At 43.6% G+C, this 60,948-nt stretch overlaps 1 protein-coding gene across 1 annotated transcript; it reads left to right on the forward strand.

The window, feature by feature from the left end:
• The first annotated feature begins 16,161 nt into the window (after window positions 1–16,161).
• LOC115461760 (killer cell lectin-like receptor subfamily B member 1C) lies at window positions 16,162–59,818 on the forward strand. Its single transcript, XM_030191805.1, has 7 exons — window positions 16,162–16,246; window positions 16,334–16,438; window positions 31,709–31,804; window positions 39,432–39,527; window positions 48,157–48,305; window positions 50,131–50,222; window positions 59,623–59,818. The coding sequence occupies exons 1-7, from the start codon at window positions 16,162–16,164 to the stop codon at window positions 59,816–59,818; spliced, it is 819 nt and encodes a 272-aa protein (XP_030047665.1).
• Window positions 59,819–60,948: the final 1,130 nt, after the last annotated feature.

Consider the following 60,948-nt stretch of genomic DNA (forward strand, 5'->3'; position numbering starts at 1 on the left):
CGCACGAAAGACTCCTGAAGAAATTGCAGAGTCATGGAATCGGAGGTAGGGTACTATTATGAATTAAGAACTGGTTGAAAGATAGGAAGCAGAGAGTAGGATTGCGTGGCCAGTATTCTCAGTGGAGGAGGGTAGTTAGTGGGGTCCCGCAGGGGTCTGTGCTGGGTCCGTTGCTTTTTAATGTATTTATAAATGACCTAGAGATGGGAATAACTAGTGAGGTAATTAAATTCGCCGATGACACAAAATTATTCAGGGTCGTCAAGTCGCAGGAGGAATGTGAACGATTACAGGAGGACCTTGCGAGACTGGGAGAATGGGCATGCAAGTGGCAGATGAAGTTCAATGTTGACAAGTGCAAAGTGATGCATGTGGGTAAGAGGAACCCGAATTATAGCTACATCTTGCAAGGTTCCACTTTAGGAGTTACGGATCAAGAAAGGGATCTGGGTGTCGTCGTCGATGATACGCTGAAACCTTCTGCTCAGTGTGCTGCTGCGGCTAGGAAAGCGAATAGAATGTTGGGTGTTATTAGGAAGGGTATGGAGTCCAGGTGTGCGGATGTTATAATGCCGTTGTATCGCTCCATGGTGCGACCGCACCTGGAGTATTGTGTTCAGTACTGGTCTCCGTATCTCAAAAAAGATATAGTAGAATTGGAAAAGGTACAGCGAAGGGCGACGAAAATGATAGTGGGGATGGGACGACTTTCCTATGAAGAGAGGCTGAGAGGCTAGGGCTTTTCAGCTTGGAGAAGAGACGGCTGAGGGGAGATATGATAGAAGTGTATAAAATAATGAGTGGAATGGATCGGGTGGATGTGAAGCGACTGTTCACGCTATCCAAAAATACTAGGACTAGAGGGCATGAGTTGAAGCTACAGTGTGGTAAATTTAAAACGAATCGGAGAAACTTTTTCTTCACCCAACGTGTAATTAGACTCTGGAATTCGTTGCCGGAGAACGTGGTACGGGCGGTTAGCTTGACGGAGTTTAAAAAGGGGTTAGATAGATTCCTAAAGGACAAGTCCATAGACCGCTATTAAATGGACTTGGAAAAATTCCGCATTTTTAGGTATAACTTGTCTGGAATGTTTTTACGTTTAGGGAGCGTGCCAGGTGCCCTTGACCTGGATTGGCCACTGTCGGTGACAGGATGCTGGGCTAGATGGACCTTTGGTCTTTCCCAGTATGGCACTACTTATGTACTTAACCAAAGGAGTAGAGGATGACACGACAACTTCCAGGTCAGGAGTTAGAAGTCGAAGAAACTTTATTGTAGTACCAGAGATGTAGAGTTCTTTTTTTTTTTTTCTGGTGTAAATACTTTATTGATTTTGTTATAAAACAGAAAGCAACAACAAGGAACACAACTGCACAACTACACAGTACAGCAAAATACAGCAATCAGGTACAAGTGCAAGAGGTCATGGAAGAGATTTAAAAAAAAAAGGAGAGTAGTTAAAAAAAAAGGGGGGGGAAAAAGGTGACACATAGTAGCTGAGGATATATTCAACAGACAGGACTGTTCATGCAGAGAAGACCAAGGAACGTGCAACTACGCTCAGCTCACGCTTGAGAGATAGGACGCTAACACAGACCATTTTCCCTTAAACTTGACAAAACGTGGCTGCTTTTTAGCCAAATGCATGTCAAATTTATAAGTTTGGAGCAACAGACTCCACCACTCCTGATGAGTAGCTAGATGCAGTGCCTTCCAGTGGGTAAAAACCACTTTCATGGCTAAAGAAAGCATAGTACTGACCAGCATAGACTCATCAGAACTGAGCATATCAGTAAAACATTGACCCAGAGATGTAGAGTTCTAACTTCTGGAAGTCGTTGTGATGCTCACTTCATCCTAGATAAAAAAAAAAGTGTGGTCATATTCCATCTTACTACTACTACTACTACTACTTCTTAACATTTCTAGAGCGATACTAGGGTTACGCAGCGCTGTACAATTTAACAAAGAGAGACAGTCCCTGCTCAAAGAGCTTACAATCTAATAGACATCTTGAATGTAACGAATTTGTGATTCAGGGAGAAACCTGCAATAAAGTGGAGCTCTTCTCTCCTGTTCTTGCCACTTGGATGATTTTTTGGCAAGACCTGCTGTAACCACGGAAGGCAGCAGACCAAACCAATCTTCCTGGCTTCCATGGTGGCCCTGGTACATGAGATGGCAGAGCTCTTATTAATAGCAAGAAGACACCTCCAGAAGTGAGCTGTAATTTCTAGTGGTCACTGTACAGTCACCTCACACTGGCACTTCAGAACAAGGATGTGGTGTTTGCTGAAGCCTCAGCTCTTGTGGTCTCCTGGGGGTTTATTTTTCAACTCGCCTATTTCCGCCCTTTCTGTATTAATTTTTCCATTATAAACAACAACAAGATAAAAGGGTTTTGAAACCATTTACTGGCAAGGTACCTAATTCAAGTATCATAAAGTGATTCAGTACATTGATGGCCAAATGCCTTTGTTAATGTGTTAATCATTTACCCAATACAATATAATTCAATTTAATTTGTATTAAATGTAGGCAATACTGATTTCCAGGTGTGCTAAACTGTGTTTTAGTGAATTAACCTATCCCTGCACATAGATTAAAGCATTGTTTTCTATGGACTCACTATTTATTCATTTTCTTAGATTCTACCTGCAAGTTTTTGAGGTGGTGCACATTCAGCTAAGGTAGGTATTTTTCTGTCCCTGGAGAGCTCATGATCTGAGTTTTTACCTAAGGCAGTGGAAGGTTAAGTGACTAGCCCAAAATTATAAGGATTTGACCTGGGCCGCCCTGCGTTCTCAGCTCACTGTTCGAACCACTAGGCTACTCCTCCACTCGGCCTAATTATATAAAGGAGTGGATCTCACACAATTTTGGCTGATATTCTAGATCCCTGAGGACTGCGTTTGACTAAGATCCCGGAGGGCTACGTAGGGCTACATTTTAATAAGATGTGGTAATATTTGTGTGTGTGTGCTTACTGCTGCTGAGAAGGGCTTACCACGATTTGCAGCCCACTGAACTAACCACTAGGCTATTCCTCCACCCTCTTCTAGAGTGTGCTGTCAATCTCCTGTGCTCTGATGGATGAGTTTTGCACCCTTCCTGTTCCTTTGTGCCTTTCAAGTTTAAGGACTTTTGCAGCTCCACTTTCCTTCCCCCAGATACTCACTCCTCTCCTCCTCTCATATCCTCGCATTCTCTACAGTCTTATGTGCTTGGCAAGTCCCTTTTCTCCTCATCTCATTTCATAATCCCCTTGCAATCTCTCTGGATTAGGCAAGAAGGATTTTATTTTATTTTTTTTGTTACATTTGTACCAGTGGCGTAGCCAAGGGTGGGCCCAGGCCCACCCACTTTGGGCTCAGGCCCACCCAGTAGCAGCAGCACACCTATGATGTGACTGACAGGGATCACCAAGCCCCACCAGCCAAAAACTTCCAACAACTGTCCCTCCTGCATACCTTGTAAATAGCAGATCTTCGCCTGCAGCAAGCAGTGACCGATACATACTTCTCGCACCGGCCCCACAGGAAGTTGCATCATGGGAAGGCTGTGTGGCCAACATGAGCAGCGTGTATACATTTCTGCTTGCTCCTGGTGGAAATCTGCTATTGAAAAGGTATGCAGGAGAGGAGGGATGTTTGAGAGACCATATGGCATGCAGGTGAGAGAAGGAGAGACCAAATTACCTGTGAGACGGGGTGGGGCTCTTCTGCCCATCCATCTTGGGCCCAGGCCCACCTAAAATTGTGTGCCTGGCTACGCCCCTGATTTGTACCCCGTGCTTTCCCACTCATAGCAGGCTCAATGCGGCTTACATATTGTATACAGGTACTTATTTGTACTGGGGGCAATGGAGGGTTAAGTGACTTGCCCAGAGTCACAAGGAGCTGCCTGTGCCTGCAGTGGGAATCAAACCCAGTTCCCCAGGACCAAAGTCCACCACTCTAACCACTAGGCCACGCCTGCACTCCTCCTGCATCCAGGGGACCCACTTCCTATCTCTTAGGCATCTAGCATGTACTCACACTGCTTCTAGGCTCCAGCTTTCCCTGACTGAGATGTGCAGCTTTAATCTCCTTACTTGATCCTTTCTTGTGCCCCTGGGTTCAGCTGGTTTTTAGACTAATCATAGTTACATATGGGAACAGGGCCCACTCCTGGCCTTTCCCTTCTCTATAGGTAGAAGACTAAGGTCCTGGTGGGTCCCAGTGTAGGAAACTGTTCTCCACATTTTCCTCTTTACTGGATCATTTTGGGGAAGAAGACCAGGCTCCTTCCTTTGACTCCTGTCTTTATACTTTCCCCAATTACTACTGCTACTACTACTACTACTTATCATTTCTGTAGCGCTACTAGACGTACGCAGTGCTGTACACTTGAACATGAAGAGACAGTCCCTGCTCGACAGAGCTTACAATCTAATTAGGACAGACAGGACAAATAAGAGATAAGGGAATATTAAATGATGAAATAAGGGTTAGGAGTTAAAAGCAGCATCAAAAAGGTGGGCTTTTAGCTTAGATTTGAAGACGGCCAGAGATGGAGCTTGACGTACTGGCTCAGGAAGTCTATTCCAGGCATATGGTGCAGCAAGATAAAAGGAACGGAGTCTGGAGTTAGCAGTGGAGGAGAAGGGTGCAGATAAGAGAGATTTACCCAGTGAACGGAGTTCCTGGGGAGGAATGTAGGGAGAGATGAGAGTGGAGAGGTACTGAGGAGCTGCAGAGTGAATGCACTTATAGGTCAATAAGAGGAGTTTGAACTGTATGCGGAAACGGATAGGAAGCCAGTGAAGTGACTTGAGGAGACGGCTAATTCCTGAGGAACCACTGCTATTGGGCTTTGTCTCAGAATAGACCTCCCTTTCATTAGCTTGACCAGTGATAGTTTGAGACAAGTACCAGAACATTGGAAAAAGAAGCTGCAGTGTGGTGACGCAATGAATGCAATAGATACAATTCTGCACCTTGAATCCTTTTGGGGCTTCTAATCTGAGACTAAGATGGCTTCTTGTGCTTTTTCTCACTGTCCCCAGCTGGAACCTTCCCTAGGTCTGTGTTCCTTTTTTTCCCTGTTTACTTCTTGCTAAGGTCAGGCTGAGTGAGACTTGGGAAACTGTTCTCCTCTTATAAGACCAAACAAGTCATGACAAGAGGCAGCTCCCAGCTGCTTGTTAATAACCTGGAACCTCCCTCATCCCTAGCCCACTAAAATGGGAAAGGAACCAATTCACAGACTGTAGGAAAAGGTTTAAGGGATAATGCAGTGGGTAATTAACATGCAAGTAACTAGGACCCTAACATAGGGCTCTGTTTACTAAGCTACACTAGAGGTGCATTAGCATTTTTATCTCATGCTAACCATGTAGATGTCCATAATACATGGTTAGCATGCGGTAAACAGGGTCCATAGTAAGGAGATGAGCTAGCTACCCACTTTAAAATTATGAATGCTAGACAATTGTTCCTCATGCCCTGTATAATGAGTGTTTGATCACTGAAATAGATAATGATATTCCATCAAATAAATTATGGGAGCACCTTCTCCCAATTCAATTAAAAGATTTTTTCGGTATTACAGAAGTTTTCTTTTTCACATTGTGAACTTGTTTGCTGTCCCTCCAGCTCTCCTCATTCTGACATATTTCCCAGTGGCTGTCTGCAAGAGAAAAAAAGCAGGGAACAGCCCAAAATCTATTGGATGAACCCTTGGGGGAGCAGGAGCCTGGCTTGGCAATACCCAAGGCTTGCCCTTTCCCTTTCCCATAGCTCCAAAGGTAACAGGTACAGTAAACATGCAAGGAGCTCAGGGCACCAGTGTTGGGGTTGTCAGTTTTAATTAGCATATCAATATCATTGCAAATAACAAAAATATGTGTCACTAGATTCTGAGGGTCAAAGTAATTTACAATTAAAATAAACTATAGGAAATTAGAAAAGGGAAAGGAAAATGGGACTTGATATACCGCCTTTCTGTGGTGCAACTATATTCAAAGGGGTTTACATATATTCAGGTACTTATTTTATACCAGGGGCAATGGAGGGTTATTTTTTGTCTATTAGATTGTAAGCTCTTTGAGCAGGGACTGTCTTTCTTCTATGTTTGTGCAGCGCTGCGTACGCTTTGTAGCGCTATAGAAATGCTAAATAGTAGTAGTAGTAGTAAGTGACTTGCCCAGAGTCACAAGGAGCTGCAGTGGGAGTCAAACTCAGTTCCCCAGGATCAAAGTCCACTGCACTAACCACTAGGCTACTCCTCCACTCATTCCACCAATAAGAACCAACCTCATCAGTGATGTCACAATGGCTTGGCTCACTTCTGATATCGTGATGTCATAAGGGAAATGGGACTTGATATACCGCCTTTCTGAGGTTTTTGCAACTACATTCAAAGCGGTTTACATATATTCAGGTACTTATTTTGTACCAGGGGCAACGGAGGGTTAAGTGACTTGCCCAGAGTCACAAGGAGCTGCAGTGGGAATTGAACTCAGTTCCCCAGGATCAAAGTCCACTGCACTAACCACTAGGCTACTCCTCCACTCATTCCACCAATAAGAGCCAACCTCATCAGTGATGCCACAATGGCTTGATTGCCCTATACAGTTCCCCAGGATCAAAGTCCACTGCACTAACCACTAGGCTACTCCTCCACTCATTCCACCAATAAGAGCCAACCTCATCAGTGATGTCACAATGGCTTGATTGCCCTATACAGTTCCCCAGGATCAAAGTCCACTGCACTAACCACTAGGCTACTCCTCCACTCATTCCACCAATAAGAGCCAACCTCATCAGTGATGTCACAATGGCTTGGCTCACTTCTGATATTGTGATGTCATAAGGGAAATGGGACTTGATATACCGCCTTTCTGAGGTTTTTGCAACTACATTCAAAGCGGTTTACATATATTCAGGTACTTATTTTGTACCAGGGGCAACGGAGGGTTAAGTGACTTGCCCAGAGTCACAAGGAGCTGCAGTGGGAATTGAACTCAGTTCCCCAGGATCAAAGTCCACTGCACTAACCACTAGGCTACTCCTCCGCTCATTCCACCAATAAGAGCCAACCTCATCAGTGATGCCACAATGGCTTGATTGCCCTATACAGTTCCCCAGGATCAAAGTCCACTGCACTAACCACTAGGCTACTCCTCCACTCATTCCACCAATAAGAGCCAACCTCATCAGTGATGTCACAATGGCTTGGCTCACTTCTGATATTGTGATGTCATATGGGAAATGGGACTTGACATGCCGCCTTTCTGAGGTTTTTGCAAGTACATTCAAAGCGGTTTACATATATTCAGGTACTTATTTTGTACCAGGGGCAACGGAGGGTTAAGTGACTTGCCCAGAGTCACAAGGAGCTGCAGTGGGAATTGAACTCAGTTCCCCAGGATCAAAGTCCACTGCACTAACCACTAGGCTACTCCTCCGCTCATTCCACCAATAAGAGCCAACCTCATCAGTGATGTCACAATGGCTTGATTGCCCTATACAGTTCCCCAGGATCAAAGTCCACTGCACTAACCACTAGGCTACTCCTCCACTCATTCCACCAATAAGAGCCAACCTCATCAGTGATGTCACAATGGCTTGATTGCCCTATACAGTTCCCCAGGATCAAAGTCCGCTGCACTAACCACTAGGCTACTCCTCCACTCATTCCACCAATAAGAGCCAACCTCATCAGTGATGTCACAATGGCTTGATTGCCCGATACAGAGTAGTTACTTACCTGTAAGGTGTTCTCCGAGGACAGCAGGCTATATATTCTCACATATGGGTGACGTCACGTCGGCCCGGAGGACTTTCTAGCAAAGTCTTCTTGAAAATTGAAAAATGTCACTTGCCGCGCGGGCGGATGCACTGCGCATGCGTGCGTCCCTTTTCCTGCCCGCCGCGAGGACACATTCCTCAGTTAGATTCAAAAGAATAGAGGAATACAACTCCAAAGGGGAGGTGAGAGGGTTGTGAGAATATATAGCCTGCTGTCCTCAGAGAACACCTGTTACAGGTAAGTAACTACTCTTTCTCCAAAGACAAGCAGGCTATTATTCTCACATATGGGTATCCCTAGCTCCCAGGCTCACTCAACATAACAAAGAGTGGTCAATTGGGCCTCGCAACGGCGAGGACATAACTGAAATTGACCTGAAACAAAACACAACTAACTGAGAGTGCAGCCTGGAACAGAATAAAAATGGGCCTAGGGGGGTGGAGTTGGATTCTAAACCCCAAACAGACTCTGCAGCACCGACTGCCCAAACCGACTGTCGCGTCGGCTATGTTTCTGAAGGCAGTAATGAGATGTAAATGTGTGGATTGAAGACCACGTCGCAGCCTTGCAAATCTCTTCAATGGTGGCTGACTTTAGATGAGCCAGTGACGCAGCCATGGCTCTAACATTATGAGCCGTGACATGACCGGCCAAAGTCAGCCCAGCTTGGGCGTAAGAGAAGGAAATGCAACCTGCTAACCAATTAGAAATGGTGCGCTTTCCGACAGCAACTCCCCTCTTATTGGGATTAAAAAAATAAACAACTGGGCGGACTGTCTGAAGGGGCGTGTCCGCTCCACGTAACAGGCTAGTGCTCTTTTACAGTCCAAAGTGTGCAACTTGCTTTCGCCCGGACTCATGTGAGGGGGAAAAAATGTTGGCAAGACAATTGACTGGTTCAGATGGAACTCCGACACCACCTTCGGTAAAAACCTTGGGTGCGTGCGGAGAACTACCTTGTCATGATGAAAGAAAAGGAAAGGTGCATTTTTATTTATTTATTTATTGCATTTGTATCCCACATTTTCCCACCTTTTTGCAGGTTCAGTGTGGCTTACAATATATTATGAATTATGGAAATACAATTTGTTACAACTCGGTTATGGACTACAGTTATGCGAGACAAAGTCAAAGTATCGTTAAGGAAAGTAATAATGGAAAAGAGCATTGAAACACTGGAAGGAAATAACGGAAGCAAAAAGGGGCAATATATAATAACAGGAAAACATTTGGTATACATTTTCTGTGGGTAAAGGTAGGAGTGTGGTGAGATTACGGGGGATAAGAATTCTGAAGTGGCTGTATTGATGCAGAAACAATACAGTGAGTGTGGGTTTTATGTGTTTTGGTTCTTTCCGTAAATTTTCTCAAAAAGATGAACTACCAGGGCCTGAAGCTCACTGACCCTATGAGCTGAAGTAACCGCCACCAAGAAAATGACCTTTAAGGTCAAGTACTTCAGATGGCAGGAATCCAGTGGCTCGAAAGGAGTTGTCATCAGCTGGGTAAGAACGACGTTGAGATCCCATGGCACTGGAGGAGGTTTGACAGGGGGCTTTGTCAAAAACAAACCTCTCATGAAACGAACCACCAAAGGCTGTTCAGAGATAGGCAGACCGTCTACACGTGAATGGTATGCACTGATTGCGCTAAGATGAACCTTGACCGAGTTGGTTTTAAGACCGGACTCAGATAAGTGTAGAAGGTACTCAAGCATGGTCTGTGCAGGACAAGAAAAGGATCTAGGGCCTTGCTGTCACACCAGACGGCAAACCTCTTCCATTTAAAAGAATAACACCTATGTGTGGAATCTTTCTTGGAACAAACAGGACTCGGGAGACACCCTCAGGGAGGCCAAAAGAGGCAACCTCTACGCTCGCAACATCCAGGCCGTGAGAGCCATAGACCGGAGGTTGGGATGCAGAAGTGCCCCCTCGTTCTGAGTAATGAGGGTCGTAAAACAGTCCAATCTCCATGGCTCTTCTGAAGATAGTTCCAGAAGAAGGGGGAACCAGATCTGACGGAGCCAAAAGGGCGCTATCAGAATCATGGTTCCTTGGTCTTGCTTGAGTTTCAGTAAAGTCTTCCCCACTAAGGAAGGATACGCATACAGGAGCCCTGTCCCCCAATAAAGGAGGAAGGCATCCGATGCTAGCCTGCCGTGGGCCTGAAGTCTGGAACAGAATTGAGGGACCTTGTGAGTGTCCAGGGAAGCAAAAAGATCTATCGAGGGAGTGCCCCATACTCGAAAAATCTTTTTGGCAATAGTCATGTTCAAGGACCACTCGTGAGGCTGCATAATCCTGCTCAACCTGTCGGCCAGACTGTTGTTTACACCGGCTAGATAAGTGGCTTGGAGAAACATCCTGTGTTGGCAGGCCCATAGCCACATCTGCACGGCCTCCTGACACAGAGGGCGAGATCCGGTACCCCCTTGCTTGTTGGTGTAATACATTGCAACCTGATTGTCTGTCTGAATTAGAACAATTTTGTTGGATAGCCGATCTCTGAAAGCCTTTAGAGCGTTCCAGATCGCTCGCAATTCCAGGAGATTGATCTGAGATGCTTCTCCTGAAGAGACCAAGCTCCTTGAGTGTGAAGCCCATCTACATGCGCTCCCCACCTGAGGAGGGATGCATCCGTCGTCAGCACTTTTTGTGGCTGAGGAATTTGGAATGGGCGTCCCAAGACCAGATTGGAGCGAATGGTCCACCATTTGAGAGAATTGCGAAAATTGATGGACAGCTGGATGACATCCTCTAGATTCCCTGTAGCCTGAAACCACTGGGAAGCTAGGGTCCATTGAGCAGATCTCATGTGTAAACGTGCCATTGGCATCACATGAACTGTGGAGGCCATGTGCCCCAGAAGTCTCAACATCTGCTGAGCTTTGATCTGCTGAGACGCTTGCACCCTGGAAGCCAGAGACAGAAGATTGTCCGCTCTGGGTCCTGGAAGATTAAGCACAAGCTGTCTTTGTGCACAACAGAGCTCCTATGAATTCCAATTTCTGGGCTGGAACGAGATGGGACTTGGGATAATTGATGACAAACCCCAGCATCTCTAGCATCTGAATAGTCATCCGCATGGACTGCAAAGTTTCTTGCGGGGAAGTGTTCTTCACCAGCCAATCGTCCAGGTAAGGAAACACATGCACTCCCAGTCTGCGTAGTGACGCTGCAACAACTGCCAGGCACTTTGTAAATACCCTGGGAGCAGACACCAAGCCAAAAGGCAAAACACAGTACTGAAAGTGCTGTGATCCCAGCCGAAATCGAAGATACTTCCTGTGAGCTGGAAGTATCGATATGTGGGTGTAAGCATCCTTCAAGTCCAGAGAGCATAGCCAATCGTTTTCCTGAATCATGGGTAGAAGGGTGCCTAGGGAAAGCATCCTGAACTTTTCTCGGACCAGATATTTGTTCAGAGCCCTTAGGTCTAGGATGGGACGCATCCCCCCTGTTTTCTTTTCCACAAGGAAGTACCTGGAATAGAATCCCAGCCCTTCTTGCCCTGGTGGAACGGGCTTGACCGCATTGGCGCTGAGAAGGGCGGAGAGTTCCTCTGCAAGTACCTGCTTGTGGTAAGAGCTGAAGGACTGAGCTCCTGGTGGGCAATTTGGAGGTTCAGAAATCAGATTGAGAGTGTACCCGGACCAGACTATTTGAAGAACCCACCGATCGGAGGTTAAGAGAGGCCACCTTTGGTGAAAAAATCTTAACCTCCCCCCAACCGGTAGATCGTCCGGCACAGGCACTTTAATGTCGGCTATGCTCTGCTGGAGCCAGTCAAAAACCCGTCCCTGGTTTTTGCTGGGGAGCTGCAGGGGCCTGCTTCGGTGCACGCTGCTGACAAGAGCGAGCGGGCTGGGGTCGAGCCTGAACCGGCTGACGGGAATAAGAAGTGTACTTACGGCTCCTAGAAACGTAAGGAGCACTTCTCTTTCCCTTAAAAAACTTCCTAGAGGTGGAAGTGGAAGCAGAAGGCGCCCGGCGGGAGAGAGAATCCATAGCGTTATCACGCTGGTAGAGATGATCAATCATCTCCTCAACCTTCTCTCCAAAAAGGTGATCCCCCCGGCACGGGATATGTGCTATTTTCTGCTGAGTTCGTTCCTCCAGGTTAGAGGCACACAGCCATGAGAGTCTGCGCATCGCTATACCTTGGGCAGAAAATCGGGATACCACATCACAAGTGTCAAAAACACCCCTGGACAGAAACTTGCGACACGCCTTCTGCTGCCTGACCACTTCTGCAAACTAAAAAGTAGTAAATCACCGGGACTGGATGGTATTCATCCCAGAGTATTAATAGAGCTGAAAAATGAACTTGTGGAGCTATTGTTAGTAATATGCAATTTATCCCTAAAATCAGGTGTGGTACCGGAAGATTGGAGGGTGGCCAATGTAACGCTGATTTTTAAAAAGGAGATCCGGGAAATTATAGACTGGTGAGTCTGACATCGGTGCCGGGAAAAATGGTGGAGGCTATTATTAAGAATAAAATTACGGAGCACATACAAAAGCATGGGCTACTGAGACAAAGTCAGCACAGATTTAGTGAAGGGAAGTCTTTCCTCACAAATCTACTGCATTTTTTTGAGGAGGTGAACAAACATGTGGACAAAGGGGAGCCAGTGGATATTGTATATCTAGATTTTCTGAAGGCGTTTGACAAAGTGCCTCATGAAAGACTCCAAAGGAAGCTGGAGAGTCATGGGATCAGAGGCAGAGTATTATTATGGATTAAGAGCTGGTTAAAAGATAGGAAGCAGAGAGTAGGGTTGAATGGTCATTATTCTCGATGGAGAAGGGTAGTTAGTGAGGTCCCTCAGGGGTCTGTGCTGGGACCGCTGCTTTTTAACATATTTATAAATAATCTTGAGATGGGAATAACTAGTGAGGTAATTAAATTCGCAGATTACACAAAGTTATCCAGGGTCGTCTCATCGCGGGAGGAGTGTGAAAGATTACAAGAGGACCTCGTGAGACTGGGGGATTGGGCCTCCAAATGGCAGATGAAGTTCAGTGTTGACAAGTGCAAAGTGATGCACGTGGGAAGGAGGAACCCAAATTACGGCTATGTCATGCAAGGTTCCGCTTTAGGAGTTACAGACCAAGAAAGGGATCTGGGAGTCATCGTGGATAGGACTTGATGGACCTTTGGTCTTTTCCCAGCGTGGCAGTGCTTATGTACTTATGTTATGTTTTGTGCTGTGTGCATTTTCTTTAATAGTTGTTCCTTGCATCCGGCATAAATTCCATTGCAGTAATCGTCATGTGAGAGGACCACGGATTGGACTAGTGACCGGAATACATTTCTTGGGAACTAGTTTTTTAATGCGTTTTAGTTTTTTTGTGGTGTTTGAGATTTGTTTATCGAAGGATAGATTGCAGTTAGTGGTGACTCCTAGAATTTTTAGATTGCCGGTTATTGGAAGGGATGTGCCCATGACGGTGATGTTTGAGAAGTGATCGGTATTGCATGGTGATGTGAGTATCAGGCAGTGAGTTTTTGTTTGAGCTGAAGACAAGTTCACTGCAGGGGAGCAGGGGAACGTGTGCATCTGAAACAAGATGGAGAATGCCTGAGGGGTCAAGAAGAAAACCCACAAGCCCAGGGGATTGATATGGAAGGGACCAATAGGGACAGGGCTTGAGACCAGGTAGCAGAGCTGGTCATAGAGGGTAGTCCTGGATTGGAGAGACAGGTCATTCCCTTGCTGACCCATCAGGACAGAGATAGTAGAAATAATAAGGAAATGACAGCAGGTAGACAAAGGAATCAAGCTCGGTTGAGAAAGGGAGGATGCCTTTGCAGGAGAGAAGACCACTAGTAACGAACTTTATACAAATAAGAAGGGTTGGCTGCAGAACATGTGAGACTACATTACACACAATGCATCACTCATATATCACTGCAGGAAGTGACTGCAGCAGTAAAAATCCTCAGAAGAGAGAATAACATTAAAAGCATTAAACACACTTTAGGGCTACACTAAAAAAAAACTAGTATAAGGCTGCCAGGAGCAGAACAGGCATCAGAGGGGAAAAAAATAAGCCTTCAAAAGAGATCTGAATTGAGAGTATGACCGTTCTGAAAGGATTTCAACAGGCAAAGAATTTCAGAGTAATGGCGCAAAAGAGAAAAATGTCAAATGATGGGTAGATTCTTATCTTGAACACTAGACAGACGGGGGAGCAAGACAATGAGAAGAGGAGGAATGCAAAGAATGGGATGGCATGTAGGGCATAACGAAGGGAGGAAAGATAAAAATGAGACCCCTGAAGGAAAAACCTTATGAGCTATATTGTAAGTATCTTGTGTTGACCCCTTGCCTTTTTGTATGCTCCTAATGGCAATCTGAGGCCTCTATTTCAATGTTTGATGTCCCGACTGGCTCCTTCTTTTGATACTGTTAAGATTAAGGCAGCAATTTAACTCCATCCTTGACCACTGCTAAGCTTGTGAGCATTTCAAGATAACGTCTTGCATATGATAGTTAAAAGTTTAGTGGCTGTATTTGACTGCGTGACTATGTAGGTTATCTTTCACTGGTTAGAAGATAACTGGCTAAGCTGAATATCACTTCAAAAATTGAACTTTCACCACAGAACCAAGAAGCAACTTCAAGGCAAAATACTGTGTACTTGGGAAAAATACTTTTGATCCTTTTACTAAAAATAGCGTGGAGGAAATGACCTCAAAACTTCCTGCGGTACTCAGTGAACAATCACAGAAACTTTAGTACTCCACAGGGTAACCATGTCATCATTGGCCAAAAACCTCCTGCATATTTTTCTACAATAACTCTTATCTTCACTGTGCTCTATTGTTCTTAAATAAATATGACTAGTATGGCAATGCTTACGTTCTTGTGATGTTTCTTGCCAAACCTTTAGTGTTGGCCAAGAAAGTGATTTTCCTATTAGGAGGCTTGTTGCTGCTCAGATACTTTTGCAATTAATAAAGAGGAAGAGTCCTAGACATGAAGAAACCCAGAGGTGGAAACATTTTCAATCCATATGGGAACTTTACTGAGAGATATTCCCCTATAGAGAAAGGAGTTTGATTTTGAACAGATAAGACACCCACCAGCTGATGTACTTCATATAGATGGGATAATTATCAGAAAGATAACCCTGTGCTGGTTGCTATCAGTGGGGTTAAAAGGGTGGTTGGGTATTTTGGGAGGAGTATTTGGGAATGCGGTAAGTGGGAAGGGGAGAGTTGTTGGGTAATTGAATCGATTGAGCGTATTCTTTTGACATTTCAGTTATTTCAGTAAGGTACAGGAAGCTCTACCACAAATGTTGCAGAGCTTCCTGTACCTTACTGTCCATTACCCTGCTCCCCGTGGCCTCAAATATAAGGCCATCTATGGCTCCTCTTTTCCTTATCTCAGCACTCAACTGTGGAACGGGCTACCTCATGAGATCAAAATCACTTCGGATCACCCGACCTTTAAGAAGCGTCTCAAGACCTTCCTTTTTGGCAGAGCGTTTGCCACGAGTCCTGCAGGAGCTGCAGCCTTTTAGCCCACAGCTCACTCTGTGATACCCTATCACACACCCTCTCTTCCTTTCCCTCATCAGTCATCTCTTTCTCCCTCCTGTGGCCCTTGTCCACTGTACTTTATGTGATTGTATTATGGTTTGTTTATTAACTATTGTACGCCACATTGAGCCTGCCCATGGGCGGGAATATTGTGGGATATAAATGTTATAAATAAATACTACTACTGAACATTTCTAGAGCGCTACTAGGGTTACGCAGCGCTGTACAATTTAACAAAGAGAGACAGTCCCTGCTCAAAGAGCCTACAATCTAATAGTCAAGTGAACGGTCGGTCCGATAGGGGCAGTCAAATTGGGGCAGTCTGGATTCACTGAACGGTAAGGGTTAGGTGCCGAACGCAGCATTGAAGAGGTGGGCTTTAAGCAAAGACTTGAATATATGTACAAATAAGAAACTGGTAAATGTTTTATATACAGTCTATATCTTTTGCTTGAATGGTTGTGCCTAATAAAGAGCAATTAAAAAAATAAAACTACTACAGTTTCTCTTACCATCTGCCCTCTTCATTCTTCAGTCCTCCCATCTGTTCCTGAAAAGTAATATTACTTGAGTACTTTCTTTGCCTGTCTTTTAGTAATCAGTGCTCTGGAAAGGTACAGTATAGACTGAGTTATTTAACTGGTCAAACCTCTCTCGGGTCCCAATGATGACGTCACATTTCAAAACTTGATATACGCTTTCAGTTAGTTTTATTTCTCACTATAAGAGTCATCAGACTTCCTGTGCTCCTACACTCCACCTTGATCTCACCAAGAGAGCTGGGTCACAGACAGAGAGGTATTTACAATGGCTGAAACTGTGACTTATTCTGATACAAGATTCGGTAAGCGAAAGAAACTCAAGCCCTCCCAAACTCGCTCTCCAGGTAAATGTGCTCAGATGTTGCGTAGATATTAACAGGACTGACGGACTTATAATGCTCGGACACAACTCACGATTCTAATCTGCATAATTCCAGCACTGCAGGAGGACAGACAGGTCACCTACGCTGCTGTAAGGGTCCAAGAGGTTTCAGAGGAGAAGGTCAACTTGGAATCTGCAAAGACTGAAACAAGGCAGAAAGGTAAATAATAGCTTTAATATTCATTAGAGCTTATTAGGGGGGTGAATCTCCTTCAGAGGATAGTTAGATTTCATGAAAATCAAACACACCTTATTATGCTTTATAATATAATATTTTATTAAGAGAACAATTTCTGAATCAATGCCTCTTTACAAAAGACTAAGGGAAAAATATAAGGCAAGAAATTAGGATAATTCCTTACTGTTTCTACTCACTGTATCTTACTATATCACATGCTGCTGGAAATAAAGACCATCCCTAAATATTTCAGTTGCTGAATCACAGTGCAGGGAAATTGACCCTCTATCACTTCTGTCTCACTGTATCATACACTACAGGGAATAAAACCAATCCTGAGACATTTCTTTTCCCTTTACCTCACTATAATAATTATCACATAGTGCAGGCAATAAAGACAGTCCTCAGACATTTCTATCTCTTCTATCTCACTGTGTCACTCACTGCAGAGAATAAAGACCATCCTGAGACATTTCTATCTCTTCTATCTCACTGTATCACACTCTGAAGGGAAGTTATTTATTTATTGTATTTGTATCCCACATTTCCCCACCCTTTTTGCAGGCTCAATGTGGCTTACAATACATCATGAATGGTGAAGATGTATAAGAAATAAACACTTAGTATTACATAGGATTTTGGGTAACATGATAATGATACAGCATGATATTAGTATAACAAGCAAATATTCAAGGCAGTGCTGGATATATGTGAAGGAGTTCACATTTGTTGGTCTTTGTGGTATGCCTTGTTAAAGAGATGGGTCTTCAATAGTTTGCGGAAGTCAGTTAGTTCATAGATCGATTTTAAGTTGCGCGACAGCGCGTTCCAAAATTGTGTGCTCAAGTAAAGACCATCCCCAGGCATTTCTATCTCACTGTATCATACACTACAGGGAATAAAACCAATCCTGAGACATTTCTTTCCCCTGTACCTCACTATATCACACAGTGCAGAGAATAAAGACCATCCCCAGGCATTTCTATCTCACTGTATCATACACTACAGGGACTAAAACCAATCCTGAGACATTTCTTTCCCCTGTACCTCACTATATCACACAGTGCAGAGAATAAAGACCATCCCCAGGCATTTCTATCTCACTGTATCATACACTACAGGGAATAAAACCAATCCTGAGACATTTCTTTCCCCTGTACCTCACTATATCACACAGTGCAGAGAATAAAGACCATCCCCAGACATTTCTATCTCTTCTGTCTCACTGTGGAGCTCATTTTCAAAAACGTCCAAAAAGTGGCATAAATTTGCATTTGGACGTTTTTCTCACATAAACGTCCAAATTGGTATTTTCAAAACCAATTTTTAGATGGTTTTTTTTATGAAGTCCGTCAGAAATGTTGCTTTAAATGACCAGATGACCACTGGAGGGAATCAGGGGGGTGACCCCCTAGTGGTGACTCTGGTCCTTATCTCCCGCTACCTGTCACATTTGTGGGGGAAACTGTGAGCCCTCCAAAACTCACCAGAAACCCACTGTACCCATGTATAGGTGCCCTCTTCACCCATAAGGGCTATTGTAGTGGTGTACAGTTGTGGGCAGTAGGCTTTGGGTGGATTTGGGGGGGGGGCTCAGAAGACAAGCTCAACGGTGAGATGTGTACCTGGGAGCGTGCTTCTGAAGTCCACTGCAGTTCACCCTAGAGTGCCCCATTTATCTCCTGGGATGTCTGGGGGACCAGTCTAGTAAAAATGCTGACCCCTCCTACATCCCAGTGGCTTGATTTTCTACATTTTTCACTTGGACATTTTTTCTTTTCAAAAGGGACCAAAAAAAAATAAAAAGTCCAACGCATAAAACCTTTGTTAGAAACAATATTTTTGAAAACAAAGAATAGACGTTTTTCTCTTTTGAAAATGACCTTCTTTCCTATTCAGATTTTGGACGTTTTTTGCAAAACATCTAAAATTGGATTTAGACATCATATCGAAAATGCCCCTCTGTGTCACTCACTGCAGAGAATAAAGACCATCCCCAGACATTTCTACCCCTTCTATCTCACTGTATCACTCACTGCAGAGAATAAAGACCATGCATAGCGTTGTTTTTATGTCAGTATATATCATCTTACACATTAGTTACGTCTAAATTATTAGCAAAAATAGAAGGATAGGGTTAAGAGCAAACAATAGAGATAAAATTAAGAAACTGGTGTACAAATTTCTCAGGAAGATAAGTATAACACAAATGAAGAAAAAGGAGAAACATACCATTAGAGGTGAACCTTAGGAAAGGAGACTTAAACCCCACAAATCTTACCTTTTAAAGACAGCTCACTACAGGAAATTCTAGTAAGCTCTCTTGAGCAGGGACTGTCCTTCCCCATGTTTAAACTTGTACAGCGCTGCGTAACCCTGGCAGCGCTATATAGAAATGCTAAGTAGTAGTAGTAGTAGTCCAGTAGCAGTAAAAATGGCCTTAGCACATGAGAAAAACCATCTCTTACTGTAGCTTAGTTAAAGACCCCTTTATAAGTTTTTTTTTTCCCCTATACTTTTTGGTTTTCTTGGCTTCTTTATAGCCATAGGAACATGGTGGTATTTGATTTCTTTTTAATATACTTTATATCTCTGCCAGGTTTTCTAGTAACGCGATAGGGAAAACAAAAGGAATCAGCTGTTCCATATCATCATGCTGATCAATCCATAGACTGGTGGGTTGTGTCCATCTACCAGCAGGTGGAGATAGAGAGCAATCCTTTTGCCTCCCTATATGTGGTCATGTGCTGCCGGAAACTCCTCAGTATGTTCTCTATCTCAGCAGGTGGTGGTCACACACAGCAGCAGCTCTGGCTAGGTCTCCAAGCCTAATTCTTAGGTTTTGTTGAGTGCCTGGGGTTGAGGGCTCTTCTTGAGCAAGTGCAAACCTGGTGGCGCCAGCTGATCTGAAAGCCGGCTAGAAACGCGATAGGGAAACAAAGAAAAGCAGGTTTTACCGTGTGGGGAACCACGTTGGAAACTCCCGCGCCGCTCTCTGTCCGTGATGATTGCGAGATGGCTGGCTCTGTGGAAAAAGCAAAATTTTAGAAAAGGCGCGACACCGCTACACCGCGATCGAGAACAAGGAAAGGGAAATGGCCGGCTTTTGTGAGAAACGGAGAAAATAAAAAAAAGGGAGGGAAATCAGCTGATCTGATAGCCGGCTAATACCGCGATTGAAACTCCCGCGCCGCTCGCTGTCAACAAGAGGCTCCCTAGCCCTCGTTGGCAGCTTTTATGCTTTCCCCTGTAGCCCTGCCCCTTCCGGCTTCCCAACCAACGGCAAAGGGGTCTCCTGCCGCGTCATCTCAATCGCCGATGGGGAAGCCGGAAAGGAAGGGTCGCTGTGACGCAGGAGCTGCCGGGCAGCAGCCGCCATGTTGTGTGCGGCTGCTCGGCATGCCCCTCGCCGGCCTACCTATAACTTGATAGTTTGCCTCAGAATTATATACTTGACATGATTCTGCTGTCTGAGACTTACGAATTTTACATCTGTCATGATTTTTATTTCCCTAATTGTGGTTTTTAAGGTTATTTGTTGTCATTTTTTAAAATTTTTAATTCTCTTGTCAGTTTTTGATATATGACCCGCTGACACCTTTAGGAAGATGTTAAGGTAGATGAGATACCTTTGTTGGAGATACATAGTTCAAACATTTTTTAAAATTTCTCTCTGTTCTTACTATTGTCCATTTTTGATTCCTCATCTTTTATTCTTAGGAGTGGTGAGGGATGAGGGATTTAGGTATTTTAGGAATTGGGCAACATTCTGCGATAGGGGGAGCCTGTTCTGAAAGGATGGGCTCCGCCTTAACCGGGATGGAACCAGGCTGCTGGCGTCAACATTTAAAAGTGAGCTACAGCAGCTTTTAAACTAGAACTTGGAGGAAGGCCGAAGATTGCTTAAAAGTGCATGGTTTGGAACAAGGTATCTTTAAAAGATATTATCAAAATAGGGAAGGTTGGGCATCTCGATAGCAAGGTTGCGATTGAAACCATAGTAGACCAGACACCTTATAATTGAAAGAGAAAAATGCCTAGATTTCGACCCAAATCGGGAGATAGACGTTTATCTCACAAAAACGAATAAATCGGTATAATGGAAAGGCGATTTTGGACGTTTTCAACTGCACTCCATCGCGGAAGCGTACAAAGTTGACAGGGGCGTGTCGGAGGCGTGGAACTGGGGCGTGGTTATCGGGCGAGGAGAAATGGGCACCTTTCGCCGATAATGGAAAAAAAGTATGCGTTTGTAGCTAGAATTTAGGGCACTTTTCCTGGACCCTGTTTTTACACGAATAAGACCCCTAAAAGTGCCCTAAATGACCAGATTACCCCCAGAAGGAATCGGGGATGACCTCCCCTGACTCCCCCAGTGGTCACTAACCCCCTCCCACCACAAAAAATGATGTTTCACAACTTTTTATTTTCACCCTCAAATGTCATACCCACCTCCCTGGCAGCAGTATGCAGGTCCCTGGAGCAGTTGTTAGGGGGTGCAGTGGACTTCAGGCAGGTGGACCCAGGCCCATCCCCCCCTACCTGTTACAATTGTGCTGCTTAATGCTTATTAGTCGTCCAACCCCCCAAACCCACTGTACCCACATGTAGGTGCCCCCCTTCACCCCTTAGGGCTATAGTAATGGTGTAGACTTGTGGGCAGTGGGTTTTGAGGGGGATTTGGGGGGCTCAACACACAAGGGAAGGGTGCTATGCACCTGGGAGCTCTTTTACCTTTTTTTGGTTTTGTAAAAGTGCCCCCTAGGGTGCCCGGTTGGTGTCCTGGCATGTGAGGGGGACCAGTGCACTACGAATCCTGGCCCCTCCCACGAACAAATGCCTTGGATTTATTCGTTTTTGAGCTGGGTGCTTTCATTTTCCATTATCACTGAAAAACAAAAACGCCCAGCTCACAAATTGTCGAATAAAACATGGACGTCTATTTTTTTCGAAAATACGGTTCGGTCTGCCCCTTCACGGACCCGTTCTCGGAGATAAACGCCCATGGAGATAGACGTTTTCGTTCAATTATGCCCCTCCAGGTGTCTTTAACAGATTTTCAAGATTGCAAATTAACACTGTGAACTGCTGAGCAAGTTGTGAATCGGAACAACAAACATTGGGCCCTGTTTATTAAGCAGCGTTATAGGCGCGTTAACGTTTTTAATGCGTGTTAACCATGTACGCACCTACAATATCCCTATAGGCGCCTACATGGTTAGCGTGCGCGCTAAGTGTAGGCATGCTAAAAACACTAACACGCCTTAGTAAACAAGGCCCCTTGTTTGAAATGTTTATATTTACATACCAGAAGTCTAAGAAACAAGACAGGAGAGTTAGAATACATTGCACTAAATGAAAAGGTAGATATATTCAAACTTCTCTTACTGACCTTTAAATGCATCCATTCTGCAGCTCCCCATTACCTTTCCACTCTCATCTCTCCCTACATTCCTCCCTGTGAAATCCGCTCACTAGACAAATCTCTCTTGTCGTCTTCCTTCTCCTCCACCGCTAACTCCAGGCTTCGTCCCTTTTCCCTCGTGGCACCTTATGCCTGGAATAGACTTCCTGAGCCTGTACGTTTAAATCCATCTCTATCTGTTTTCAAATCTATGCTGAAAACCCACCTTTTCACCACTGCTTTTGGCTCCTAGCTACTTCTCAATTGCCTCCCCTTGTTTCTTCTCACCCGGTACTTCCCTCGCCCCTAATTGTCTTGTCTGTCTGTATTATTTTTAGATTGTAAGCTCTATTGAGCAGGGACTGTCTCTGTATGTCAGGTGTTCAGCGCTGCGTGCGTCTGGTAGCGCTATACAAATGTTAATAATAATAATAATAATATAATAGGCATCTCTGAGACTTGGTGGGACACTGTTATACCACGGTACAAATTACATCGCAGTGATAGGGTGGATCGAATTGGTGGAGGGGTAGCATTATATCCAAGTTTCCAAGTTTATTTAAAACTTTCTACCCCACCTACGGGAAAAAGCATCAAAGCGGCTTAGAATGTAAATTAAAAGACTAGGCAGGATACAGTAGGAAACAGGGGAAGAACTACAATATAGATAGGAAAGAGAGAGTGACAGTGTATGTGGGGGGGAGGTAAAATCATATAGGGCTATTGCATTTATAGTCAGAGCCACAGCAGAAGTCATCAGTTTCCAGAGCAAGCATAAGAATATTATCCTTTTTGCAATCCCATATCCATTCCTTTCCATCTTCTACGCCTACCCCCCAACGCTCATTTCCTTCTGAACCTAATTCCTTCTATGTTTAACTTACTTTCCGTTATCCCCATTAGTTTTGCGTTTACCACAAACTGTATATTCTTCTTACGACTTTGTAATTATTTATATTGTTGCTATGTAAGCCGCATTGAGCCTGCCATGTGTGGGAAAGCGCGGGGTACCAATGTAATAAATAAATAAATAAATAAATGTTCAGTTCAGTTCAGTTCAATTTAGGTCTTAGTGGAGGAGTAGCCTAGTGTTAGTGCAGTGGACTTTGATCCTGGGGAACTGAGTTCAATTCCCACCTCTGGGCAAGTCACTTAACCCTCCTTTGCCCCAGGTACAAAATAAGTACCTGAATATATGTAAACCGCTTTGAATGTAGTTGCAAAAACCTCAGAAAGGCGGTATATCAAGTCCCATTTCCCTTTCCCCCTTTCCCTTATGACATCACAACTATCGGGCAATCAAGCCATTGTGACATCACTGATGAGGTTGGCTCTTATTGGTGGAATGAGTGGAGGAGTAGCCTAGGACTTTGATCCTGGGGAACTGAGTTTGATTCCCACTGCAGCTCCTTGTGACTCTGGGCAAGTCACTTAACCCTCCATTGCCCAGGTACAAATAAGTACCTGTATATAATATGTAAACCGCTTTGAATGTAGTTGCAAAAACCTCAGAAAGGCGGTATACCAAGTCCCATTTTCCTTTCCCCCTTTCCCTTATGACATCACAATATCAGAAGTGAGCCAAGTATCGGGCAATCAAGCCATTGTGACATCACTGATGAGGTTGGCTCTTATTGGTGGAATGAGTGGAGGAGTAGCCTAGGACTTTGATCCTGGGGAACTGAGTTTGATTCCCACTGCAGCTCCTTGTGACTCTGGGCAAGTCACTTAACCCTCCATTGCCCAGGTACAAATAAGTACCTGTATATAATATGTAAACCGCTTTGAATGTAGTTGCAAAAACCTCAGAAAGGCGGTATACCAAGTCCCATTTTCCTTTCCCCCTTTCCCTTATGACATCACAATATCAGAAGTGAGCCAAGTATCGGGCAATCAAGCCATTGTGACATCACTGATGAGGTTGGCTCTTATTGGTGGAATGAGTGGAGGAGTAGCCTAGGACTTTGATCCTGGGGAACTGAGTTTGATTCCCACTGCAGCTCCTTGTGACTCTGGGCAAGTCACTTAACCCTCCATTGCCCAGGTACAAATAAGTACCTGTATATAATATGTAAACCGCTTTGAATGTAGTTGCAAAAACCTCAGAAAGGCGGTATACCAAGTCCCATTTTCCTTTCCCCCTTTCCCTTATGACATCACAATATCAGAAGTGAGCCAAGTATCGGGCAATCAAGCCATTGTGACATCACATAAGGTTGGCTCTTATTGGTTGAATGAGTGGAGGAGTAGCCTAGTGGGTAGTGCAGTGGACTTTGATCCTGGGGAACGGGGTTCAATTCCCACTGCAGGTCCTTGTCACTTAACATCCCATTGCCCCTTTCCCTTATATATTGCTAACACCCCCTGATTAGAGTTCAGTTTATAACATCAGTGGAAACAACAGGTACAGATTATAAATAGGACAGTGGATGAATACATTCTTATTGGACAGCTGTGATGTTTTAGGACGTTATACTGTGTGATTATAGTATTTGTTAAAATTGAGATTTCTAAAGTGATTGGTGGGTGTTATATAACATTCTTTGGGAAGAAGAAGGTTTTTAGCTTCTTTTGGAAGCTGAGGTAGTTATTCTGTGCTCTGATAGCCAGAGGGAGTGAATTGCATAATGCGATCCCTGCCACTAGGAAGAGCGAGTTGATCTTCTGAGATCGGATTCCCTTGTGAAACAGTGGTGCTAGGATCAATTGTTCTTTTATTTATTTATTTATTAGGATTTATTTACCACCTTTTTTGAAGAAATTCAGTCAAGTCGGTGTACAGTAAGAATAGATCAAACATGAGCAATAGGCAATTAGAGCAGTAAAAATATTCAAAAACAATACAAAGTATGGCATAATACACTACTTACAATGTCAACACAATACGTAATAGAACATTTTAATTCATAATGAAGGGTAAAGCAAAGATGGAACATATAGAAAAGTAAGGAAATAGGAAGAGTTAGATAGTAAGGTGATTCATTTAAAGAAAGTTGCACATGCAGTCAGAGAAATGGTTAAATATTATCTCAGCTAGGGTAGGAGTGGAGGATCATCCTATATTTCATGTACTCAGTGCCGTTTCCTTTCAGAGCCTTGAAGGTCAATCAGAGTTTTAAATCTGGCCCTGTATTGTACTGGTAGCCAATTAAGGTTTTGCAAAAATGGTGCGATGTGGTCACGTCGCTTGCAACCTTCTATGAGTTTTGCTGCTGCATTCTCAATCAACTGGAGCTGGTGCAGGCCCTTTGTAGTCAGACCATTGTATAGTGCATTGCAGTAATCCAGTCTTGATGTTATGGCATGAACAGCTGGGATAAGATTTACCTTCTCGATGTGAGGAGAGAGGCAGCGTAGCTGTCGCAAATAGTAGAAGCAGCTCTTGAAGGTTGCTTGGATTTGGGGAATCAGAGTAAGTGTTGAATCTAACTGTATTCCAAGGTTCCTGACTTGTGATTTGAAGGGGAGTTTGTACTTCCCAAAAGAGATTTTGATGTCGGGTATGAATCCATGTGTTAGGGACCCATAGAAGTTTGGTTTTACTTGGGATTTTTTTTACTTTGGTTTTAGTCTGCTGGAGTGAACAATGCAAATGGATGAGATGTTAATCAGGAATTGCAGAGGTAGCACTTTGAAGAATTTGAAAAACTAGGCAGGCAACCTTAAACTTAGTTCTTTCAGCTATTGGCAGCCAGTGTAGTTTTGTGAGGTAAGGTGAAAGACTGTATTGCACTGTAAGAAAGGCATCCTTAAAAAGAGAGGTTTTTAAGCCTGATTTGAAAGTATCCAAACTTGAGCACTGTCTTAATTGAACTGGTAACGAATTCCAGAGTTTTGGAGCTTGTACTGAGAATATACACTATATCTAGTATATTCATGATGAATTTCCATATAAGTGAGTACATGAAGGGGCGCTGATGTTCCTCTGACCTCAAGGCACACGAGAGATCATATAGGACTAGATAACATCTATATATAAATAAAATCCCCCCTCAAACGTTCTGAAGCTCAAATCCCCCCTCAAACGTTCTGAAGCTCACTCCCTGACAGTGAAGCACTGAACTCCTGTACTGTTTGTAGGCTAGGCTATCACCCTCACTCATAGACCTGCCCTCAGCCACGCCCCATCTGCACATAAAAAGCAACCTCAATGTTCTAAGGCTCACTTTGTGGCTTCAGGGTTCGTAAGTTTGAAGCTCTGTAACCACTTTTAGTAACCATCTATCTGTGCCCCGCCCTCACGTCACAACGTTATGACGTCGAGGACAGGTCATAATGAACACAAGTACACGAAGGTAGGAAGCCCATTCTGTCATCTCTCTTTCCACTCCCCAACGCAGCCGTCATTCCCATACAGTACCTACGCGTCGCCCCCCCTCCAAAATCCAACCCCCTCGTCTTACTCTCAGAGATGCCCCTGCACGTCACCCCCCTACAAAAACGACAAACCACTCCCATCTGTCTCTCAGCCATCCCTCCACCCGCGCAACGGCACTCCCCTCCCCGACATAGGCCCCGCCCATCCCCCTACGTGCACGGTCGCCCCCCTCCAAAATCGCTAGCCCCCATCTGCTACCCTCCCTTCCTCTTACCGGGGTCCCGGCGCAAGAACTGAGGGGCAAGGTAGCTCGTTGTCTTCGCTATGAGCTCTGTGCCCTGACTCTCTGGTCCCGCCCAACAGGAAATGAGGGCGGGACCAGACAGTCAGGGCACACAGCTCATAGTGAACACAACGGAAGGCAGCAGAATCTCTGAACTACCTTGCCCTTCAGTTCTGCCTCTGCGGCTGGGACCCCGGTAAGAGGAGGGGAGGGTAGTAGAAGGGGGGTTTGCCGATTTTGGAGGGGGGGGGCCGCCGTGCACGAACGTGGGATGGGCGGGGCCTATGCCAGGCATCGGAGGACCTTGCGTAGCGCCTGTTTCATTGCTGCCAGAAATGGGCCTTCATTACTAGTTTCAAATAAAGTGGTTCATTAGAAGTACAAGTTTTAAATACTAGTAAACAGAATTTTATATATAACGCAAAACATTATGGGTAACCAGTGTACATTTATCAAGTGCGGTGTAACATGATGAAATGTTCTTAAGCTGTTCATTATTTTAATAGCTGTTTTTTATACAATTTGTAATTGCTGACGATCCTTTACGTGAAGACCCATATATAAAGCTACAGTAATCCAACTGACTTATTACTAAAGAGTGCATGAGAATATTCAGTGCAGAAGGATATATAAGTACATAAGTAGGGGGGAGGGGGATTTACATGCGTTGAAGCAGAAGATGAAGAAATAGAAACTGTCATATCTGTGGATAAAATAACTGCAAGGAGCTCGGGAAGGGACGACATCCCCAATGATGAGGAACAGAGTGTGGTGTGCACATAAAAAAAGAAAACAAACACGTGAATCTAGATAAAAAGGACATAATGAGTTGAAAATATTCGGAATTATATGTAAAAGAGGGCCTTGAATCAAATAGACTAAAAATTCTGCAGAACAATGAAACACATCTTAGAATTCCTATGGGTAGAAATTCCATGTGTAAAGGGGAAAAGGATAGTGATAGGAGTGTACTACCGTCCGCCTGGCCAGGATGTAGAAATGTTATCAGAAATTAGGGAGGCTAACAAATTGGGTAACGTAATAATAATGGGTGATTTCAATTACCCAGATATTGGCTGGATAAATGTAACATTGCATGGTAGGAAGGTAAAATTCCTTGATGAAATCAACGACTGCTTTATGGAGCAGCTGGTTCAGGAGCCAGCAAGAGGGAGAAAAATTCTAGACCTAGTCCTTAGTGAAGCACATGATCTGGTGCAGGAGGTAATGGTGCTGGGGCCGCTTGATAACAGTGATGATAATATGATCAGATTTGATATCAGTTCTAGAGTAAGTACACATAGGAAATCCAATATGTTACCAATGAACTTTCAGAAAGGAGACTATGATAAAATGAGAAGAACAGTAAAAAAAAAAAAAAACACTTAGAGGAGCAGCTGCAAAGGTCAAAATTTACATCAGGTGTGGATGCTGATCTAAAATACCATCCTGGAAGCCCACCCCACACTTATTCCACGTATGAAAAAAGGAGGAAGGAAGGGCAAATGACATCCAGCATGATTTAAAAAAGGTGAAGGAAGCTATTAGAGCTAAAAGAAAATCCTTCAGAAAATGGAAGAAGGATCCGACTGAAAGTAATAGGAAACAGCATAAGGAATGGCAACTCAAATGCAAAGCGCTGATAAGGAAAGCAAAAAGAGACTTTGAAAAGAAGATTGCGTTGGAGGCAAAAATACAGAATAATAACTTTTTTGTTACATTAGAAGCAAGAAGCCGGCAAAAGAATCAGTTGGACCGCTAGATGTCCAAGGGATAAAAGGGTCTATCAGGGAAGAGAAGGCCATAGCGGAGAGATTCAATGAATTTTTTGCTTCGGTCTTCACTGAGGAAGATGTGGGAGAGACACCGGTGCCAGAAATGGTATTCAATGCTGACAAGCCAGAGAAACTGAAACAAATCTCTATAAACATGGAAGATGTAATGGAGCAATTTGACAAATTGAAGATTAGCAAATCGCTTGGACCAGATGGTATACATCCCAGAGTACTGATAGAATTGAAAAATGAACTTGAAGAGCTATTGTTAGTAATATGTAATTTATCTTTAAAATCAAGCATGGTACATGAAGATTGGAGGGTGGCCAATGTAATGAAGATTTTTAAAAAAGGTTCCAGAGGTGATTCAGGAAATTATAGACTGGTGAGCCAGACATGTTTGACTATTAGCTGAGGTTCAAAAAATTGAAATTGCTCACCCTCAAACACGACATGACAAATACAGGGAAATCGTAACACAAAGTTAGCCCCCAAAGCCTGAATCCTAGACGTAATGGCAGGAAGGCTTTGCACCTTGCCAGTGTTCCTCTTGCTAAAACAGGGAATACCCTAATTTTTGAGCATGTAAACAACAACTCCAGATATTGAAAAAGTTTTAAAACAGTATTACAGTCAGGCTTAAGAACAAATGTCACCACCAAAGTAGTCCTTTGAGTAATAATCTCCAGATACAATTCCAAAAAGGAAGTTGAGTTCATATCTCATTCACCTCTGGGTTGAGAAACCGGGCCATTTGGAACTCCTAATGCCCTGTTATATACTGAGCCCTGGTGATAGGAGGTGTGAAGAAATAGTGTGTTGTAAGCATGTAAAATGTATTGGATATTTTCCTGCATTATGTTCTGACGTGTACTTCTCCTGTTTGGCCAGCAGATGGTGCATGTTTATGCTTAACGCTGTTACAGACCTCTTTCTTTATTTGGCACACAGATAATAGGAAGTGTCTGTAGTGTTGTAACCAGTTTTTATTTGAAACTTGACTGTTCTGGGCTCTGATTGGCCTGGAGTTTTGAAAATTACCCAGCAGATGCTGGCCGATGTTTCAGTCTTAGCTTGGAAAAATAAAGAGACAGATCTTTTTGCTAAGGCTCTGTGAACAATTATATATCCTGATCCTCCCAAGTGCTGTTTAGACAGTATATAGATGTTTAGTTAGTTTTCTAATTGATCCATTTTTCAGCTACTTGTTACTATTTGCTATTTGCACATTTTTGTTCAGTGTTCAATTTATATGAGAATAAATAAAATTGTTTGCTCTGCTTGTCTGGACTGATAAAGAAACCTAGTGGTTTGTGTGTTGAGTCTGTGAGTGCTTTCTGGGAACTGTGGGACCACTGGGAGTGTGGCCCCAGTAATGTAGAAATCACTGGGGATAATTTGAGCGTGAGAGACTTGCCCAGAGGAGGTTGTGACCCAGTTGGTGGGAGGATGGTGCTAGTGTAGAGCACAAGCGACAGGTGCAGGCAGACCTGAGCTGTACTGGGGATAAACCCTCTAAGTGGCTGCGGGGTAACCCAAGGCAGGGGGGTTAGGCATTTCGTGACAGGAGGCAAAGAGTCTGGAGACATTGTCAATGTTTCCACCATATACTTCTTGAACATCTCAATAGCAGTAATCTCAAATTAAGTCTTCTGATCTGGTTCTCTAAATATTCCAAGTGTCATTGAGTAAAGCTTTTCTCCTTAATTGAGACTGCCTCCAATCTTTGTACACGCACCTCGAATATTGTGTTCAATTCTGGTTGCCGCATCTCAAAAAAGATATAGTGGAATTAGAAAAGGTGCAGAGAAGGGCGACGAAAATGGTAAAGGGGATGGGACGACTTCCCTATGAGGAAAGGCTAAAGCGGCTGGGGCTCTTCAGCCTGGAGAAAAGATGGCTGAGGGGAGATATGATAGAGGTCTATAAAATAATGAGTGGAGTGGAACGGGTAGACGTGAAGTGTCTGTTTACGCTTTCCAAAAATACTAGTACTGGGGGCATGCGATGAAGCTACAAGGTAGTAAATTTAAAATGAATTAGAGAAAAGTTTTTTTCACTCAACGTGTAATTCAACTCTACTACTGGAATTCGTTGCCAGAAAATGTGTTAAAGGCTATTAGCTTAGCAGAGTTTTAAAAAGGTTTGGACGGCTTTGGAATGGAGGAGTGGCCTAGTGGTTAGGGTGGTGGACTTTGGTCCTGAGGAACTGAGTTCAATTCCCACTTCAGGCACAGACAGCTCCTTGTGACTCTGGGCAAGTCACTTAACCCTCCATTGCCCCATGTAAGCCGCATTGAGCCTGCCATGAGTGGGAAAGCACGGGGTACAAATGTAACAAAAAAAAAGGAAAAGTCCATAGACCATTATTAAATTGGACTTGGGGAAAATCCACTATTTCTGGGATAAGCAGTATAAAATGTTTTGTACTTTTTTGAGATCTTGCCAGGTATTTGTGACCTGGATTGGCCACTGTTGGAAACAGGATGCTGGACTTGATGGACCTTTTGTCTTTCCAAGTATGGCAATACTTATGTACTTAGGAGGATGTTATAATGCCTTTGTATTGCACCATGGTGCGACCGCACCTTGAATATTGTGTTTAATTCTGGTTGCCATATCTCAAAAATGATATAGTGTAATTAGAAAAGGTGCAGAGGGTGATGAAAATGATAAAGGGGATGTCACGACTTCCCTATGAGGAAAGGTTAAAGCGGCTACGGCTCTTCAGCTTGGAGAAAAGGTGGCTGAGGGAAGATATGATAGAGGGTTATAAAATAATGAGTGGAGTGGAACGGGTAGATGTGTAGCGTCTGGTAGATCTATGAGGTCTATCATGTATCCTGGGACTAGATAATTTTGTGGATCCAGGTGCAGATTTTGAAGGTAATTCGTTCTTTAATTGGGAGCCAGTGCAGTTTTTCTCGGAGTGGTTTGGCACTTTCGAAACGTGTTTTACCGAATATCAGCCTGGCTACTGTGTTCTGGGAGGTCTGGAGTTTCTTCGTGAGTTGTTCTTTACATCCCGCATATATTCCGTTGCAGTAATATGCATGGCTTAGTACCATTGATTGTATAAGTTTACAGAATGTTTCCCTTGGGAAGAAAGGTTTTAGGCGTTTTAAGTTTCCACATTGGAACATTTTCTTTGTTGTGGAGTTTACTTGGTTCTCCTGAGTGGTGTAGAATGGGTACAAGTGAATTGATTTTTTTACTCTTTCAGAAAGTACAAAGGCTAGTGGAAACTCAATGAAGTTACATGGTGATACTTTTAAAACGAATAGGAGGAAATATTACCCGTTGGTACACCCAAAAATGGCATTCTGGCTATGCTACTGGTCCAGGGGAAATAATTTAGTTTGGCAAATCTATGCTGAGGATTTCTCTGCAAAGATTCGTTTTGAGCGTTCTCTATTTGCAGCAATAGGTGAATAATAAAGGTTCATTTTCTTTATCCTATTTGTCCTTTCAGCCCAGCAATGTACGTCCTTCTGGTTCTGTGCTGCAGTTTTCCTGCTGATCCTGGATCTTCTCCTGCTGACGCTGTCAATAACCCTGGGGGTACTCTGTAAGTATAATACCCACTCTTCTGTGTTATTATCACATAACTCTTGGTATATGTAGCACATATCCCTGCAAAATCTCTGGCACTATATTCAGAAGCGGAGAGAGCACATCAGTTATTTATAATTCTGTTTTCTGGTGGTTCTCAACAGAGTCCTCAGGGATATTGCATAAAATATAGGCAGTGTATACACATACATGTCATTCATATTTATTCATTGTGGATATCCTGAAAACACAAATGGCCTGACAGTCCCTGAGGACTGTAAACCTTCCAGATTATTAGTGAGTTAGAAAGTCCTTCTCAGGAATCCACTGTAAGCATTAAAAAAAACATTAAAAATGCCAATCAGAAGGACAGGATGGCTGAGGGGGCTGCCTTTCATTTCCAGTTCAAAGGTCATATATGGGTAATAAGTTCAGTGACAGAAAGTCTACCACTCAAAAACAGTGAGCTTCACTTTGTGAAAGGTGTGTGTCTCAGTTTAGTGTGTTGATGGCTGGTGTCCCTGTACTGAGCTGGAATAAGAACTTACATTCTCACCCTGGATGCTGGTCTCTTTAGTACAAGACTGAGACACTTCTTGCATAGCAAGTTTGGTTGGTTGGGTGGTTGGGAGGTGGGAATAGTGCTGGGCAGACTTATACGGTCTGTGCCAGAGCCGGTGGTGGGAGGCGGGACTGTTGGTTGGGAGGCGGGGATAGTGCTAGGCAGACTTATACGGTCTATGCCAGAGCCGGTGGTGGGAGGCAGGGATAGTGCTGGGCAGACTTAACACGGTGTGTGCCAGAGCTGGTGGTGGGAGGCGGGACTGGTGGTTGGGAGGTGGGGATAGTGCTGAGCAGACTTACATGGTCTGTGCCAGAGCCGGTGGTGGGGAGGCGGGACTGGTGGTTAGGAGGCGGGGATAGTGCTGGGCAGACTTAACACGGTGTGTGCCAGAGCCAGTGGTGGGGAGGCGGGGCTGGTGGTTGGGAGGCGGGGATACTGCTGGACAGACTTATACGGTCTGTGCCCTGAAGAGCACAGGTACAAATCAAAGTAGGGTATACACAAAAAGTAGCACATATGACTTGTCTTGTTGGGCAGACTGGATGGACCGTGCAGGTCATTTTCTGCCGTCATCTACTATGTTACTATGTTTGTAAGGAAGAGGAAGTGTGTGTACAGTTCCCACTAATGCAGCTCATGATGCAATTTACCCTATCAGAACCAGGACTGTTGGGAGGGATGGATAAAATGGACCGTGGCTTGTATGGCAACCGTGTGTCTCATCTCAGTGCAGGGTGTGAGCGCTCTGTAGTGATGGGATCCTTCCTGAACCTTTACACGGCCATTATTAAGAAGTTGTGTCATAGACATTATTTGAGGGGCCTCCCCCTGCCCTCGAAATAAGACGGTCTTATCCCTGGGCTATCCATGGTGTTAGTTGACCTGCTAGTGGGACTCGATGAAGCAATGTGTGAGTGAGTTTGCTCTGTTCTTGCCTCTACTATATCCATCCTGTGATACAGCAGTATGCATGTGTGTCTGAGGCTCTGACCTTACGAGTCAGCACCCAAGGTGTAATCGGAGGCCCAGTTCTCAAATGGTTCAAAGGATTCCTCACCACCAGATCCTACCAAGTAACAACGAACAATGACAGATCACCACCTTGGACACCGGAATGTGGAGTTCCTCAGGGATCCCCCCTTTCGCCAACTATTTTCAATCTTATGATGATACCAGTAGCCAAACTTCTTGCCAACCAGAACTTCAACCCCTACATATACGCGGATGATGTCACGATCCACATCCCGTTCAAAAGTAACTTAAATGAAATAACCAACAAGATCAACCAGAGCCTCCAAATCATGCACTCTTGGGCGGACTCATTCCAGTTAAAACTGAACGCAGAAAAAACTCAATGTCTAGTTCTCACTTCCCAATACAACACAATCAACTACCCTACCATAACCACACCATATTGCACACTCCCTATTTCAGAAAATCTGAAAATTCTTGGAGTCACTATTGATCGATACCTCACACTCGATACCCACGTGAAGAATACAACGAAAAAAATGTTCTACTTGATGTGGAAACTCAAGAGAATAAAACCTTTTTTCCCAAGAAACATCTTCCGTACCCTAGTACAGTCATTAGTAATAAGTCATCTGGACTACTGTAACACTTTGTATGCAGGCTGTAAAGAACAGACCATTAAAAAACTCCAGACAGCCCAGAACACCGCAGCCAGACTCATCTTTGGAAAAACTAAATACGAGAGGGCGAAACCTCTAAGAGAGAAGCTACATTGGCTACCACTCAAGGAACGAATCGAGTTCAAGATCTGCACAACCGTCCACAAAATCATCCAAGCAGACGCCCCACTTTATATGTTAAACCTAGTGGACCTACCACCTAGAAACGCCAAAAGATCGGCCCAGCTGCAAAGGAATTAAATACAAACAGTCATACGCTACTACTTTTGTGTATAAAAGCACACAGATCTGGAACGCACTACCCATGGCCCTGAAAAATATGGACAATCTAACCAGCTTTCGCAAATCTTTGAAGACACACCTCTTCAACAAAGCCTACGAAAGACATCTTTAATAAATCATTCCTTAAATCACTCAGGTGAATCAAAAACACTTCTCACAACACCTTTACAGCACCTTGCATCTAATTCATCTACTTTCAGCTTATGTATTTAAAATCATGTAATGACTGCATCATAACAACACTCTGTAAGCCACATTGAGCCTGCAAAAAGGTGGGATAATGTGGGGTACAAATGCAATAAATAATAATAATAATACGCTGAAATCTTCTGCCCAGTGTGTGGCGGCGGCCAAAAAAACAAACCGAATGCTAGGAATTATTAGGAAAGGGATGGAAAATGAGACCAAGAATATTATAATAGGAGTGGAGGAGTGGCCTAGTGGTTAGTGTGGTGGACTTTGGTCCTGGGGAACTGAGGAACTGAGTTTGATTCCCACTTCAGGCACAGGCAGCTCCTTGTGACTCTGGGCAAGTCACTTAACCCTCCATTGCCCCATGTAAGCCGCATTGAGCCTGCCATGAGTGGGAAAGCGCAGGGTACAAATGTAACAAAAATAAAATAGATACTATTGGAGATTCTACATGGAATGTTGCTATTCCACTAGCAACATTCCATATAGAAGGCTGCGCAGGCTTCTGTTTCTGTGAGTCTGACGTCCTGCATGTACGTGCAGGACGTCAGACTCGCAGAAGCCTGCACGGCCACATTGGTGATCTGCAAGGGCCGACTTCTACATGGAATGTTGCTAGTGGAATAGCAACATTCCATGTAGAATCTCAAATAGTAGCAACAGTGGAGGAGTGGCCTAGTGGTTAGGGTGGTGGACTTTGGTCCTGAGGAACTGAGTTTGATTCCCACTTTAGGCACAGGCAGCTCCTTGTGACTCTGGGCAAGTCACTTAACCCTCCATTGCCCCATGTAAGCCGCATTGAGCCTGCCATGAGTGGGAAAGCGCGGGGAACAAATGTAACCCAAAAAAAATAATGCCTCTGTATCGCTCCATGTTACGACCTCACCTTGAGTACTGCATGCAGTTCTAGTTGCCGTATCTCAAAAAGGATGGATTGGAATTAGAAAAGATTCAAAGAAAGGTCACCAAAATGATAAAGGGGATGGAACTCCTCTCATATGAGGAAAGGCTAAAGAGGTTAGGGCTCTTCAGCTTGGAAAAGAGACAACTGAGGGGGGACATGATTGAGGTCTGCAAAATTCTGAGTGGTGTAGAACAAATAGAAGTGAATTGATTTTTTTACTTTTTCAAAAATTACAAAGACCAGGCCCAGGGTACGCAATGATGTTACATGGCAATACTTTTAAAACAAATAGGAGGAAGTATTTTTTCACTCAATGAGTAATTAAGCTCTAGAGCTCATTGTCAGAGGATGTGGTAACAGCGATTAGTGTATCTGGGTTTAAAAAAAGTTTGGACAACTTCCTGGAAGAAAAGTCCATAGTCTGCTATTGAGATAGACATGGGGGAAGCCACTGCTTGCCCTGGGATTGGTATTATGGAATGCTGCTACTATTTGGGTTTCTACCAGATACTTATGACCTGGATTGGCCATTGTTGAAAGCAGGATACTGGGCTAGATGGACCATTGGTCTGACCCAGTATGGCTATTCTTATCTGCCATGGAGAATAGTAAAAGAAGGAGCAGTATGAGTGCTTTGGGATCTGGTTAGATATGAGGACAGTTCTTTGAAGGGACACCTATATTTAGGCACCAGGAAAGCACCTATCTGGACCCTATTGTATAAAAACAATAGGTGCCCTGTTTCCTTTATAAAATACTAGTGTAACAGAGCAAATATTCACCTATATATTAAGCGTGTAATCGCAGGTTCACCTTCTGGCTCAGCTCCTCACCCCAGGGTTTCTCAGGACCGGTGTCACACAAACGAAATAACTTCCACACACATACTGCTCCCACTGGCTGGATCACTCGAGCTGGGTGCAGGCCGGGGCCGGATTAACTCCGGTAGTCCGAGGAAACGCTTTTTCTGGGCACTCCTCCGTTCACTTTCAATCCACAGTCTCAGTTGCAAACTTCAGCATGCTTTACTAACAGTAATTTTTGAAGACAGTTCATGAATGAGTCAACTTCGTCTGTACATTTCAGGGTCTTCAGATGGTCAGCACAACGCAAAACATAATCTCCAATTAATCAGGGCATGCAAAAATCACTTCGATCTCAAATCTCTTCTATTTGCAACTGGAACAAAGTACTTGGTAATCTTCATTTGTTTAAATTCTCAGTCCACGTTCATCTCCACGTGGAGGGGCATAATCGAACGGGGCGCCCAAGTTTTCATGAGGGCGTCCCCATAAAGGGGCGGGGCAACCTGTATTATTGAAACAAGATGGGCATCCATCTTTCATTTTGATAATATGGTCAGGGACGCCCAAATTATGAAATTGAGGTCGACCTTAGAGATGGTCGTCCTTAGGTCGTTTTTGAGATGGTCGTCCCCGATTTTCAGTGCTAATGAAAACCGAGGACGCCCATCTCAAAAGTGACCAAATCCAGGCCATTTGGTCATGGGAGGAGCCAAAATTCGTAGTGCACTTGTCCCCTTCACATGCCAGGACACCAACCGGGCACCCTAGGGGGCACTGCAGTGGACTTCAGAAAAAGGTTCCAGGTGCATAGCTCCCTTACCTTGTGTGCTGAGCCCCCCAAAACCCACAACTGTACATCACTACCATAGCCCTTATGGGTGAAGGGGGGCACCTAGATGTGGGTACAGTGGGTTTGTGGTGGGTTTTGGAGGGCTCACATTTACCACCACAAGTGTAACAGGTAGGGGGGGATGGGCCTGGGTCCGCCTGCCTGAAGTGCACTGCACCCACTAAAACTGCTCCAGGGACCTGCATACTGCTGTCATGGAGCTGGGTATGATATTTGAGGCTGGCATAGAGGGTGGCAAAAAAGTATTTTTAAACTTTATTTTTAATGGTGGGAGGGGGTTAGTGACCACTGGGGGAGTAAGGGGAGGTGATCCTCGATTCCTTCCGGTGGTCATCTGGTCAGTTCGGGCACCTTTTTGAGGCTTGGTCGTGAAAAAAAAAGTGTTCGTCAGTGACGCCCTTCTTTTTTCCATTATCGGCCGAGGACGCCCATCTCCTAAGCACGCCCCCAGTCCCGCCTTCGCTACACTGCCGACACGCCCCCTTGAACTTTGGTTGTCCCCACGACGGAAAGCAGTTGAGGGCATCCAAAATTGGCTTTTGATTATGCCGATTTGGGCGACCTTGCGAGAAGGACGCCCATCTCCCGATTTGTGTCAGAAGATGGGCGCCCTTCTCTTTCGAAAATTCACCTGGTAGTCTCTTCAGTTACTCACTGTCCCATTCCGGAACAGGTGTAATTTACGCATGCAGTGAAAGTCCTGCCAGAAGTGAGGCACTTCCCTCCCACACCTCCTACCTGAGGTGTATTGTTCCTCAAGTACTCCTCCTTCATTCCCAAGTCGGGAACACTCTGCAGGCACTCTCTGCCCTGAGGCAGGAACTTCCAGTCACCACACTGCAAATCGTACCCAGGATTTCCCCCTTAGTGCTATGGGTCTCATCGGGGATGAGCAACCAAAGACCAGAATTTTCTCCATGCAATGCCCTTTATTATCTTTTAACCCTGCCACTTGGGCTGGCCCTTCACAAAACCACCCAGACCCCTGGTTTAGTGACCACCCTGAAAATCCTTCCTCCCACCCTCCAAGCAAGGTCATTTTCGGGGGGTGGGTTACAAGTGTGATCACTTATGCCAGCCACAAAGGCAGTTAGTGTTGCTTTCTGAGTTAATATAGTTAATTCAGTGAGGTTCATCAGGTCTTTGAAGAGTTATATGATCTTACCCTCCCTGATGAAATCGTTGTCATCGAAATATATTACTGTGTCAGAGGTTGGAGGAGTGTTTTGAAGGTCATGCTGGGCTGAAGACTACATGGTTGAAGAGAAAATGGGTATTCTCTGCTTAATTTCTCATAATATACAGTATGTTTTTTTATTCAAGACTTTAAACTGTGTTTTTTGGGGTAAGCAGTGATTATAGTCAATGTCTGATGGTGTTTGGTTCGATTGCTTATATATGAGTTTATCAGCTTTTCATCCTATTGTTTAAGGATTTTTCTAAGGGTTTGTTTTTAAGTATTTTCCAAACAATATAAATGCTCTTATAAATATTACACAAGGGGTGTTTATTTTTGTTTCTTGGGCTTTTTTGTTTTTACATTTTTTGTTTAGTTTTGTTCAAAACTAATATTAAAGCAACTGAAATGCAGGAGGTACGGAGAAAGGAGGAAGTGCTGTGGACCATCTTGGAAAAGGATTGTAGCAATTCCATCCATATTGATGTGGTCTATAGACCTCTGACTCGCACAGAGAAGCTAGATGGAGATCAGGTCAAACATACCAAAAAGATGGGACGGGAGGGTGATACTTTAGCCTGCTGGATGTGGATTGGAGTATCCTGTCTGCAGAACCAATATGAAGTAGAGCGATTGGGGATAACTTTCAAAGGCTCTTCTCCTATGAGTTATGAGGGGAACTCATGAGGGAAGGGGCAATACTGGACCTGGAACTCACACACAGGATGATGTCTCTAATGTCCAGTTTTCATCAGACATTATGGTTTGAGAGAGCCTGAATTTCAAGGTAGTTATGATGGTGGCATGGTGGGTGGCATTGCAAGTCTGCTCTGCTGAGATTTCATGTTTCTGAATTTTTCCCTTTTTTTTCTTTTTGAGTGTGCCAATCAAAAAGAGAGGAAGGGCGAAAATCTTGGAAGACTAAATGGATCCCATGATAGAGCAAGGAGCTCACAGGTGGGACAGTGCACATAGCAGAGGAAAGGAGGCAGATGCAGAGCTAGGAATGGGGAATGGGGGGGGGGGGGGGGGGGGGGGGGGAGGTAATGAATGGTGACCAAGGCTTAATGGCACTCTGGAAGTCAAGGAGAGTCATTGAGGTGAGGGAGGCAGCCAGCCAGCAAGACAGTCTGTATCATTTGCTTTCCTGTCTGTATCTGTCTCCACCAGCACTATCAGTCAGCCTCCACCTCTGTCTTTTCTCCCCTTCTTTAGATCACAAGTGTCAGAAGGATACAGTGGCATTAACCCAAGCACGATCAGGGTTACAGGATACACTGGAGAAGTTACAGAAATGGAAGATCTTGAGAGGTACAGTGTTACATGGCGTGATGGTTTCCCAAGTTCAGACATGAGGAAATAACGTTTTTTACCCAGAGTGCAACGCTTGTACTTATTTTTTAAGAACAAAACAGCATTTCATTTCATGTTCTTCAGCTTATACTCTCCACATCTTCTACAATCCTAAATAGATAAAAATTTAAAAAAAAATAGTGAATTAAATTGACAAATCATTAACAAATCTCAGTAAATTAAAAAATCCTTCAAATACCATATCATCACATAACATTGAAAGAGATTTGGAATAAAAATAGTTTCAATTGTTGGAGTAATATCAAGTTCCTAGTAAAGGTCAAGCAGGCCTCAGCCAATGATGGCCGTTTTAGCAGACCTCCCTGGGATGATCTAAGGGGGTCTTTTACTAAGCCGCGGTAGTGCTTTTAGCTCATGGTAGAAATCAGCTGGTGGTAAATGCCAAGACCCTGATTATATTCCTGTGGGCGCCACAGCGTTTACCACCAGCTGGTTTCTACTGCGAGCTAAAAACGTTGCCGCGGCTTAGTAAAAGGACCCCTAAGAGATCTAGCTGAGGAGTAAAGGCAGAGTTTTCAACGACCTGTTTCTGGCCAAATCCAAAGGTCTCTATTCTATCCTCATCCTTCTCAATGTATCCGCTGCTTTTCACACTGTTGATCACAGCTTACTCCTTGATACGTTGTCTTCACTTGGATTCCAGGGCTCTGTTCTTTCCTGGTTCTCCTCCTACCTCTCGCTTCGCACCTTTAGTGTACACTCTGGTGGATCCTCTTCCACTTCTATCCCACTACCTATCGGTGTACCTCAAGGTTCTGTTCTCGGTCCTCTCCTGTTCTCCATCTACACTTTTTCCCTTCGCTCTCTGATATCATCCCATGGCTTTCAATACCATCTCTACGCTGATGACTCCCAGATCTACCTCTCTACCCCCGAAATCTCAACCAGCATCCAGACCAATGTTTCAGCCTGCCTATCTGATATCGCTGCCTGGATGTCTCAACGTCATCTGAAACTTAACATGACCAAAACCGAGCTTCTCATCTTTCCCCCTAAACCCTCCTCCTCTCCTCTCCCCCCTTTCTCTATTTCTGTGGATAGCACTCTCATTCTCCCTGTCTCATCAGCTCGTAACGTTGGGGTCATCTTCGACTCCTCTCTCTCCTTCTCTGCTCACATTCAGCAGTTTGCCAAAACCTGTCGTTTCTTTCTCTATAACATCAGCAAAATCCTTCCCTTCATCTCTGAGCACTCTACCAGAACCCTAGTCCACACTCTCATCACCTCTCGTCTAGATTATTGCAACCTACTTCTCACCGACCTCCCACTTAGCCATCTCTCTCCTCTTCAATCAGTCCAAAACTCTGCTGCACGACTCATTTTCCGCCAAAGTCGCTATGCTTACATTATCCCTCTCCTCAAGTCACTTCACTGGCTCCCTATCCATTTCCGCATTCAATTCAAACTTCTCTTACTGACCTATAAGTGCATTCACTCTGCCGCTCCCCAGTACCTCTCCACTCTTGTCTCTCCCTATGCCCCCCCTCGGGCACTCCGCTCTGCAGATAGATCTCTCTTGTCTGTCCCCTTCTCCTCTACTGCTAATTCCAGACTCCGTTCTTTTTATCTCGCTGCACCAGAGCCTGTACGTCTAGCTCCGTCTTTGGCCGTTTTCATGTCCAGGCTAAAAACCCACCTCGTTGACACTGCTTTTGACTCCTAGCCACTACTCATTTGCCCTGTACCCCACCTCTTTAATTCCCTTACCTCTTAATTGTTCTGTCTGTTTACCTGTCTCATTTAGATTGTAAGCTCTTTGAGCAGGGACTGTCTTTTCGTGTATGGTGTACAGCGCTGCGTATGCCTTGTAGCGCTATAGAAGTGATAAGTAGTAGTAGTAGTAGTTTCGCAGCAAGATACAAAGATGTTCCCTATACAGTGAACAATAAACCACCAATAAAACCTTAAATTATACCCTGGCTTTTAACGGGAGTCAACTCCAATGTCTTAGCAATAGCTCAATGTTTTCATTATTTAGATAGCTCTCTGCAAGGACATTGGGTTCACTCTTTAAAAATATGGTTACATTGAATTGAAAATTTAGGTTTTTGGATGCAGTAATGCTTTAGCAATGGCATCGTATGGCCCACTTAAAACCTCCCTCCAAAAGTGTAACAGTCATATTTTGCACAAGTTGAGGTATTTTTAATGAAATGTTTGGAATGGCTAAAAACAATAATCTAACCTCCTAACCACCAATGCACAAATTAAGGTGACAAGAATGTTCTGTGTCACCTAAGGCTTAAGTTTACGAATTAAACAGAGCTGGAAAAACATGTCCTTCCTACTGCATTCAGACTAGTCAAAGAGGAATTCAGGCTCAATAGAACCCCTTTTATACATGACACCTCACAGGTATTTGTGACCTGGATCGGCCATTGTTGGAAACAGAATGCTGGGCTTGATGGACCTTCGGTCTGTCCCAGTATGGCAATACTTATTAACTTGGGAGTCTGAATGGAATCTTGCTACTCTTTGGGGTTCTATATGGAATGTTGCCACGATTTGGGTTTCTGCCAGGTACTTGTGACTTGGATTGGTCATTGTTAGAAACAGGATGCTGGGCTTGATGGACCTTCAGTCTGTCCCAGTATGGCAACACTTATGTACTTGGGATTCTGAATGGAATATTGCTACTCTTTGGGGTTCTACATGGAATGTTGCTACTCTTTGGGGATCTTGCCAGGTATTTGTGACCTGGATTGGCCACTGCTGGAAACAGGATGCTGGGCTTGATGGACCTTCGGTCTGTCCCAGTGTGGCAACACTTATGTACTTGGGATTCTGAATGGAATATTGCTACTCTTTGGGGTTCTACATGGAATGTTGCTACTCTTTGGGGATCTTGCCAGGTATTTGTGACCTGGATTGGCCACTGTTGGAAACAGGATGCTGGGCTTGATGGACATTTGGTCTGTCCCAGTATGGCAACACTTATGTACTTATGTACTTGGGGTTCTACATGGAATGTTTCTACACTTTGAGATTCTGCATGTTCATTTGATGGCTTTAGGTAAGACGATCCAAATATTAGTGCCTTGATATGAAAAGTTAGCAGCTTGGATTGTTTTGTAGGTTTTACAATTCAGGAAATGTAGGATAAGATATTCTCTAGATGATTTAGAGGCATTACATGAGGGCATTACTGTTCACTTGTCCTCTAGATTGTACACTTGTCTTTAGATTGTTCTCTTGTCTTTTAGATTGTAAGCTCTTTGAGCAGGGACTGTCCTTCTATGTTTAAATTGTACAGCGCTGCGTAACGCTAGTAGCGCTTTAGAAATGTTAGTAGTAGTAGTAGTAGTAGTAGTAATTCAATGAGGTTGTTCATGTATATTGGGGCCGAAGCATACAAAAGTTTTTGAATGAAGGTACATAGCTTGAATGATATTCTATCTTTTATTGGGAGCCAATGCAAATCATACAGAGGGGAGTTGCTTTGTTGAAGTGTTGTATGCAGCAGTGTTTTGAAAGGTTTGTAGTTTTTTGAGGAGATCCTCTTTAAGTCCTGCGTAAATAGAATTGCAGTAATCAAATTCTGTTAGGACTAGAGATTGAACTAGGGTATGGATTTTGCGAAGAATGGTCTTAGTCTCCTCAATTTCCATAATGAATTGAAGACGCTTGAGACCACTTTGGAAATTTGGTTATCTAGAGTGAGAGTTGAGTCAAGGGGATATATGATGTTCTCAGTGGTAAATGATTTAAGATTCATAGCGTGATGAGGATTAGTAACTAATACAAATTTAGTTTTATCAGTGTTGTTTTAATTTGAAATTGGATACCCAAGATTTCATTACAGAGATACCTAATGTGATGATATGAGTAATTTCATTTATTTCTTTAGTGAGTGGAATATAGATGGTAACATCATCTGCATAAATGAATGTTGGGAGACCATTTTTCTCCAGTAAATTGCCTAATGGAATCAACATGATGTTAAATAGGATGGGGGACCATGGAGATCCCTGGGGCACTCCACAGATAGGGGCCATGACTTCCGTATGAGGAAAGGCTGAAGCAGCTAGGGCTTTTCAGCTTGGAAAAAAGACAGCTGAGGGGAGATATGATGGAGGTCTATGAAATGATGAGTGAAGTGGAACGGGTAGACGTGAATCATTTGTTTACTCTTTCCAAAAATACTAGGACTAAGGGGCAAGCAATGAAGCTACAAAGTAGTAAATTAAAAACAAATCGTAGAAAATATTTCTTCACTCAGCGTGTAATTCAACTCTGGAATTCGTTGCCAGAGAATGTTGTAAAAGCAATTAGTTTAGCAGGGTGAAAAAAAGAAGGTTTGGATAGCTTCCTAAAAGAAAAGTCCATAAGCCATTATTAAGATAGACTTGGGGAAATTGCACTGGTTATTTCTAGGATAAGCAGCATAAAATGTATTGTACTCTTTTGGGTATTTGTAACCTGGATTGGCCACTGCTGGAAACAGGATGCTGGGCTTGATGGACCTTCAGTCTGTCCCAGTGTGGCAACACTTATGTACTTGGAATTCTAAATGGAATATTGCTACTCTTTGGGGTTCTACATGGAATGTTGCTACTCTTTGGGGATCTTGCCAGGTATTTGTGACCTGGATTGGCCACTGCTAGAAACAGGATGCTAGACTTGATGGACCTTTTGTTTGCCCCAGTATGGCAACACTTATGTACTTGAGATTCTGAATGGAATATTGCTACTCTTTGGGGTTCTACATGGAATGTTGCTGTTCTTTGGGGATCTTGCCAGGTATTTGTGACCTGGATTGGCCACTGCTGGAAACAGGATGCTGGGCTTGATGGACCTTCGGTCTGTCCCAGTGTGGCAACACTTATGTACTTGGGATTCTGAATGGAATATTGCTACTCTTTGGGGTTCTACATGGAATGTTGCTACTCTTTGGGGATCTTGCCAGGTATTTGTGACCTGGATTGGCCACTGCTAGAAACAGGATGCTAGGCTTGATGGACCTTTTGTTTGCCCCAGTATGGCAACACTTATGTACTTGAGATTCTGAATGGAATATTGCTACTCTTTGGGGTTCTACATGGAATGTTGCTACTCTTTGGGGATCTTGCCAGGTATTTGTGACCTGGATTGGCCACTGCTGGAAACAGGATGCTGGGCTTGATGGACCTTCGGTCTGTCCCAGTATGGCAATACTTATTAACTTGGGAGTCTGAATGGAATATTGCTACTCTTTGGGGTTCTACATGGAATGTTGCTACTCTTTGGGGATCTTGCCAGGTATTTGTGACCTGGATTGGCCACTGCTAGAAACAGGATGCTAGGCTTGATGGACCTTTTGTTTGCCCCAGTATGGCAACACTTATGTACTTGAGATTCTGAATGGAATATTGCTACTCTTTGGGGTTCTACATGGAATGTTGCTGTTCTTTGGGGATCTTGCCAGGTATTTGTGACCTGGATTGGCCACTGCTGGAAACAGGATGCTGGGCTTGATGGACCTTCGGTCTGTCCCAGTGTGGCAACACTTATGTACTTGGGATTCTGAATGGAATATTGCTACTCTTTGGGGTTCTACATGGAATGTTGCTACTCTTTGGGGATCTTGCCAGGTATTTGTGACCTGGATTGGCCACTGCTAGAAACAGGATGCTAGGCTTGATGGACCTTTTGTTTGCCCCAGTATGGCAACACTTATGTACTTGAGATTCTGAATGGAATATTGCTACTCTTTGGGGTTCTACATGGAATGTTGCTGTTCTTTGGGGATCTTGCCAGGTATTTGTGACCTGGATTGGCCACTGCTGGAAACAGGATGCTGGGCTTGATGGACCTTCGGTCTGTCCCAGTATGGCAATACTTATTAACTTGGGAGTCTGAATGGAATATTGCTACTCTTTGGGGTTCTACATGGAATGTTGCTACTCTTTGGGGATCTTGCCAGGTATTTGTGACCTGGATTGGCCACTGCTAGAAACAGGATGCTAGGCTTGATGGACCTTTTGTTTGCCCCAGTATGGCAACACTTATGTACTTGAGATTCTGAATGGAATATTGCTACTCTTTGGGGTTCTACATGGAATGTTGCTGTTCTTTGGGGATCTTGCCAGGTATTTGTGACCTGGATTGGCCACTGCTGGAAACAGGATGCTGGGCTTGATGGACCTTCGGTCTGTCCCAGTGTGGCAACACTTATGTACTTGGGATTCTGAATGGAATATTGCTACTCTTTGGGGTTCTACATGGAATGTTGCTACTCTTTGGGGATCTTGCCAGGTATTTGTGACCTGGATTGGCCACTGCTAGAAACAGGATGCTAGGCTTGATGGACCTTTTGTTTGCCCCAGTATGGCAACACTTATGTACTTGAGATTCTGAATGGAATATTGCTACTCTTTGGGGTTCTACATGGAATGTTGCTGTTCTTTGGGGATCTTGCCAGGTATTTGTGACCTGGATTGGCCACTGCTAGAAACAGGATGCTAGGCTTGATGGACCTTTTGTTTGCCCCAGTATGGCAACACTTATGTACTTGGGATTCTGAATGGAATATTGCTACTCTTTGGGGTTCTACATGGAATGTTGCTGTTCTTTGGGGATCTTGCCAGGTATTTGTGACCTGGATTGGCCACTGTTGGAAACAGGATGCTGGGCTTGATGGACATTTGGTCTGTCCCAGTATGGCAACGCTTATGCTCTTATGTTCTTATGTTCTTACTAAGCTTTAGTAAAAGGGACCCTTGATCACCTCGGTCATTACTCTAGTTTCCAAGCCTTTTATAAATTTGTTAAAATGAAGCTATCCCCTAAGAACCTCGCTAATTAACCTTCTCCATGGAGATAATTTAGCTATCTCTTATCTGCACTCTCTCTTTTCTATCTTTTATCCAGTTTTTAATCCACAGTAGGACACTGCCTCCTATCCCAGGAGTTATTCATGAGGTATTTTGTGAAATGCCTTCTGAAAATCCAGATACGTAACATAACCTGGCTTACCTTTATCCACATGTTTATTTGTTCCTATGTCTTTTCCAGCATGTACTATCCACTGCACAAACCAGGACTGTTTAGCCACAAAAGCATACTCAGTATAACTGCCCCATCCTGCTTGCAGTCCCTCCTCCTCTAGCTAAGCATACAACTTTTATGTGCAGAAGGCTCAGGAAAATTATGGCTCTTACACAGTTGGTGCTTCTGCTCTTACTTGCTTGGCCTGATACTTAAAATCATGCATGTTGGTAGAAATCTTGTATCTTAAAAACTGAGAATATGGCAAGTTATTTTTTTCAAATTAATGTACTGTAACAGTGTTTCAATCTGTAGGTTTAACATAGTGAAAAAAAATTGCCAAATTGAACATAAGAATAGCCATACTGGATCAGACTAATGGTCCATCTAGCCCAATATCCTGTTTCCAGCAGTGGCCAATCCACTGGCAGAAACCCAAATTGTAACAACTTTCCATGCTACCAATCCCAGGGCAAGCAGTGGCTTCCCCATATCTGTCTCAATATCAGATATGGGCTTTTCCTTCAGGAACTTGTCCAAACAACATATGATCACCTAAACTTCCGGAAATCATTAAAAAAACAACCTGTTCAAAAAGGCATACCCCACCGACCCAACTTAAATGCCTGTACAGCGCTGCGTATGCCTAGTAGCACTATAGAAATGATAAATAGTAGTAGTACCTTGCAACACAACGAAACCAAAGCTCGTAATGGACATATAGGAACTTTTACCCTCTACGATTCTCTTCCTCTCTACGATTCCCTAATGTGTCTATTACACATGAACCCTATTCTACCACAACATTACTGTATTTGTTCATACCGGAATTGGCGAACACCGTTACGGTACTATGTAAGTCACATTGAGCCTGCAAATAGGTGGGAAAATGTGGGATACAAATGTAATAAATAAATAAAATAAATATATGTCTCCTATTATGTGTCCCACGTAGTGTCACCATTTACAAAAAATGACATCATAAAATTTGTTTTGAGTACCCTCAGATATAACCCACTGTTCAGTGCAGACAATCAAGCTGCTAATCTGTGATATAGCACTTCTTTCATCGGGTTACTCATTTAGTGATTATTAGGAGGGTGTTTCTTGTGTGTAACTCACCCAAGTGCTATAAAGATTGTTCAACCACTCTACAATAATAAATGTCGTGAAACGCAATGTACTTAGCTTAGTCTCGCCGAGAATAAATCCAAACTAAGGATTTCTTCCAACAAGTGCCTTCCCCTGAAACCACCCAGCATTTTCAGTTTAGAAACTTAAACATGCAGACAAAGAGATGCATCACTTGGATCGTTACATATATAACTACCAATGGCATCGATTTCAACAATGTGCTTTTGAATTTGCTGTTGCTTACATGTGTAGAAACCAGATTTTATATAAATGTGCAGACCCTGAATTTATCAAATTTAGTGTTGAAAATTTACACTGACCATTTATATCAAAAATCTGAAAAATCTGGAAAAGTTTAGCCATTCAGAAGGGCGGACATTTTAAACTTAAATGTAAAAGTTTTACTTCCAAAGTTAACATGTTAAACCTTTTGAAAATTGACATGCATGTCCTGTTTTATACACAGAGAGGAATGAGTATTGTCCAGAGGATTGGAGACCCTGGAAAGGAAAGTGTTACTTTGTGTCTAAGGAGGCCAGCAACTGGAGTTCCAGTGCATCGGATTGTAGTTCCAGGGGTTCTCATGTGGCTCGACTCAAGAACCCAAAGGATCTGGTAAAAGTTCATTTATGTGCAGCGGCATTTTGGAAAAGACTTGTAAATTAGGGATTGAGCTGTCCAGGTCAAGAGGTCTCAAGTTTCATTAGTATTTTAGAAGAGGATCTGCCAGTGTAAACCCTGTTCTAAACTACAGGATGAAATGGAAGCTTTTCAGTGAGCAAAACACATAACACGGCACATGCATGTGTACGTTAGCCATTTTAGAAACATGCACAGAGCCCGTTTTTCTCGTTCTACCGCCTTCCCCTCTCCAGAAAAGGTTCGTTATCACATCACAGTTTAACTCATGATTAGAAGTCCAATGGTCTACTCTGATCAGCTTTTCTCAACATGTCTTCACTATATGCACCAAGAATTCAATGCATTTGAAGGCCAATTGTATCCTCCATTGGTATGTGCTTATTTAGTTTCATTAACCATTCTTTGTCAGGTAATAAGGTTACCGTTGCTATTAAAGTCACTGGTGTTACATCACTAATATCGGAAGTTTCACGAAGTGCTGAGACATCCAATTCTTCAACTTTCTGAATCTGCCATGATTTAGAAGGTAGATAATATATCTGAGTAAAAGGAGGCATAATCTCTTCAGCTATTTCAAATATTTCTTTCAAGTACTTTTTTAACATTTCCCGTGGGGAGATTTTGAGGCATATTTTCTTTTTTTAAGTTTTATTTTTTTATTTTTTCATTTTATAAACCATACAAAACCATGATCAACAAAACAGATCCATTGTCCAGCTGAGATAACTTAATAACCCTACATACAGTTCCAATGTTCTAGCTATTGACAATAATTGCTAACCAGGTAGTAACCCGCATCTACCCTTCCTTCCCCCCCCCCCCCTATAATGATCTGTATCGTAAATACTTATAAGCTCACTGTGGTAGATGACCAAGTATTATATGAGTCCCATATTTTCAGATGCTGAGCTATTTGTCCTTTGCGCAATGCAGTGAGCTTAGACATCAACTGGATATAGTTCAGTTTTTCCAGAGATCCGGCAGCTGAGGTCTCTTCCAAGCCGCCGCCAGTTCTAACTTGCCCGCTACAAATACCTACGTGGCAAATTGATCAACATGCTTTTTAACTTCGGTTGGTTGAAAATGTAGGAGACAGTAGTCCATTTTCATCTGATACTTTGTAGCAGTCACCTGATTAAAGTCCACTATACTCTCCCAGTACCGATTGAGGCATATTTTCAAAGCACTTAGCCCTCCAAAGTTCCATAGGTTACCAGTCCACCTCTGAGCATCACGCCTCAGGCGCCGTGCCAAATAAATTATCTGTATATGTTTAAGTATTCTCTGGACCACTGAATATTTATCCTATGAGCGTATAAATTCCTTGCAGTAGTATTCAAAGTGGAAGCTTCTGCATACTTCATTTAGAAAATCAACTGAAGCACATCCAGAAAAAAATTAACGCTCAGTTATAAAATTCACCCTTTCGTTAGCATGGACATGGTCTGAGCAGGCTGAATTTCTTTTTCTGCCTCATTCCCGTCACTCCTAATACCATGAAAGTAGCTCTGCATATTCTATAAGGGCTAATGAGGCTTAAAAATATTTAAGTGAGTCATAATAAATTTATAGCAAGAACCATCTAACAACCTGAATAAAGGTTTTACATGTTTATGCAATATGCAGGACCTCTGAGTCACATTTATTTATCTGAGGATAACAGCAAATATTTTTGTGCTTGAAATGTTTTTGAGTTTGGAATTTGAGTAAATCAGGATTGTAACGAGTAGGGCTGGGATGTCGTCTTCCCTGGGGTGCAAGGAAGGATGATTCATTGCAATCTGCTTTTTAATTCCAGGAATCCATATATATCTCTTCCCCTGATTATTACTGGGTTGCTTTGAGTATGACAGAAATGGACTGGATTTGGCCGAATGGTACAAAGTCAAGGTAAATTTATACACTAGGAGTGTATACAGTGAAATTTTGTGTGTTAAAATGCTGCCACTAACCTATCAAAGTGATCAGCATTTATGACCCAAAGTCATAAGTACATAAGTATTACCATATTGGAACAGGCCAAAGGTCCATCAAGCCCAGCATCCTGTTTCCAACAGTGGCCAATCCAGGTCACAAATACCTGGCAAGATCCCAGAAAAGCTCAATACATTTTATGCTGCTTATCCCAGAAATAAGCAGTGGATTTTCCCAAGTCAATTTAATAATGGCTTATGGACTTTTCCTTTAGCAAGCCGTCCAGACCCCTTTTAAACCCCGCTAAGCTAACCACCTTTACCACATTCTCTGACAATGAATTCCAGAGTTTTATTACACGTTTAGTGAAGAAAATATTTCTCTGATTTGTATTAAATTTACTATTTTGTAGCTTCATCGCATGCTCCCTAGTCCTATTATTTTTGGAAAGAGTAAACAAACGATTCACGTCAACCCGTTCCACTCCACTCATTATTTTATAGACCTCTATCATGTTTCCCCTCAGCCATCTTTTCTCCAAGCTGAAGAGCCGTAGATGCTTCAGCCTTTCCTTATAGAGAAGTCGTCCCATCCCCTTTATCATTTTCATCGCCCTTCTCTGTACCTTCTAATTCCACTGTATCTTTCACTCTTCATGTTTACTACTACTACTACTATTTAGCATTTTTATATTATTATTATTTATTGCACTTGTATCCCACATTTTCCCACCTCTTTGCAGGCGCAATGTGGCTTACAAAACATCATGGATGATGGAAATGAGAAGAGAATAGGCACTTTGTTACAGAAGAATGTTGGAATGCATGGTAATGGAATACTTGATAGTAATATAATAGAAGGCATTATTAACATTTCTGGAAATATGTAGGAGTTTCACATGATTTGGTCTTAGTTGTATGTCTTGTTGAAGAGATGGGTCTTTAGTAGTTTGCGGAAGTTGGTCAGTTCATAGGTCGCTTTTAGGGTGCGTGGCAATGCATTCCAGAATTGGGAACTCATATAGGAAAAGGTTGATGAGTGCATTAATTTGTATTTTAGACCTTTGCAGTTAGGGAAATGAAGATTAATGAATGTGCGAGATGATTTTTTAGCATTCCTGGGTGGTAGGTCTATCAAGTCTGACATGTAAGCTGGGGCATCGCCATGGATGATTTTGTGTACTAGATTACATATTTTGAACATGATACGTTCTTTGAGTGGGAGCCAGTGTAGCTTCTCTTGTAAGGGTTTTGCACTTTCGTATTTTGATTTTCCAAATATGAGTCTGGCTGCCGTGTTCTGGGCTGTTTGGAGTTTTTTGAGTATTTCTTCCTTGCAGCCAGCGTAGAGTGTGTTGCAATAGTCTCGATGACTAAGTACTAAAGATTGTACCAGGTTACGGAAGACGTTTCTTGGGAAGAATGGTCTTACTCTTTTTAGTTTCCACATTGAGTGGAACATCTTTTTGGTTGTGTTCTTCGCGTGATTCTCAAGTGTTATGTGCCGATCAATGGTGACTCCAAGAATTTTCAGGGTTTCCGAGATTGGTAGATTTAGTTTTGGTGTTTTGATGGTGGTGAATTTGCTCGTGTTGTGTTGAGAGGTGAGTATTAGGCATTGGGTTTTTTCTGCGTTCAGTTTTAAGTGAAAGGCGTCTGCCCAGGAGTGCATGATATGTAGGCTTTGGTTGATATCATTGGAAATTTCTTTTAGGTCTTGTTTGAATGGGATGTAGATAGTTACATCATCAGCGTAGATGATATGGGTTGAGGTTTTGGTTTGATAGTAGTTTTGCCAGGGGTATCATTAGGTTGAATATGGTCGGTGAGAATGGAGATCCCTGTGGAACTCCGCATTCAGGTGTCCATGCGGCTGATGTAATCGAATTTGATGTCACTTGATATGAGCGTGTGGTTAGGAAACCTTTAAACCAATTAAGAACGTTGCCTCCGATACCGAAGTATTCAAGTATGTGTAGTAGAATTCCATGGTCAACCATGTCGAAGGCGCTTGACATGTCGAATTGTAGTAGTAATATATTCTTGCCGGTTGCAATCGTTTGTTTGAATTTAGTCATGAGCGTAACTAGTACTGTTTCTGTACTTTGATTAGAACGAAATCCTGATTGGGAGTTGTGTAGTATTGAGAACTTGTTTAGATAGTCTGTGAGTTGTTTGGTTACCGTCCCTTCTGTTAGTTTGGTTATTAAGGGAATGGATGCTACTGGTCTATAGTTGGTTAGTTCACTCGCGTTTTTCTTTGCATCTTTGGGTATGGGGGTGAGTAGAATGTTTCCTTTCTCCTTTGGGAAGAGTCCATTTTGTAGCATAAAATTCATGTGTTCCGTTAGATCTGTTGTAAAGTGTTGGGGGAACAATTTCATAAGGTTATTTGTGCATATATCTAGTTTGCAATGAGCTTTGGCGAATCTTTTAAACGTTTGGGCAATGAGATCTTCCGATATTACCTCGAATTCAGTCCAGATCCTATCTGCTGGGTGTACTCCAGGGTCTGGGTCTAGGCAGTCTAGGAGTGCAGCGTATTCGATGGGGCTGGCCGGTATTCTAAGTCGCAGTTGTATTATTTTCTCTTTGAAGTATTTTGCGAGGTTTTCAGCTCCTGGTGTGTCTTTGCTGTTGTTCGTGACTGTTGTGGTGTCTAGTAGTTTATTCACGAGTTGGAAGAGTTTGTGTGTGTCCTTTTAATTTGGTCCAATTTCAGTTTTGTAGTATAGTCTTTTGGTTTGTCTTATGGTGTATTTATATTTTCTACGGAGTTGTTTCCAAGCATTAAGTGTGGGATCGTCTTCCTTTTTCCTCCATGCACGTTCTAATTTCCTAACTTGTGTTTTGAGTTTTTTCAGTTCATCGTTGAACCATGGTATTGAGTTCTTTCTGTGCGAGGTTCTAGTGTATCTGCTAGTATAAGGTTTAGGTTTGGATCGAATTTATATGCGATAATGTCTAGTGTGTGTCCTTTGGTGTGTGTTGGTTGTGCATTTGGTACTTGAAGATCCCATAATTGTAGGAACTCTTTGCATTCTTGGGTGCTTGTTGAGGTAGGATCTTCCAAGTGCAGATTAATGTCACCTAATATGATAAGGTTTGAAGTAGAGATACATATGTTCGAGATGGAGATGAAGTCCATGAGGTGTGTTTGAGAGTCTTGCCAGTTACCTGGCGGCCTGTAGAGTAGGATTGCGTTAAGGTGGTCTTGCAGATTTGGGTGATTGATTCTTATCAAAGCAATTTCAAGTTGAGGTATGATAGATTCAGCTGTGGTTGTGATGGTAAACTCGGATTTGTATATTATAGCTATGCCACCTCCTCTTTTCCCGTTTCTTGTCCAGTGGGTAATTTTGTATCCTGGTGGGCATAAATCTAGGATTATAGGATCCTTAAGGTCATGGATCCAGGTTTCAGTGATGAATAGGAGGTTGAGATTGTCTGCAGAGATCCAGTCTGTTATAATGTCTGTTTTGGTTACTACTGACCTGGCATTTGCGTATCCCAGTTGGATTAGTTGGCATGGTTCGTTCCGGGACGTGGATGTGTTAATTTTTATTAGTTGTCTGTTTTCTTGGTATTTGGTTTTGTTGTTTCCTTTTTTCCCTTTCTGTTGGTTATTTCCGTATGCATTTATTTTTCCTATTAGTTGGTTGTTATTCTTTTGGTTTGGTGTGTTGTTGATGGGTTGTATATAGGGTTTATGTATTGTGGGTAAGTTGTTGTTTAAATTGGGAGTGGTCCATGCGTGGTGGATTAGGGGGAGGAAGTAAATTACCATGAGTAGTTTTTTTGTATTCATCTTGGTTGTAGTTCATGTACACTTTAAACAGTAAGCAGTATAGTATACACAGTATGGTATAAGCAGTACAGTATACACAGTGCAGTATAAGCAGTGTGGCTTGAACAGTAAGCAATATAGCATACACGGTACAGTATAAGCAATACAGTGTGTGTGCAGTACAGTATAAACAAAGCAGCTTGAACAGTGAGCAATCAAGGGGCCTCTGCACCCCAACATCCTCTCACCCCTGACTGTAGAATTAAGGAGCCTTGGTGCTACTGATCCCAAGCACTCTTCCACCTCTTGGGAGGTAACCCACTCTCAGTCTATTCCAAAGTCATCAATCAGAAGATGTGGCTGAAGAGAGCACAGTTCCTTCATTCCTGTCTGTCACCAAGATACAAAATGATACCAGCTGACCTCAAACACTCCTTTACCCTTGATTCTATACTTGGAGTTGAGAAGGGTGAAGGCCAGTGAGATCCCTTCATTATATACTCAGTGGAGGCAACACCAAGGCCGTCTCATTCTGTACTTAGGATAGTGGATTGAGGTGGTGAAGTCTCTTGATAGAAACATAATGGCCCATCCAATCTGCTCCTCCTCAGTAACCACTAACTCCTCTTTTTCCTAAGGGATCCCACATGCCTGCCCCACGCTTCCCTAAATTCTGGCACAGTCTTCGTCTATGTTACCTCCACCGGGAGGCCATTCCGTGCATCCACCACCTTTTCCATGAAGGAGTATTTTCATAGATTCCTTCTAAGCGTTTTTCCTCTCAATAACTTCCTATGCCCTCTCATTTAGGGTTTTCTTTCATTTGAAAAAGGTTCACCTCCTGTAAATTGATGCCACTGAGGTATTTAAATGTCTCTGTCATATCCCCTCACTCCTGCCTCTCTTCCAGTATATATATTTTCAGGTTTACAAGCCTGTCCCCATAAGTTTTATGATGGAGACCGCTTACCAGTTTTGTAGCTGCCCTCTGGACCGATACCATCCTGTTTATATCTTTTCGTAGGTGCGGTCTCCAGAATTACACGCAGTACTCTAAATGGGACCTCACCAGAGACTTAAACAGGGGCACTATCACCTCTTTTTTCCTGCTGGTCATCCCTCTCCTTATGCACCCAAGCATCCTTCTGGCTTTGACCGTCGCCTTTTCTACCTGTTTGGCCAGTTTAAGGTCATCAGACACAATCACCTCCAAGTCCCGCTCTTTCGTACACAGAAGCACTCACACCCCCAATATTATACCGCTCCTCTGAATTCTTGTAACCCAAGTGCATGACCTTGCATTTCTTAGCATTAAATTTTAGTTGCCAAATTATCGGACCATTCTTCAAGTTTTGCCAGATCTTTCCTCATGTCATCCACACCCTCCGGGGGTTTCCACCCTATGTAAGTCTGGGTGGAGTGATGGGAATCAAAACGAAGTAGGAGATGTGTGTTATGGGTAGGCCCAAACCATGTCCTCCCATAACTATTAAATATTAATGTGCTAGCCCTTTTAGCGCAATGACAGTTAGCAAGCAGTTCACCGAGGCTTGGTGGTTCAAGGACAGATTTTACGTACTACCATGTGGAGGGTCCCTGGGTTGTATTCCTAGATCAGGGTGGCTGATCCTGGGAAATGAAACATAGAAAATGACATACTACTACCACTACTATTTATCATTTCTATAGCGCTACAAGGCATACGCAGCGCTGTATACCAGACACAAAAAGACAGTCCCTGCTCAAAGAGCTTACAATCTAGATATCAGATAAAAACCGTATGGCCTACCCATCCATGCCATCTACTATTCCTTCCTCTCCTTTAGAGATCCTATGTCCTTGTCCCATGCTTTCTTGAATTCAGAAACAGTCTTTATCTCTACCACCTCATCGGGAGGTCTCTCATTCTGTAAATAAATATTTCCTTAGATTACTCGAGTCTTCCCTTACCTCCTAGTTGTTCTATCTGTGTGTTTGTCCTATTTAGATTGTGAGCTCTTTGAGCAGGGACTGTCTTTTCGTGTATGGTGTACAGCGCTGCGTATGCCTTGTAGCGCTATAGAAGTGATAAGCAGTGGCGTTCCGAGGGGCGCTGACACCCGGGGCGGATCGCCGATGCGCCCCGCCCCCCCACAGGTGCAGCACCCCCCCCCCGGCGAAGGGACACCCCCCCACCCCAGCGAAAGAACCCCCCCGGGTGCACGCTGCTGGGGGGGGGTGCCGCGTGCCGGTCAGCGTCGTTGGTTTCCATGCTCCCTCTGCCCCGGAACAGGTTCCTGTTCCGGGGCAGAGGGAGCATGGAAACCAATGACGCTGACCGGCGCGCGGCGTGCACCCGGGGCGGACCACCCCCACCGCCCCCCCCCCCTTGGTACGCCACTGGTGATAAGTAGTAGTAGTAGAGTCTATCCTCTTTCACTTTTATCCTATGTCCCCTCTTTTCAGAGGTTCTTTCAGTTGAGGATTGCCTCCGTTCCAGTGCATTTATGCCACGGAGGTATTTAAATATCTCTACTATATCTCACCGTCCTGCTTTTTTACCAAGGTATATGTAACCCCTGGGCCTCCTTCTGGTACCATGTAGTGAATTATGCCGATCAGGTGGTGGGCTCAGGGACACCTTCAAGTTTAGGAAGTAGAAATTTTGTAAAAATGCTCTCCCCCTTGGCTAGTAATCAGGGTTCTTGAGACCTGTGTCTCCGGATAATACATGTATGATATAACAAGAAACAGTAATTTCTTTAAATGAGTGAGTAACTCCTCTGTTCATCCAAAAATTAACCAAAGAGGCAGGCAGATTTGCAACAATCGACAACTTTACTGGTGTTATGGCTTTAACTCTAAAGTAGAAGATAGCCTAGATAAATATATACAAAGCAATATGGCAGTTCTAAAAAATAAAACAGTATTTTTAATATACAGAAAATGTTACTTCTAGTATTGTGACTTCATACAGCTAATTGTCAGCCAGAAGGGTCTGACAGAAATCCTTAAAGAATGTAAAGCTCTGCTTGATGTGTAGGTGGAAGGAAATAGTTTCTTCAGGGAATGCCTCTGGTCTTTCAGTGATCCTGGGAGATGCACAAGACAGTCTCTCCTTCTTTCCTCCGCCTGTGGAGCGACATGCAGCTCAAGACCAAGTCTCTAAAGCCTTTGTAGTTATGTCTAAGAGTCCTTTGTCTTTTGCAGTTTCAGGCCCTATTGCAGTTCCTGGGCTGAAGTCCCAGAGTCTTTTAAAATAACCAGAGAATGTGGTAAAGGCAGTCAGCTTAGCGGGGTTTAGAAAGGTTTGGATGGCTTCCTAAAGGAAAAGTCCACAGACTATTATTAAATTGGACTTGGGGAAAATCCACTGCTTATTTCTGGGATAAGCAGCATAAAATGTATTGAACTTTTTCAGGATCTTGCCAGGTATTTGTGACTTGGATTGGCTACTGTTGGAAACAGGATGCTGGGCTTGATGGACCTTTGGTCTGTCCCAGTGTGGCAACACTTATGTACTTATGTACTAACCAATCGCAAGGGGATCTGTTACTGCTGTGGAAGGAGCCATGTGAACTATTCACTTTCCCATGGTTAGGGTACAAAGTTATACGCATAACTTATAGATTACTATCATTTATTTGCATAACTCTGGAACATAGGTGCACATATTTATATCAGCCGTATGGCTCATGCCTAAGCACATATGCATGTACAGTGGGGGAAATAAGTATTTGATCCCTTGCTGATTTTGTAAGTTTGCCCACTGACAAAGACATGAGCAGCCCATAATTGAAGGGTAGGTTATTGGTAACAGTGAGAGATAGCACATCACAAATTAAATCCGGAAAATCACATTGTGGAAAGTATATGAATTTATTTGCATTCTGCAGAGGGAAATAAGTATTTAATCCCTCTGGCAAACAAGACCTAATACTTGGTGGCAAAACCCTTGTTGGCAAGCACAGCGGTCAGACGTCTTCTGTAGTTGATGATGAGGTTTGCACACATGTCAGGAGGAATTTTGGTCCACTCCTCTTTGCAGATCATCTCTAAATCATTAAGAGTTCTGGGCTGTCGCTTGGCAACTCGCAGCTTCAGCTCCCTCCATAAGTTTTCAATGGGATTAAGGTCTGGTGACTGGCTAGGCCACTCCATGACCTTAATGTGCTTCTTCCTGAGCCACTCCTTTGTTGCCTTGGCTGTATGTTTTGGGTCATTGTCGTGCTGGAAGACCCAGCCACAACCCATTTTTAAGGCCCTGGCGGAGGGAAGGAGGTTGTCACTCAGAATTGTACGGTACATGGCCCCATCCATTCTCCCATTGATGCGGTGAAGTAGTCCTGTGCCCTTAGCAGAGAAACACCCCCAAAACATAACATTTCCACCTCCATGCTTGACAGTGGGGACGGTGTTCTTTGGGTCATAGGCAGCATTTCTCTTCCTCCAAACACGGCGAGTTGAGTTCATGCCAAAGAGCTCAATTTTTGTCTCATCTGACCACAGCACCTTCTCCCAATCACTCTCGGCATCATCCAGGTGTTCACTGGCAAACTTCAGACGGGCCGTCACATGTGCCTTCCGGTGCAGGGGGACCTTGCGGGCACTGCAGGATTGTAATCCGTTATGTCGTAATGTGTTACCAATGGTTTTCGTGGTGACAGTGGTCCCAGCTGCCTTGAGATCATTGACAAGTTCCCCCCTTGTAGTTGTAGGCTGATTTCTAACCTTCCTCATGATCAAGGATACCCCACGAGGTGAGATTTTGCGTGGAGCCCCAGATCTTTGTCGATTGACAGTCATTTTGTACTTCTTCCATTTTCTTACTATGGCACCAACAGTTGTCTCCTTCTCGCCCAGCGTCTTACTGATGGTTTTGTAGCCCATTCCAGCCTTGTGCAGGTGTATGATCTTGTCCCTGACATCCTTAGACAGCTCCTTGCTCTTGGCCATTTTGTAGAGGTTAGAGTCTGACTGATTCACTGAGTCTGTGGACAGGTGTCTTTCATACAGGTGACCATTGCCGACAGCTGTCTGTCATGCAGGTAACGAGTTGATTTGGAGCATCTACCTGGTCTGTAGGGGCCAGATCTCTTACTGGTTGGTGGGGGATCAAATACTTATTTCCCTCTGCAGAATGCAAATAAATTCATATACTTTCCACAATGTGATTTTCCGGATTTAATTTGTGATGTGCTATCTCTCACTGTTACCAATAACCTACCCTTCAATTATGGGCTGCTCATGTCTTTGTCAGTGGGCAAACTTACAAAATCAGCAAGGGATCAAATACTTATTTCCCCCACTGTATATACCCAGTTCTGATAGTAGACACTACTTTCCCTTATAGAATATGTGACAATCTGGTGCAAATTATAGAGTTACCCACAATACTTGTATGTGAGAGATCTGACCAGTGCTGCCTGTTCTTATTTTAATCTGGAAAGTGTTTTATCACTTGTATGATTGAATATAAATGTGTTAAATTAAATGAGCAAGATGTGGTCCATGTGAAGGGAAGAGATAATGATGTCCTTGTTTTCTTTCAGTGCGTTACCAGGCAGTATAAATGCCAATACTGAAACATTTTTAATCAATTTCTCACTAGAAATCCCAAGGCGGATTCTTCTTCAGTCTGTGTAGCTGTGGCTTTAAATGCAATGTATCCTGCAGACTGTGAAGAACAGCTTCGCTGGATCTGTGAGAAATCTGCTGTTGTGCTGCAGTTGGAGCAGGATTATAATCTTACTGTGATATCGGTTGATGGTATAAAATATACTGAGTTCACTAAAGAAAGAGTGTGAAAACAGCAACAGAGTCTGAGACAAGAACTGGGCATCGTATGACATCACCATGCTCCAGATACACATCATAATCCTCAATCAGTCTTATTAAAATCTTTTCCTCATGCTTTCCTGTCTGCTTCACAGGGCTAAACCCCCCAAATTTAGTGTATCTGCTTCGGTATGGCTGATTATGTTAGTATCTCCAGGAAAACAAGAACGGTACTATAACATAGTAACATAGTAGATGACGGCAGAAAAAGACCTGCACAGTCCATCCAGTCTGCCCAACAAGATAACTCATATGTGCTACTTTTTGTGTATATCTTACCTTGATTTGTACCTGTGCTCTTCAGGGCACAGACCGTATAAGTCTGCCCAGCACTATCCCTGCCTCCCAACCACCAGCCCCGCCTCCCGCCTCCGGCTCTGGCACAGACCGTATAAGTCTGCCCAGCACTATCCCCGCCTCCCAACCACCAGTCCCGCTTCCCACCACCGGCTCTGGCGCAGACTGTATAAGTCTGCCCAGCACTATCCCCGCCTCCCAACCACCAGCCCCGCCTCCCACCACTGGCTCTGGCACAGACAGTATAATTCTGCCCAGCACTATCCCCACCTCCCAACCACCAGCCCCGCCTCCCACCACTGGCTCTGGCACAGACCGTATAAGTCTGCCCAGCACTATCCCCGGCTCCCAACCACCAGTCCCGCTTCCCACCACCGGCTCTGGCGCAGACTGTATAAGTCTGCCCAGCACTATCCCCGCCTCCCAACCACCAGCCCCGCCTCCCACCACCGGCTCTGGCACAGACCGTATAAGTCTGCCCAGCACTATCCCCGCCTCCCAACCTCCAGTCCCGCTTCCCACCACCGGCTGTGGCACAGACCGTACAAGTCTGCCCAGCACTATCCCCGCCTCCCAACCACCAGCCTCGCCTCCCGATCTCGACTAAGCTCCTGAGGATCCAGTACTATATTACACTACCTTCCTTTCCTGGTCTCCCCTTCTAACATTCCCTTACCGTGAATTGTAAACTTCCCTTATCTCCTCCTGTGTCAGTCTCCCTAAATAGCTCTGGTTCTTATTGTGTCTTCTTAGTTTTATAGTCCCCCTCATTGTTCTTTTAACCAGATTTGTAAACCGCTTA

Source organism: Microcaecilia unicolor, chromosome 2 (genome assembly GCF_901765095.1).
Source record: "Microcaecilia unicolor chromosome 2, aMicUni1.1, whole genome shotgun sequence".
NCBI classification, from domain to species: Eukaryota; Metazoa; Chordata; class Amphibia; order Gymnophiona; family Siphonopidae; genus Microcaecilia; species Microcaecilia unicolor.

Excerpts from the sequence above, each read along its gene's own strand:
- LOC115461760 (XM_030191805.1), top strand. The coding sequence starts at position 16,162 with ATGGCTGAAACTGTGACTTATTCTGATACAAGATTCGGTAAGCGAAAG. Across the intron at positions 31,805-39,431 it reads AATAACCCTGGGGGTACTCT|ATCACAAGTGTCAGAAGGAT; the intron begins GTAAGTATAATA and ends CCCCTTCTTTAG. Across the intron at positions 39,528-48,156 it reads GAAATGGAAGATCTTGAGAG|AGAGGAATGAGTATTGTCCA; the intron begins GTACAGTGTTAC and ends TTTTATACACAG.